A 72,089-nucleotide genomic window follows, 5' to 3' on the forward strand; every position below is an offset into this window, starting at 1 on the left:
GGGGTCCCCCAGGGGTCTATACTTGGCCTCCCTCCATGTGTTCACCCGGGGTCCCCCAGGGGTCTATACTTGGCCTCCCTCCATGTGTTCACCCGGGGTCCCCCAGGGGTCTATACGTGGCCCCTCCATGTGTTCACCCGGGGTCCCCCAGGGGTCTATACTTGGCCCCCCTCCATGTGTTCACCCGGGGTCCCCCAGGGGTCTATACTTGGCCTCCCTCCATGTGTTCACCCGGGGTCCCCCAGGGGTCTATACTTGGCCTCCCTCCATGTGTTCACCCGGGGTCCCCCAGGGGTCTATACGTGGCCTCCCTCCATGTGTTCACCCGGGGTCCCCCAGGGGTCTATACTTGGTCTCCCTCCATGTGTTCACCCGGGGTCCCCCAGGGGTCTATACTTGGCCCCTCCATGTGTTCACCCGGGGTCCCCCAGGGGTCTATACTTGGCCCCTCCATGTGTTCACCCGGGGTCCCCCAGGGGTCTATACTTGGCCCCTCCATGTGTTCACCCGGGGTCCCCCAGGGGTCTATACTTGGTCTCCCTCCATGTGTTCACCCGGGGTCCCCCAGGGGTCTATACTTGGCCTCCCTCCATGTGTTCACCCGGGGTCCCCCAGGGGTCTATACTTGGCCCCTCCATGTGTTCACCCGGGGTCCCCCAGGGGTCTATACTTGGCCCCTCCATGTGTTCACCCGGGGTCCCCCAGGGGTCTATACTTGGCCTCCCTCCATGTGTTCACCCGGGGTCCCCCAGGGGTCTCTACTTGGCCTCCCTCCATGTGTTCACCCGGGGTCCCCCAGGGGTCTATACTTGGCCCCTCCATGTGTTCACCCGGGGTCCCCCAGGGGTCTATACTTGGCCTCCCTCCATGTGTTCACCCGGGGTCCCCCAGGGGTCTCTACTTGGCCCCTCCATGTGTTCACCCGGGGTCCCCCAGGGGTCTATACTTGGCCCCTCCATGTGTTCACCCGGGGTCCCCCAGGGGTCTATACTCGGCCTCCCTCCATTTGTTGTGCTCTAAAATGAAAATAGCTCATAAGGCCTTGTATATTATATAGTATCTGCTGTTTCGGCCAAATGTTCACCTATGACATATAGGTTCTATAGGGTCAATAATAAGTGGTTCATCGCTGGCCTAATGTTCCAGGCAGAATCATTCACACCAATTACTTCCCCGTCATTGTCATTTCACCTGTTGCTATTATGTATAATGTAATTGTTATGAAAATGATAAGTCTTGCTATTATCAGGTTGCTTAATCTAAAGATTAAATACCATATTGAATGACTTACTACGGGTCATGTTTCAGCTTCACCATCTTCAAAGATCCGGGTGCAGTTTATGTATTATTCAATAAAAACAATTAAGTCTGCTTAAATTGATTCCTTCATTTTAAAATGGCCTTCCATAATACAGCCGGCTAATTGAATGGATTTAGTTTGCAGCGATGGTAATCCAGTGCGTTCCATCAACCCTAAGTGCTGCGGTGGCCACGGCTCACCAGTTAACTTAACCAACATCTCTCACTAATACACCCACTAATAAGCCTGTGTGGGCCTGGAACAAATGGGCTGATGGAATTCACTGACATGAGCTTACAGTATGCTAATGATCTATCTACAGTATCTGGCTGTCTGTCTATCTGTCTATCTATCTACGTATCTATCTACGTATCTATCTACAGTAGTAGTCTATCTAGTACCTACCTACCTACCTACCTACACATTATGCCATATCACAATAGTACAGGGTGCATACTTAGTTTAGACAAGTCATTGGTTAGACATGGGTTAAGGTTAGGTTTAGGTGTGCTGCCCCGTGGGAGGTTAGGTTTAGGGTGGGGGTTTGAGATAGGCATCCAAAACCACAGACAATATCCAGTCTAATATCATGATATGGATATACTGTATCTGATCCTAGGGATGTTGCAATCACATTTTTTTTTCTCCCAATCCGAAAATCAAATCCCGATTTGAAAATCGGCCCTGATTACTGTTAGCACTGTACCTACCTACCTCGGTCTGTGCGTCAATCTATTTTCTCTCTCCCTTTTCCTTCGATTTTAGTTGAGGTCTGCAAGCGATTTGCAGACCTATATATTGGAATGGGAATGTCGGTCGGTCTGCGTGTGAAGTCGACTCGCTGTCGACAATAACTCAATACACTTATAGCCTCAATTCACATGACAGGAGGCCATGACACTTCACGCATTAGACCTCCTGCACTCACTTAATAGCTGACATATGGTCCAATTTGGTGGTCAAAGGTCAAGCGGGTCAACACACTGTGGTACTGTATGCATTCTGAACTTTATGCATCGTATGGAAGGAGAAGACCGATAGCGTTTGAGGGCTTGTCTCGAGTCGTTTCGCTTCCGTGCCATTAGTGTCAGAGTTTGGCCTTTCACAGCGAAACCCCCTTAACCCCTCACTTTGCAATTGCCTGCTGCATGTGGGGGGGGGGGGGGGGGGGGGGGAGGGGGGGGGGGGGAGTCACAGCAGAGTCAGGAATACAAACAGCCTGAGCAGTCCAGGTGAGGAAGGCTGCAGAGGTGGGAGGTATAACTGAGTATACATTTACTTAACCCATTTCGACCTGGGGACGATTCTACAAAATGTCTTCTACATCTAATCTAATAAAAAAAAGTCAACCAAAGAACAAGATTCCTTTACAGGATCTCCTCACTGGTCGACAAAAACACCTTGAAGACCTTAACAGGAGCCCTTGTACAAACTGTTAATAAATATTTCAATCAATCAATCAATCCTGACAGTCGTTCTTCGATTTTTCCGCAGACCAGCAGACCAACAAGCTCGTAGGTCTGCTGTGGCGCGCTGAGCTTGTAGATCTGCTATTTTTCAATAGCTAAAGCATAACATAATGCTAACACCAAAAGGGGTTCTCGCCCAAATTGGGATAACTGAGTACATTTACTTAACCCATTTCGACCTGAGGACGATTCTACAAAATATCTTTTAAATCCTGACAGTTTTCTGAAAAAAACACTGTTTCTATGTCAGTGGTTCTCAAACATTTTCATGTCAAGGACCCCCAAAAATGTATGTAATTGGCCGCCGACCCCCATCTGAAAATATGTTGTTCCAGAGACCCAGCCCCCCCCCCCCCAAGAAGATTTGAGTTAAAAACATTCGCTCTGAAAGAATATATATTCCAAGATTTGCGCCACATTTTCACAATTTTTCAAAAATAGCAGCTCTACAAGCTCATAGCGCGGCACCTTGACATGAAACAGGTTGAGCACCACTGACGTAGAAACATAGGTTTTTCAGAAAACTGTTAGGATTTAGAAGCATTTTTTTTTAGAATCGGCCTCAGGTCTAAATGGGTACAGTACTTAAGTATTAAGTAAATCTACTTAGTTACATTCCACCACTGCCTTTGTGCTGGTAGCCATGGGGATGTACTCATTGTACTGTACTGTATAGGCTCTGCTCAGTTAGTAGACTAATAACTCTGGAGGAACAGCAATACAATTAGCGAACAGACACCGACTACTATGCCATCAGTGTATTCTGTTCCTTAACAACACCGTAGGGTGGGATCATTGTACCGATAATACCGGGGGGAAATTCTGCTTCACCAGCTGTGTGGAGAGCATGCTGTCGTTCTTTGTTGGTGGTGTCTGTGTGGAGTGCATGCTGTCGTTCTTTGTTGGTGGTGTCTGTGTGATGTTTCTTTTTCTCCTAGCTATTGTGCAACTCAGGGGGGGGGGGGGGGGGTGCCCCAAAAGGTAGATTGCGATCTACCATCCATCCATCCATCCATCCATCCATCCATCCATCCATCCATCCATCCATCCATCCATCCATCCATCCATCCATCCATCCATCCATCCATCTTCAACCGCTTATCCTCATCATGTTTATAACACATTATAAAAAATATATATAAAAAGACAATATAATTTAAATGTTAAATTATTATAAAAAGTTCATGATTATAAAAAATAATCATGAACTTTATCACAACACATTATAAAGCTATATTTGGGATGCATAGCAAGTGTTACCGGCCCTAAATCACACCTTAGAAAGCATGAGTGTCTATTTCAAACAGTGTTTTTTTTACATGGGGGGGGTGGTCCCCCCTCTTACCACTAGGGCCGAGCGCCTCAACGTTGGAGAGCCTCACTGGGGCCTTGCTGGTTACCGATACTCTGCTCCATCCTGGTCAGAGTCAGGGTGCTGCTCCATCCTGGTCAGGGTGCTGCTCCATCCTGGTCAGAGTCAGGGTGCTGCTCCATCCTGGTCAGGGTGCTGCTCCGTCCTGGTCAGAGTCAGGGTGCTGCTCCGTCCTGGTCAGAGTGCTGCTCCGTCCTGGTCAGAGTCAGGGTGCTGCTCCATCCTGGTCAGAGTCAAGGTGCTGCTCCGTCCTGGTCAGAGTCAGGGTGCTGCTCCATCCTGGTCAGAGTCAGGGTGCTGCTCCATCCTGGTCAGAGTCAGGGTGCTGCTCCATCCTGGTCAGGGTGCTGCTCCATCCTGGTCAGAGTCAGGGTGCTGCTCCATCCTGGTCACAGTCAGGGTGCTGCTCCATCCTGGTCAGAGTCAGGGTGCTGCTCCATCCTGGTCAGAGTCAGGGTGCTGCTCCGTCCTGGTCAGAGTCAGGGTGCTGCTCCATCCTGGTCAGAGTCAGGGTGCTGCTCCGTCCTGGTCAGAGTCAGGGTGCTGCTCCGTCCTGGTCAGAGTCAGGGTGCTGCTCCATCCTGGTCAGGGTGCTGCTCCATCCTGGTCAGAGTCAGGGTGCTGCTCCGTCCTGGTCAGAGTCAGGGTGCTGCTCCATCCTGGTCAGAGTCAGGGTGCTGCTCCATCCTGGTCAGAGTCAGGGTGCTGCTCCATCCTGGTCAGAGTCAGAGTGCTGCTCCATCCTGGTCAGAGTCAGGGTGCTGCTCCATCCTGGTCAGAGTCAGGGTGCTGCTCCATCCTGGTCAGAGTCAGGGTGCTGCTCCGTCCTGGTCAGAGTCAGGGTGCTGCTCCATCCTGGTCAGAGTCAGAGTGCTGCTCCATCCTGGTCAGAGTCAGGGTGCTGCTCCATCCTGGTCAGAGTCAGGGTGCTGCTCCATCCTGGTCAGAGTCAGGGTGCTGCTCCGTCCTGGTCAGAGTCAGGGTGCTGCTCCATCCTGGTCAGAGTCAGAGTGCTGCTCCATCCTGGTCAGAGTCAGGGTGCTGCTCCATCCTGGTCAGAGTCAGGGTGCTGCTCCATCCTGGTCAGAGTCAGGGTGCTGCTCCATCCTGGTCAGAGTCAGGGTGCTGCTCCGTCCTGGTCAGAGTCAGGGTGCTGCTCCATCCTGGTCAGAGTCAGAGTGCTGCTCCATCCTGGTCAGAGTCAGGGTGCTGCTCCATCCTGGTCAGAGTCAGGGTGCTGCTCCATCCTGGTCAGAGTCAGGGTGCTGCTCCGTCCTGGTCAGAGTCAGGGTGCTGCTCCGTCCTGGTCAGAGTCAGGGTGCTGCTCCATCCTGGTCAGAGTCAGGGTGCTGCTCCATCCTGGTCAGAGTCAGGGTGCTGCTCCATCCTGGTCAGAGTCAGGGTGCTGCTCCATCCTGGTCAGGGTGCTGCTCCATCCTGGTCAGGGTGCTGCTCCATCCTGGTCAGGGTGCTGCTCCGTCCTGGTCAGAGTCAGGGTGCTGCTCCATCCTGGTCAGGGTGCTGCTCCATCCTGGTCAGGGTGCTGCTCCATCCTGGTCAGGGTGCTGCTCCGTCCTGGTCAGAGTCAGGGTGCTGCTCCATCCTGGTCAGGGTGCTGCTCCATCCTGGTCAGAGTCAGGGTGCTGCTCCATCCTGGTCAGAGTCAGGGTGCTGCTCCGTCCTGGTCAGAGTCAGGGTGCTGCTCCATCCTGGTCAGAGTCAGGGTGCTGCTCCATCCTGGTCAGAGTCAGGGTGCTGCTCCATCCTGGTCAGGGTGCTGCTCCATCCTGGTCAGAGTCAGAGTGCTGCTCCATCCTGGTCAGAGTCAGGGTGCTGCTCCGTCCTGGTCAGAGTCAGGGTGCTGCTCCATCCTGGTCAGAGTCAGGGTGCTGCTCCATCCTGGTCAGGGTGCTGCTCCATCCTGGTCAGAGTCAGGGTGCTGCTCCATCCTGGTCAGGGTGCTGCTCCATCCTGGTCAGGGTGCTGCTCCGTCCTGGTCAGAGTCAGGGTGCTGCTCCATCCTGGTCAGGGTGCTGTTCCATCCTGGTCAGAGTCAGAGTGCTGCTCCATCCTGGTCAGAGTCAGAGTGCTGCTCCATCCTGGTCAGAGTCAGGGTGCTGCTCCGTCCTGGTCAGAGTCAGGGTGCTGCTCCATCCTGGTCAGGGTGCTGCTCCATCCTGGTCAGAGTCAGGGTGCTGCTCCATCCTGGTCAGAGTCAGGGTGCTGCTCCATCCTGGTCAGAGTCAGGGTGCTGCTCCGTCCTGGTCAGAGTCAGGGTGCTGCTCCGTCCTGGTCAGAGTCAGGGTGCTGCTCCATCCTGGTCAGGGTGCTGCTCCATCCTGGTCAGAGTCAGGGTGCTGCTCCATCCTGGTCAGGGTGCTGCTCCATCCTGGTCAGAGTCAGGGTGCTGCTCCATCCTGGTCAGAGTCAGGGTGCTGCTCCATCCTGGTCAGAGTCAGGGTGCTGCTCCGTCCTGGTCAGAGTCAGGGTGCTGCTCCATCCTGGTCAGAGTCAGGGTGCTGCTCCATCCTGGTCAGAGTCAGGGTGCTGCTCCATCCTGGTCAGAGTCAGGGTGCTGCTCCGTCCTGGTCAGAGTCAGGGTGCTGCTCCATCCTGGTCAGAGTCAGGGTGCTGCTCCATCCTGGTCAGAGTCAGGGTGCTGCTCCATCCTGGTCAGAGTCAGGGTGCTGCTCCGTCCTGGTCAGAGTCAGGGTGCTGCTCCGTCCTGGTCAGAGTCAGGGTGCTGCTCCATCCTGGTCAGAGTCAGGGTGCTGCTCCATCCTGGTCAGAGTCAGGGTGCTGCTCCATCCTGGTCAGAGTCAGGGTGCTGCTCCATCCTGGTCAGAGTCAGGGTGCTGCTCCGTCCTGGTCAGAGTCAGGGTGCTGCTCCGTCCTGGTCAGAGTGCTGCTATAGAGCGTCGCAGTCCCGCCTGGACCAGGAAATGATTCTCCGTTCATTTTCCTCATAGACATTTCAGAAAGTATTTATTTAAAGACGTTTACGCCGTGGACAAAGCCAACTCGAGTCGTGACAAATCATGACAACAAACACAATTTTTTGGGCCGAACAAATAATTAGAAAGAAGAAAAAAACGGCAGGTTACAACACTTTTTTTGTTGTTTTTCTTCTTTGTAATTATTTGTTTGGTCCAAAATATTGTTTGTGTTGTCATGAGTTGTCACGACTCGAGTTGGCTTTGTCCGCGGCGTAACCGTCTTTAAATAAATACTTTTTGAAATGTCCATGAGGAAAAATGCATTGGGATTCATTTCCTGGTCCATGGTAGGGGGCGGGACTGCGACGCTCTATTGTGCATGTTGGCTCACTGGTGTGTCCTTGAGTGGGTTCCAAATGGCCCTGTGCGGATGTGTATAACTACTCTCACAGTTATGGGGGTCCTTGCAATTAAAACGTTTGAGAGCCACTGTACACTACATGGAACAGAGCCTTAGTATCATCGCTAACCACCTGTGAAGGAAGTCATCATCATCATTTTTCGACCGCGGTCGAGATCATGGATGTCATGACGCCACGCCAGACTTCCCGGTCCTTCATTGCCATCCCCAGTTCCTGCTTACTGATGCCTGTGTCCCTAGTGATGACATCAGGGAACGACAGTTTTCTACCTCTGGTTCTGCTTCGAGGCAGGACTCCAGAGAAGAAGGGAAGATATAACCTCATTGTCAGCTCTGTAGCAGTGGCCGGCAAACTGTGTTCTTCTGGATCGGACTAGTGAAGAAACACAGGGAAGGTTGTCGTATATTAGATCAGTCGATGGGTGGCTCTTCCAAGACAGATTCCCTACAGGAAGTATAGGGAAGGGCCCGGAAGTAGGAAGAGTTATTAGTGCATATAGAGCCCATATTCTTATTCTAAAACAATTCTGTTCTCTGCCCCGGTCTGATTCCATAGAAGAGCATCAGACTCACGGATTCATGAACCCACCATAATATGTTGCAGTACTTTTATTGATGGAGTCCTGAAGGAAATTCATTCGACAAAGTCATAAACGGCTGTCTCCCATTACTGTATGAATAGTTTATAGTGGAGCTTTGGAAACAGAACAGCAATATAACACTGATGCTTGTGCTGTTATACCGTATATTTGCAACGCCAGGACCACAACGTAATGCTACTTGGGATAGTTTATTGAGGTGGTGCAGGCTTTAGAATAGGCTTTAGAATTGATCAATGGTACAGATCAGGCTGAAAAACCGATCATTATATTATGTTGGGTTAAGATTTAAGGTTAGCTGGCCAGTCTGTCAGTTTGGTGGTTGGTCGGTCGATCGGGGCACCCAATGTACTATTCACAGAACATCGGGTGATTGGATTGAGATGGGGTGTTGTTGACAGCTGGAATATTTGGGAGATTGTGATGTTTCATAACTTCATGAAATGATATGAACCTGCATGGTCTCCCTATTTTTGGCAAAAAGAAAATAGTAAAGAATATATAGTTAAAATAGCAGATCTACTAGCTCACAGCGATGCAAGACATGCTTAAGTGTTTATGTAACTTTGACACTTGTGCCTATATTGCCTGCCTAAGTACAGTATAATCCCTTTTGTGTAATACATTGCTTAAATAGTAGGCATGTAACGATATATCGTATATCGATATATATCGATATTAATCCCGACGATATGATTTCGATCGATTTTCGGGGGGCTAGTGTGTGATGTGAAATGTGAGCTTTAGTCATATTCCATCATATTCAAGTGCTTTTGGAGAGCAATGATAGTCACTTTCAGTAGTAGAGCACTGTAGAGGGGAGCTGTGTGTGTCTGTGACTGTAGAGGGGAGCTGTGTGTGACTGTAGAGGGGAGCTGTGTGTGTCTGTGACTGTAGAGGGGAGCTGTGTGTGACTGTAGAGGGGAGCTGTGTGTGTCTGTGACTGTAGAGGGGAGCTGTGTGTGTCTGTGACTGTAGAGGGGAGCTGTGTGTGTCTGTGACTGTAGAGGGGAGCTGTGTGTGTCTGTGACTGTAGAGGGGAGCTGTGTGTGTCTGTGACTGTAGAGGGGAGCTGTGTGTGTCTGACTGTAGAGGGGAGCTGTGTGTGTCTGTGACTGTAGAGGGGAGCTGTGTGTGTCTGTGACTGTAGAGGGGAGCTGTGTGTGTCTGTGACTGTAGAGGGGAGCTGTGTGTGTATGTGACTGTAGAGGGGAGCTGTGTGTGTCTGTGACTGTAGAGGGGAGCTGTGTGTGTCTGACTGTAGAGGGGAGCTGTGTGTGTCTGTGACTGTAGAGGGGAGCTGTGTGTGTCTGTGACTGTAGAGGGGAGCTGTGTGTGTCTGTGACTGTAGAGGAGAGCTGTGTGTGTCTGTGACTGTGCCCAGGTGATGATGGTCGTTGATGCTCATCAAGGAAGGCAATTATGTTTCTGTACTGTCAAAAGTAATGCTACTTCTTTTGCAATGTAGTTAAAATAAAAAATCTCAGGGGGGGAAGATAAATTATATAAAATTTAAAAAAAAATCTCTTTAAAAAATATATATTTTTTTTAATATCGTGAAAAATCGTATCATGAACCTCATATCGTGATACGAATCGTATCGTGAGTTGAGTGAATCGTTACATGCCTATTAAATAGCCTATATATTTGCCCATAGTTGGATCAGGCTTTTGGCCTGATGCACAGGGAACTATAATCTGTTTTTTTTCCTAGTAATTTTTATCCCATGTAACCAATTTTTTCACCCAGTGTCACTTATCGAATGTAATCATGGGCTCTACACTCCCTCCGCCAACCTGGGGAGAGCAATGGACTGACCTCATGCTTCCTTCAATGCATGAGGAGTCCAAGCTGCTTCTTTTCACCTGACAGGGGGGAGTTCCCCTGGTCGGACGTAGCGCGTTATTCCGACCATGCAGTTCCTTTCCCCTCCATCAGGCGCCCCGGCTGGCCAGGGGGAGGCAGTTTAGAGACCATGGATTACTGCATGTTTTTGTGAGGGTACGTACCCTAGGGGAGTGGTTCCCAAACTGACACCAACTAGCCCGCGGACCCCCATTTGAAAATATATGCCAGGGACCCCCATAAGAGAAGATTTTTACGGCTCTAGCACATATTCTCAACCCGTTTAATTTCAAGGACCCCCAGTTTGACATGCATATTAGTCTACGGACCCCCATTTAATGGCATTTCCATCTCTGGGACCCCCAACTTATATTGTAAAATCAATGTTATTTTAACTCTAGAGAGCGTACACATGATCACAATTCAGAAAAGCTTTACGAAGGGTTCCAAAAGGGGCCAAGTGTCTGGGTTACCTGTGAGTCGTTTAGGGTCCCACTAAGTAGTGTCTGGGTTACCTGTGAGTCATTTAGGGTCCCACTAAGTAGTGTCTGGGTTACCTGTGAGTGGTTTAGGGTCCCACTAAGTAGTGTCTGGGTTACCTGTGAGTCATTTAGGGTCCCACTAAGTAGTGTCTGGGTTACCTGTGAGTGGTTTAGGGTCCCACTAAGTAGTGTCTGCGTTACCTGTGAGTGGTTTAGGGTCCCACTAGGTCAACTCAAAGGGGCCAAGTGTCTGGGTTACCTGTGAGTGGTTTAGGGTCCCACTAGGTCAACTCAAAAATGGGGAAACAATCCTCCTGCAAACAAATCCCCTCAGTTTACTTCCCCTCCCTGGATTTCAGCTCAGTGGAGTTGGAAGAATCTCGGCAGGCCAGCTGATGCAGTGAGTGAATTTGTTTTTAAAACATGCTCCAACTCGAGCCACTTAAATGATCAAAAATAAAAAACAGGTAGAGAAAAAATGCAGAGAGAGTGCTGGACATGCACTGTCTTTGAGAGCTGCTGCCAGCATGCAAACTGTTTATCCCACACCGAGTGACACACCTGTGGCAACTTTAGTCCTGAGCAGGGAGATTGCCAGGTGTCAATCATCGTTAAGTGGTGATGGCTTGTCAATTAGTCAATTAAGAGTCAATTGTGACTCATGGCCGTCACATTCCTCCCCCCATGGAAAAAGCCGACCAAGATTGAGGGAGGCTCGTCGTCACAAAATGCAATCAATCGATTGATCGATTGAAAAATGTATTTCACATGTAGAATGGGTACATTTCAAAACGAAAGCGCAATACAAAAAATGCTATACTTTGAGGGCAAAACCATGAAAAGCACTGAGACTTGTTTACATCAGGGTCCTCCAGTTTCAATTAATCAGAAATTCATCAGAGCAATAATGAAAAAAAGAAATTAAGAAAAGCAAAAGCATAAAACATTAGATGAATTAGTCTGAGTCACAACGTTGTTGTTTTCTGCTGCCGTCTGTTTCATGAGAGGTTACTTCAGAGCTCGCCGGAAACTCATTTGTCCGATACGCCCCACGGCACGACTTCTTCTGACGCACCCTCTCGGCTGTGAACCGTAATATTAATTGCATGCTTTCTCTCCACACTGGCCTACGTATACTACACAATCATTAATAGTGGTACGTGTTTTTAAGTTGTGAGATTTCTACACATCTGTCATGCACCTTAGATTTCTACACATCTGTCATGCAACTTATTTCCCACCACTTAGTTTGGACGTGTATCATGCCAAGACGTTAGAATTTGCAAGCACACAGAGTACAAGGTTCTTTCCCCAGGGAGCCTGCCTGTCTGTCTGTCTGTCTGTCTGTCTGTCTGTCTGTCTGTCTGTCTGTCTGTCTGCCTGTCTGTCTGCCTGTCTGTCTGTCTGCCTGCCTGCCTGCCTGCCTGTCTGTCTGCCTGTCGGTCTGTCTGCCTGCCTGCCTGTCTGCCTGTCTGCCTGTCTGCCTGTCTGTCTGCCTGTCTGCCTGTCTGCCTGTCTGTGAAAATAACCAAACTACGTTCAAAGCAAAGTAGCCCCTTAGAATCTAAGGGGCTACTTTGCTTTGAACGTAGTTTGGTTCTAAGGCTTAGATAGCACTTTATGTAGACTTAGATAGTATTTTAAACAGACTTATAGCATGTTACGTAGACAGCACTAGAATTACATGTTATGTAGTCATAGCACTTTATAGTACACATGTATAGTATAGTATGTAGGCTATAGTTTACATATATAGTTTCATGATATAGATATAGATACTCCACTGTTACGTTCTTAGCTTACGCATGTTTCATGATAACTACTTTTATGTGATGTATTGCCATGCTTTTTGTTCTTGCTTAATGTAATTCGCTCTGGATTAAGAGCGTCTGCTAAATGCCTAAATTGTAAATTGTAAAATGTAAAGCATGTCACTTTGAGACGCCTGGCAAACTTGTACAGATTGCCATTTGTTTCACCATTTTTTAAATGGGGCGTTCGTTAATGTATTTTCGGAAGTTTGGGTCGCGGGGGTGAGCTGCAAACTTGGGGAACTTCTGCTCTAATTGTGTCTCCTGGATTATGAAGTATCTTGTGAGCAAAGTTGACATTGAGGCCTGAGGGTGGGCGGTGCGACTCTACATTCGATGACATTGAGGCCTGAGGGGGGGCGGTGCGACTCTACATTCGATGACATTGAGGCCTGAGGGTGGGCGGTGCGACTCTACATTCGATGACATTGAGGCCTGAGGGTGGGCGGTGCGATTCTACATTGAGGCCTGAGGGTGGGCGGTGCGATTCTACATTGAGGCCTGAGGGTGGGCGGTGCGAACCGTGCGATTCTACATTCGATGCGTAGGTGCAGCAAAACGTATTGTTTTGCATCACAGCAGCATGCCGTTGCTATAACGTTGCTTTCAGCTCAAATTAGTATGCAGATGTGGTGTATCGTGATGTGTGCTGTGTGTGATGTGGTGTATCGTGATGTGTGCTGTGTGTGCTGCAGATGTGGTGTATCGTGATGTGTGCTGTGTGTGATGTGGTGTATCGTGATGTGTGCTGTGTGTGCTGCAGATGTGGTGTATCGTGATGTGTGCTGTGTGTGATGTGGTGTATCGTGATGTGTGCTGTGTGTGCTGCAGATGTGGTGTATCGTGATGTGTGCTGTGTGTGATGTGGTGTATCGTGATGTGTGCTGTGTGTGCTGCATTTGGACAGATGTGGTGTATCGTGATGTGTGCTGTGTGTGATGTGGTGTATCGTGATGTGTGCTGTGTGTGCTGCAGATGTGGTGTATCGTGATGTGTGCTGTGTGTGCTGCAGATGTGGTGTATCGTGATGTGTGCTGTGTGTGCTGCAGATGTGGTGTATCGTGATGTGTGCTGTGTGTGCTGCAGATGTGGTGTATCGTGATGTGTGCTGTGTGTGCTGCATTTGGACAGATGTGGTGTATCGTGATGTGTGCTGTGTGTGATGTGGTGTATCGTGATGTGTGCTGTGTGTGCAGATGTGGTGTATCGTGATGTGTGCTGTGTGTGATGTGTGTGATGTGGTGTATCGTGATGTGTGCTGTGTGTAGATGTGGTGTATCGTGATGTGTGCTGTGTGTGTGTGTGTGTGTGTGTGTGTGTGTGTGTGTGTGTGTGTGTGTGTGTGTGTGTGTGTGTGTGTGTGTGTGTGTGTGTGTGTGCTGTGTGTGTGTGTGTGTGTGCTGTGTGTGTGTGTGTGTGTGCTGTGTGTGTGTGCTGTGTGTGCTGTGTGTGTGTGTGCTGTGTGTGTGCTGTGTGTGTTGCATTTGGTTTCAATTGCCATTAGTCAATGTGCGGTATGGAGGCTTATGTAAAATATTGCAATTCTGCAAAGATGCTTGCGGCCATTAAAAGTCCATCCATTGCAGACGCCTGTGTTCTCCTTACTGAGCAGTACAGTGAGAGGCCATGAAATTCAACAAGGCATAACGTTTTGTTAGTGTTGACGATTAATTACACAGTCTTCTCTCTTTGTTGCCACTAGTTGCGGTGTGATGGGCCCTCCCAGGTAATAGGGCCCTGCTGTGGTGTGACGGGCCCTCCCAGGTAATAGGGCCCTGCTGTGGTGAGATGGGCCCCCCCAGGTAATAGGGCCCTGCTGTGGTGAGATGGGCCCCCCCAGGTAATAGGGCCCTGCTGTGGTGTGACGGGCCCTCCCAGGTAAAAGGGCCCTGCTGTGGTGTGATGGGCCCCCCCCAGGTAATAGGTCCCTGCTGTGGTGTGACGGGCCCTCCCAGGTAATAGGGCCCTGCTGTGACGGGCCCTCCCAGGTAATAGGGCCCTGCTGTGGTGTGACGGGCCCTCCCAGGTAATAGGGCCCTGCTGTGACGGGCCCCCCCAGGTAATAGGGCCCTGCTGTGGTGTGACGGGCCCCCCCAGGTAATAGGGCCCTGCTGTGGTGTGACGGGCCCTCCCAGGTAATAGGACCCTGCTGTGGTGTGACGGGCCCCCCCAGGTAATAGGGCCCTGCTGTGGTGTGATGGGCCCCCCCAGGTAATAGGGCCATGCTGTGGTGTGATGGGCCCTCCCAGGTAATAGGGCCCTGCTGTGGTGTGACGGGCCCCCCCAGGTAATAGGGCCCTGCTGTGGTGTGACGGGCCCTCCCAGGTAAAAGGGCCATGCTGTGGTGTGATGGGCCCCCCAGGTAATAGGGCCCTGCTGTGACGGGCCCCCCCAGGTAAAAGGGGCCCTGCTGTGCTGTGACGGGCCCCCCCAGGTAAAAGGGGCCCTGCTGTGGTGTGACGGGCCCCCCCAGGTAATAGGGCCCTGCTGTGGTGTGACGGGCCCTCCCAGGTAATAGGGCCCTGCTGTGGTGTGACGGGCCCTCCCAGGTAATAGGGCCCCTGCTGTGGTGTGACGGGCCCTCCCAGGTAATAGGGCCCTGCTGTGGTGTGACGGGCCCCCCCAGATAATAGGGCCCTGCTGTGGTGTGACGGGCCCCCCCAGGTAATAGGGCCCTGCTGTGGTGTGACGGGCACCCCCAGGTAATAGGGCCCTGCTGTGGTGTGACGGGCCCCCCCATGTAATAGGGCCCCCCCAGGTAATAGGGCCCTGCTGTGGTGTGACGGGCCCTCCCAGGTAATAGGGCCCTGCTGTGGTGTGACGGGCCCCCCCAGGTAATAGGTCCCTGCTGTGGTGTGATGGGCCCCCCCAGGTAATAGGGCCCTGCTGTGGTGTGATGGGCCCCCCCAGGTAATAGGGCCCTGCTGTGGTGTGATGGGCCCCCCCAGGTAATAGGGCCCTGCTGTGGTGTGACGGGCCCCCCCAGGTAAAAGGGCCCTGCTGTGGTGTGACGGGCCCCCCCAGGTAATAGGGCCCTGCTGTGGTGTGACGGGCCCCCCCAGGTAATAGGGCCCTGCTGTGGTGTGATGGGCCCCCCCAGGTAATAGGGCCCTGCTGTGGTGTGACGGGCCCCCCCAGGTAAAAGGGCCCTGCTGTGGTGTGATGGGCCCTACCAGGTAAAAGGGCCCTGCTGGCCCCCCATTGGTGTGCTGTTGTATAGGTCAGTGTTTTTTCGTGTCAAGGACCCCCAGATCAACATTTATTAGGCCACGGACCCCCCATTTGAAAACATATGCCAGATAAGGGAGGATTCTTACGGCTCTGGCATTGATTCCGAAACATATGTGACCAGATTTGACTGAGACTGCCATCGCGCACATTCCAGCTTTTCACCAGAGGAGAAAAAGTTTTTATTTTTATTTTTTTCCAAAATGAGTTAATAGCACAGGCAGACTCTTCACATACTAGAGCATGTCTGAAATAAGTGTCAGAGCTGAAATCGACATGTAAATATGAAATAAATGCTTAAACATGTAGCTAGGTGTGACGTTAGAGACCACAGAAGTGAACCTTTCAAGCCTGTTTTCTCAACTCGCTGTTTTCTGCAAGACATTACTCTATAAGCCATATCTCCAAAACTGGTGGTTCAAACTGAACAACCAATATGTCAATTTGAAGCTATGATTCCTGCTTTCATATGATATGAAAAAACGAAAATTCTAAAAAATCCAATGGCAGTCCCAAATGTAGTCACATATTAATTTCTTGGACGCCCCCAGTTTGGCATTTCTATCTCTGGTACACCAATTTATATTGTAAAACCACTGTTAATTTAACTCTGAGAGTGTACAAATGGAACCAAATGGACCCGTTAGGGTCCATTTGGTTCCATTTGTACACTCTCTGAGTTACAGACCCATAAGGGTGCATTTGTAACTATCTCTAATTGAGCTAGGTAGTAGTAGGTACCCCCTGGAACTCCCTCAAGTACCCCCAGGGGTCCCCGGACCACACTTTGGGAACCCATGGTATAGGTGCAACAGTTAGTCAAACCAAACGATTTAATCGATAAAACAAAAGTTTAAAAAAAAATTTAAGATAGTGATATCTACCTAACGGACTAACTGAAAAAGTATTGACGCATTTTGAAAATATTGTTTATTTAAAATGTATACACATGGAACCATAATTAGAAAAATCATAGATTTGATTAAATGTTGCTATTTGAGAAAATGTAACTTCTAAGCAATAGGCCTACATGAATAAATGAATACCATTTTTGATAGATAAATTATAAACATAGCCCTTACCCGTTGTGAAATACTACGGCCTTGTGGCCGCGGGGGGTACTGCACCCTGGGTGCATTTTCACATTTTTAATTCACTAATAAATTAATTCATAATTTATAATAGGAAAAAGGGCTTCGTTAAGACCTCCATATTATTATGGTCAATGCCTGTGTGAAAAGTGGGAGCGATTGGTGCAGGCAGTGAGGAGCTACGAAAGTGTTTCTGACACACAGACAGACACACATTCATTCAGACAGACATCGATATTGAACTTCATTTTATTCAACGACTTAAGCCCTATTCACGGCGGGTCAAGTTACATTATAGTCTGGTTTCCCAGAAGCACAACGCAGACAATACAAATAAAAGATAATGGCCGACATATCGTCCAAACCGACATATCGGCCAATAAGTGCTTGAGATGGACAGGACAGACGGGAGCTTTAAAACATGCAGGGGAATATGAGAGAGAGAGAGCTGTCACCTGCACAGGAGAGCCCTGCATGTCACAGGCAGGCGTGAGTCAGCCCGACATACAGGCCTGTACCCCAGCCTATGGTGCAGGGAGCAACAGGCAGGCGTGAGTCAGCCCGACATACAGGCCTGTACCCCAGCCTATGGTGCAGGGAGCAACAGGCAGGCGTGAGTCAGCCCGACATAGAGGCCTGTACCCCAGCCTATGGTGCAGGGAGCAACAGGCAGGCGTGAGTCAGCCCGACATACAGGCCTGTACCCCAGCCTATGGTGCAGGGAGCAACAGGCAGGCGTGAGTCAGCCCGACATAGAGGCCTGTACCCCAGCCTATGGTGCAGGGAGCAACAGGCAGGCGTGAGTCAGCCCGACATACAGGCCTGTACCCCAGCCTATGGTGCAGGGAGCAACAGGCAGGCGTGAGTCAGCCCGACATACAGGCCTGTACCCCAGCCTATGGTGCAGGGAGCAACAGGCAGGCGTGAGTCAGCCCGACATAGAGGCCTGTACCCCAGCCTATGGTGCAGGGAGCAACAGGCAGGCGTGAGTCAGCCCGACATACAGGCCTGTACCCCAGCCTATGGTGCAGGGAGCAACAGGCAGGCGTGAGTCAGCCTGACATACAGGCCTGTACCCCATCCTATGGTGCAGGGAGCAACAGGCAGGTGGCACACGCACACATTTATCACATCCATCAACTCTACAGCTCTGTTCTGGGCATTGTTCCATGGGTCTGTCGTGTTGTTGTTGTTGTAGCTTCGTGGCTGTGGTCCAGATATAGTGATTTAACACATTCTGGGCGGGAACCCCTCTTGGTGTTTTAAACATTATGTTATAGTTTAGCTATTGAAAAATAGCAATAGCATACATATCGCTAGCTTGTAGGTCTGCTATTTTTGAAAAGTTGTGAAAATGTGGCGCAAATCTTTTTATATATATTTCAGAGCGGACATTTTTAACTAAAATATTGGCTTCTGGGGAGGTCCCTGGAACTACATATTTTGAGATGGGGGTCCGTGGGCCCAATAGAGATAATTATGGGGATCCTTGATATGAAAAAGGTTGAGCACCACTGACATAGAAACATGGGTTTTTCAGAAAAATGTTAGGATTTTTAATCGACCTCAGTCCAAAATGGGTTAACTACAGGCACCGTCTTCAACATAATATGGACGCATCTGCTTTTTATACGCAAATACAGAGACCAACTGTTGTATTTAGGTATGCTGTCAGGCAGAAAACATTGCATATTAAATCATGTTTCCTTTTCATAAACGAATGCCCTATTCAGAACAGCGACGTCTGTGGGTTTTGTATATATATATATATAGTAGTAATATTGTAACCACTTAACCCATTTTGGGCGGGAACCCCTTTTTTTTTTTTAAGATATTTTTTTTGCGGCTTACGCCTTTTATTGGTGTTTGAAGGGACAGACAGTAGGCTGACAGGAAACGGGAGAGAGATGGGGGAAGACATGCAGTAAAGGCCGTGTCGGGCTCGGGAGTCGAACCCGCGGCACACTGCGACTGGATTACCAGTCGGGTGCCCAGACGGTTACGCCACCGCCTGGGCCACGGGAACCCCTTTTGGTGTTAGCATTATGTTATGCTTTAGCTATTGAAAAATAGCAGATCTACAAGCTCATAGCGCTACGAGCTTGTAGATCTGCTATTTTTGAAAAATCGAAGAACATAACTTTTTCAGAAATACTGTCAGGATGTATAGAAGACATTTTTAGAATCTGATCTCAGGTCAAAATGGATTAACCCATCTGTACTCAGTGAAAGGGACATAATATGTCTCTGTACTTAGACTGCTCTTGGTCTCTGCTCACTACTCAGTGAAAGGGACATAATATGTCTCTGTACTTAGACTGCTCTTGGTCTCTGCTCACTGTGCTCTTGGTCTCTGCTCACTCTGTCAGAAATATAGCCGAACGAATGAGAATACGAAACATCTCTTTGGCCTGGATTTAACTGCAGTCGGAGCCGATGCAAGTCTCAGAGCTTCATAACCCTTTAACTGCAGTCGGAGCTGGTGCAAGTCTCAGAGCTTCATAAAGCTGGGGGAAGTCTCAGAGCTTCAAAAAGCTGGTTCAAGTCTCAGAGCTTCATAAAGCTGGTGCAAGTCTCAGAGCTTCATGAAGCTGGTTCAAGTCTCAGAGCTTCATAAAGCTGGTTCAAGTCTCAGAGCTTCATGAAGCTGGTTCAAGTCTCAGAGCTTCATAAAGCTGGTGCAAGGAGCTTCATAAAGCTGGTGCAAGTCTCAGAGCTTCATAAAGCTGGTGCAAGGAGCTTCATAAAGCTGGTGCAAGTCTCAGAGCTTCATAAAGCTGGTGCAAGGAGCTTCATAAAGCTGGTGCAAGTCTCAGAGCTTCATAAAGCTGGTGTCTCAGAGCTTCATAAAGCTGGTGCAAGTCTCAGAGCTTCATCAAAGTTAGTTCCAACTGTGCGTAACTGAACGCTGCATCCCACTTGTTTTAACTGGTCCCACATGACATGCTGTCTAGAGGTAAACGCAACCTAACCCATGACATGCTGTCTAGAGGTAAACGCAACCTTTGGAAGAGATGTATTTTGGGCCTAAAACACAGAGTGATTTAAGGACAAGCACAGCAGCCATATCTTTTTAGGCTAAAATCAATTCTATGACGCGCTGCAAACCAGCGAGGAGATCTGAGAGTTGTTTAAATTTGAGGTACTCAATCTTTTACTTAAGTAAAAGTATCAATACTGCAATGTGGAACTACTCAAGTCCAGAATTCCAAATGTACTTGAGTAAGAGTACAAAAGGTATTGGCCTCAAAATGTACCAAAAGTAAGAGGTCATTGTGCAGAATGTCCCATTTCAAGTTCTCAAATGTATAATAAAATAAAATCACACCCGTGTGAACTGAGTGGTGCAGTGACGTCACACACTAACCATAGCAACCATGCTCACCTGTACCCGTGTACCTGGCCCCACGTACAGGTACACGGGTACACGTACAGATACACGGGTACAGACAAAGCTGGTTATTGGAGTGGTTTGCACCACTCAAAAATCGCACAGTTTACACCCATGTGAAGTGAGTGGTGCAACTCCGTGTGGGGTTCCCCGGAAGTTCCAGACCCACAGGAACGCGCCCAGGGTGCCGGCCCGGTTCCGGCGAGCCGCCCCGCATCCGAATTGGTTGACAAATGACAGAGTTACCGTGTGGGGGTCCCCAGGGGGGAATAATGACAGAGTTACCGTGTGGGGGTCCCCAGGGGGGAATAATGACAGAGTTACCGTGTGGGGGTCCCCAGGGGGGAATAATATTATGACAGGAGAAATGAGACTTTAAACTAGTGACTGGAAGCAGAAAGTATTCATGACCATTTATTTATTAAGCTAATACAGTCTAGGTGACGTTGGGCCAAAATACATGGACCTCTATGGAGCTATGGGGTTCTTTGGGCCCAATGACAGCGCCACAACAGGCCATTATATCAACTTTCAGGAAGTCAGGATTTCCTACTGGCTTCAGACACTATCGGCTTCACTGCCCCCCTGGCTCGGACACAGCCAGCCAGCCAGGGATGGACCCAGGGACACACTCAGCTGCTATAGTGGGTGGTTGCACCACTCAAGAATCATTTTAATTAACTATGAAACGAATGTGTAGCCCGAACAGAACATGCAGTATATTTTCTGTTTAAAGAGTTGGAATGACGGGGAGTCGACCCTCTCTAGCAAACTCTGTCACAAAAAGATATCACTTACGCCACCTAAAATGTTCAGTGCATTTTATTAGCAGGCTTTTCTTGAGCGTAAAGTTTGTCAGCACTTTAACCTGGCACTTTGAGTGGAGTATAGTTCTGTGCATTTTAAAGCCCTTCGATCGCCCTATCGAATATATATCAGCATAATAGTCTGCAATTCCCAGGCCATTTCATACCTCAGTGCATCGTGCCTATCACTGTAGAGGTGGACCGGTAGGTACATTCGGACAGCTCTGGTTTGGGCCGTGACGTTTTCCCGTACCCTATCGTAACTATGCAGTGGTGGAAAAAGCACTCGATTGTTTTACTGAAGTAAAAGTATCAACCATGTTCTCCCCATGTCCCCTAGGGTAGGTACCCTCACATGTTCTCCCCGTGTCCCCTAGGGTAGGTACCCTCACATGTTCTCCCCGTGTCCCCTAGGGTAGGTACCCTCACATGTTCTCCCCATGTCCCCTAGGGTAGGTACCCTCACATGTTCTCCCCATGTCCCCTAGGCCCTAGGGTAGGTACCCTCACATGTTCTCCCCGTGTCCCCTAGGGTAGGTACCCTCACATGTTCTCCCCGTGTCCCCTAGGGTAGGTACCCTCACATGTTCTCCCTGTGTCCCCTAGGGTAGGTACCCTCACATGTTCTCCCCGTGTCCCCTAGGGTAGGTACCCTCACATGTTATCCCCGTGTCCCCTAGGGTAGGTACCCTCACATGTTATCCCCATGTCCCCTAGGGTAGGTACCCTCACATGTTCTCCCCATGTCCCCTAGGGTAGGTACCCTCACATGTTCTCCCCGTGTCCCCTAGGGTAGGTACCCTCACATGTTCTCCCCATGTCCCCTAGGGTAGGTACCCTCACATGTTCTCCCCGTGTCCCCTAGGGTAGGTACCCTCACATGTTCTCCCCGTGTCCCCTAGGGTAGGTACCCTCACATGTTCTCCCCGTGTCCCCTAGGGTAGGTACCCTCACATGTTCTCCCCGTGTCCCCTAGGGTAGGTACCCTCACATATTCTCCCCGTGTCCCCTAGGGTAGGTACCCTCACATGTTCTCCCCGTGTCCCCTAGGGTAGGTACCCTCACATGTTCTCCCCGTGTCCCCTAGGGTAGGTACCCTCACATGTTCTCCCCGTGTCCCCTAGGGTAGGTACCCTCACATGTTCTCCCCGTGTCCCCTAGGGTATAGGTACCCTCACATGTTCTCCCCGTGTCCCCTAGGGTAGGTACCCTCACATGTTCTCCCCGTGTCCCCTAGGGTATAGGTACCCTCACATGTTCTCCCCGTGTCCCCTAGGGTAGGTACCCTCACATGTTCTCCCCGTGTCCCCTAGGGTATAGGTACCCTCACATGTTCTCCCCGTGTCCCCTAGGGTAGGTACCCTCACATGTTCTCCCCGTGTCCCCTAGGGTAGGTACCCTCACATGTTCTCCCCGTGTCCCCTAGGGTATAGGTACCCTCACATGTTCTCCCCGTGTCCCCTAGGGTAGGTACCCTCACATGTTCTCCCCATGTCCCCTAGGGTAGGTACCCTCACATGTTCTCCCCATGTCCCCTAGGGTATAGGTACCCTCACATGGTCTCCCCGTGTCCCCTAGGGTAGGTACCCTCACATGTTCTCCCCATGTCCCCTAGGGTAGGTACCCTCACATGTTCTCCCCATGTCCCCTAGGGTATAGGTACCCTCACATGTTCTCCCCATGTCCCCTAGGGTAGGTACCCTCACATGTTCTCCCCGTGTCCCCTAGGGTAGGTACCCTCACATGTTCTCCCCATGTCCCCTAGGGTATAGGTACCCTCACATGTTCTCCCCGTGTCCCCTAGGGTAGGTACCCTCACATGTTCTCCCCGTGTCCCCTAGGGTAGGTACCCTCACATGTTCTCCCCATGTCCCCTAGGGTAGGTACCCTCACATGTTCTCCCCGTGTCCCCTAGGGTAGGTACCCTCACATGTTATCCCCGTGTCCCCTAGGGTAGGTACCCTCACATGTTCTCCCCGTGTCCCCTAGGGTAGGTACCCTCACATGTTCTCCCCGTGTCCCCTAGGGTAGGTACCCTCACATGTTCTCCCCGTGTCCCCTAGGGTAGGTACCCTCACATGTTCTCCCCGTGTCCCCTAGGGTAGGTATACCCTCACATGTTCTCCCCGTGTCCCCTAGGGTAGGTACCCTCACATGTTCTCCCCGTGTCCCCTAGGGTAGGTACCCTCACATGTTCTCCCCATGTCCCCTAGGGTAGGTACCCTCACATGTTCTCCCCGTGTCCCCTAGGGTAGGTACCCTCACATGTTCTCCCCGTGTCCCCTAGGGTAGGTACCCTCACATGTTCTCCCCGTGTCCCCTAGGGTAGGTACCCTCACATGGTCTCCCCGTGTCCCCTAGGGTAGGTACCCTCACATGTTCTCCCCGTGTCCCCTAGGGTAGGTACCCTCACATGTTCTCCCCATGTCCCCTAGGGTAGGTACCCTCACATGTTCTCCCCGTGTCCCCTAGGGTAGGTACCCTCACATGTTCTCCCCGTGTCCCCTAGGGTAGGTACCCTCACATGTTCTCCCCGTGTCCCCTAGGGTAGGTACCCTCACATGTTCTCCCCGTGTCCCCTAGGGTAGGTACCCTCACATGTTCTCCCCATGTCCCCTAGGGTAGGTACCCTCACATGTTCTCCCTGTGTCCCCTAGGGTAGGTACCCTCACATGTTCTCCCCGTGTCCCCTAGGGTAGGTACCCTCACATGTTCTCCCCGTGTCCCCTAGGGTAGGTACCCTCACATGTTCTCCCCGTGTCCCCTAGGGTAGGTACCCTCACATGTTCTCCCCATGTCCCCTAGGGTAGGTACCCTCACATGTTCTCCCCGTGTCCCCTAGGGTAGGTACCCTCACATGTTCTCCCCGTGTCCCCTAGGGTAGGTACCCTCACATGTTCTCCCCGTGTCCCCTAGGGTAGGTACCCTCACATGTTCTCCCCGTGTCCCCTAGGGTAGGTACCCTCACATGTTCTCCCCGTGTCCCCTAGGGTAGGTACCCTCACATGTTCTCCCCGTGTCCCCTAGGGTAGGTACCCTCACATGTTCTCCCCGTGTCCCCTAGGGTAGGTACCCTCACATGTTCTCCCCGTGTCCCCTAGGGTAGGTACCCTCACATGTTCTCCCCGTGTCCCCTAGGGTAGGTACCCTCACATGTTCTCCCCGTGTCCCCTAGGGTAGGTACCCTCACATGTTCTCCCCATGTCCCCTAGGGTAGGTACCCTCACATGTTCTCCCCGTGTCCCCTAGGGTAGGTACCCTCACATGTTCTCCCCGTGTCCCCTAGGGTAGGTACCCTCACATGTTCTCCCCATGTCCCCTAGGGTAGGTACCCTCACATGTTCTCCCCATGTCCCCTAGGGTAGGTACCCTCACATGTTCTCCCCGTGTCCCCTAGGGTAGGTACCCTCACATGTTCTCCCCGTGTCCCCTAGGGTAGGTACCCTCACATGTTCCCCCCGTGTCCCCTAGGGTAGGTACCCTCACATGTTCTCCCCGTGTCCCCTAGGGTAGGTACCCTCACATGTTCTCCCCATGTCCCCGAGGGTAGGTACCCTCACATGTTCTCCCCGTGTCCCCTAGGGTAGGTACCCTCACATGTTCTCCCCATGTCCCCTAGGGTAGGTACCCTCACATGTTCTCCCCGTGTCCCCTAGGGTAGGTACCCTCACATGTTCTCCCCATGTCCCCTAGGGTAGGTACCCTCACATGTTCTCCCCGTGTCCCCTAGGGTAGGTACCCTCACATGTTCTCCCCATGTCCCCTAGGGTAGGTACCCTCACATGTTCTCCCCATGTCCCCTAGGGTAGGTACCCTCACATGTTCTCCCCGTGTCCCCTAGGGTAGGTACCCTCACATGTTCTCCCCATGTCCCCTAGGGTAGGTACCCTCACATGTTCTCCCCGTGTCCCCTAGGGTAGGTACCCTCACATGTTCTCCCCATGTCCCCTAGGGTAGGTACCCTCACATGTTCTCCCCGTGTCCCCTAGGGTAGGTACCCTCACATGTTCTCCCCATGTCCCCTAGGGTAGGTACCCTCACATGTTCTCCTCCTGTCCCCTAGGGTAGGTACCCTCACATGTTCTCCCCATGTCCCCTAGGGTAGGTACCCTCACATGTTCTCCCCATGTCCCCTAGGGTAGGTACCCTCACATGTTCTCCCCATGTCCCCTAGGGTAGGTACCCTCACATGTTCTCCCCGTGTCCCCTAGGGTAGGTACCCTCACATGTTCTCCCCGTGTCCCCTAGGGTAGGTACCCTCACATGTTCTCCCCATGTCCCCTAGGGTAGGTACCCTCACATGTTCTCCCCGTGTCCCCTAGGGTAGGTACCCTCACATGTTCTCCCCGTGTCCCCTAGGGTAGGTACCCTCACATGTTCTCCCCGTGTCCCCTAGGGTAGGTACCCTCACATGTTCTCCCCATGTCCCCCAGGGTAGGTACCCTCACAAAAAACATGCAGCTGTTTTTAAATAATTAAAAAGAAACAGCGGATTTATCCGGGGCTTGATGACGAGGCCGTCGCGTTATGATGACGAAACCGGAAATCAAGTCATCATCTGGGCTGCTAGGGCTTCTGGGAAATTGAGCTCAATGTAAGTGGACAGGGGGTTTGTTTGGACTACAATGCCTCATAGAGGCGGATCCTGTACCGCATTGTAATGGCCGCTGGTGATGATGATCATAACATGCCGACGGACCATTCTAAGCCGGATTTTCACGGATCAAAAGCCCAAATACTTCAGCGTATGCTCTAAAGGTAATAAAACAATCTCGGCCGTGTAGAATATTTGATTAAATAGCGGGTAAAGCATGTTTCGCAGTAGAACTGTTAACACAATCCAGGATTCCTTCAAAATAGAAGCTCTGGGGTGCCGGAAAGACATGGCCGCTTTTACTCTGAAACCCACGACCCGGAAACAATCCGCTAAATAAGTGTGCTTTACATTGCTAGCTTACATTGCTATCGTTTTAATTTATACGATATATAATCCAAAAAGCGTTCATATATTGCGGGAGAGACGGATGAGGAGCAGAAATGAAGCGCTAGTATATCGATCAGTTCAAAACCACGGAGAGCGCCCTGGATTAGGAGAGACGAGTCATTCTTTCCGCCGCGCTAACAGCTAAGTCAACGGTAAGCAAACATGAGCACAGAGCGTAGCATACGGTAGCCGAAAGGCGAACTGACAAATAAAAAAAAGGAACAAATTCAGAATATTCCTCTCTCGCCCGGTATCATTGAGGATGTGCTAGGACGTCTACAGACGTCCTATGGACGCGTCGATTGGGACCCCTAGGACGTGTCCACACGGAAACGGTTAAAACATTTTACTTAATTTTGGTATTTCACATGCACGTACAATACTGCTGGCAGCAACATTGCAGACAGTCAAATGATTGTCCTCAAAGAATGCCAGTTTCAATAATCCATTACATTTTGTCCTTTCCTATTTTACGGTGTGATGCCGAAGGGGCCGGCCATTCTAGACCATTGTCTCTGTCTCTCTCTCCTCTCAAACTTTTCAACAACTTGTCACATACTGGTGATACATTTGGTAATGCAAATCAATATTGAATCCAATAAAACAACACTGATATAAATCCAGGATATGGTTGACAGTGTGTGTACATTTGAGCACTAACTGTAGGCTATACTCTTACAGTATAGGCTGTGCATTTTATTAAAACTGTCACATTTGGATTTCCCAAAACGGAGAAGGTTTATCCATTTCATTTGACACTTGCTGTTCTATCTGTGGTGATGTACTTTTTAAAGTAGCAATACCACAATATAAAGTAACTGGTAGCTGTCAAAGAATATTGTATAGTGTAAAAAAGTGCAATACCTCTGAAATGTAGTGGGGTATAGAGAAATAAAGTAACCGTTCATTTTAAAAGTAGAACGAACAGTACCTCCAAACTGTGCTTAACCCATTTTGGGCGGGAACCCCTGTTGGCGTTTTAAACATTATGTTATAATTTAGCTATTGAAAAATAGCAGATCTACAAGCTCGTAGCGCGCCACCGAGTGGCGCGCTACGAGCTTTGTAGGTCTGCTATTTTTGAAAAGTCGTTAAAATGTGGCGCAAATCATTGAATATATATTTCAGAGCGAACATTTTTAACTAAACTATTTGCTTCTGGGGGGTCCCTGGAACTACATATTTTGAGATGGGGATCCGTGTGACCCAATAGAGATAATTCTGGGGGTCCTTGACATGAAAAAGGTTGAGCACCACTAACATAGAAACATAGGTTTTTCAGAAAAATGTTTTGATTTAGAAGCCTTTTTTTATCGTCCAAAATAGGGGAACCCCTTTTGGTGTTTTAAGCGTTACGTTAAACTTTAGCTATTGAAAAATAGCAGATCTACAAGTTCATAGCGCGCCGAGTGGCACGCTATGAACTTGTAGGTCTGCTATTTTTGAAAAATCGTTAAAATGTGCCTCAAATCTTTCAGAAAATTGTCATGATTTAGAAAACCTTTTTTTTTTAATGTCGACGTCAGGCCTGAATGGGTTAACAGTACTTGAGTAAAGATACTTAGCACACTTTGCACCCTCTGCTAATCACTGGAACTATGGGGACTTTTGAGGAAATCCTTCAGCATCTGCAGTTTTGTTCCACGGAGACATCGCCTGACAGCTGCCTGAATATAGCCATGACAGCCAGGCATAAATGTGTTCTGTAAGGAGGAGGCATTCTGTAAGGAGGTGTTCTGTAAGGAGCCATGGATCTGTTCAGTGGTGGGAGGTACATTTACTTAAGTAGGCTATTGTAGTAAGTACCATTTTGAGGTATTTGTACTTCAGGCCTACTGGAGTATTTCCAATTTCCAATACATTTGCTTCTACGCCACTAAATCTTAGAGGCAAATATTGTCTTTGAAAACTTTAGTTACTATAGTCACTTTGATTATTATTACAAAACATACACTAACCACTTTGTCAGCTTGTAGATTTTCAAATACACTTTTATACACTTGAAAAGTTGAAATGGGACATTCTGCATACTTTGGTATACGTTATAAGTACATTTTGACATCAATACTTTTGTGCTTTTAGTCAAGTATACATTTTGAATTCCAGACCTTTCCTTGTAACGGAGTAGTTCTACATATTGCAGTATTGATACTTTTACTTAAGTAAAACAATTGAGTATTTTTTTCCACAACTGCCTGCTGAACCCCCCCAGCCACGACAGGCATCAACGTGGCTCTGAAGGAGCTCTGGATCTGCACATCTAGGCCACGTGTTTCCACTGCTCTAAAGGAGCTCTGAATCTGCACAGCTAGGCCACGTGTTTCCACTGCTCTAAAGGAGCTCTGGATCTGCACAGCTAGGCCACGTGTTTCCACTGCTGCTCTAAAGGAGCTCTGGATCTGCACAGCTAGGCCACGTGTTTCCACTGCTGCTCTAAAGGAGCTCTGGATCTGCACATCTAGGCCACGTGTTTCCACTGCTGCTCTAAAGGAGCTCTGGATCTGCACAGCTAGGCCACGTGTTTCCACTGCTGCTCTAAAGGAGCTCTGGATCTGCACAGCTAGGCCACGTGTTTCCACTGCTGCTCTAAAGGAGCTCTGGATCTGCACAGCTAGGCCACGTGTTTCCACTGCTCTAAAGGAGCTCTGGATCTGCACAGCTAGGCCACGTGTTTCCACTGCTGCTCTAAAGGAGCTCTGGATCTGCACAGCTAGGCCACGTGTTTCCACTGCTGCTCTAAAGGAGCTCTGGATCTGCACAGCTAGGCCACGTGTTTCCACTGCTGCTCTAAAGGAGCTCTGGATCTGCACAGCTAGGCCACGTGTTTCCACTGCTCTAAAGGAGCTCTGGATCTGCACAGCTAGGCCACGTGTTTCCACTGCTCTAAAGGAGCTCTGGATCTGCACATCTAGGCCACGTGTTTCCACTGCTGCTCTAAAGGAGCTCTGGATCTGCACAGCTAGGCCACGTGTTTCCACTGCTCTAAAGGAGCTCTGGATCTGCACAGCTAGGCCACGTGTTTCCACTGCTCTAAAGGAGCTCTGGATCTGCACAACTAGGCCACGTGTTTCCACTGCTCTGGATCTGCACAGCTAGGCCACGTGTTTCCACTGCTATGGATCTGCACAGCTAGGCCACGTGTTTCCACTGCTGAAATATTAGCCGACTCCATGACAATAAGCAGGAGGTTTTGCTGTGCGCCAAAATAGTGGAGAAAAAGAGATGATGTGCTACGGTATGTGGTTTGTGGTTTGTTTAATTAACTAATTATTGTGTAAATGGTGCATTTATAAAGCGCCTTTATCCACGGCGCTTTACAGAGATTGTGCATTTAATGTGTGTGAATGGGTGAATGTAATGCACTGCATTACATTCACCCATTCACACATTCATTCATACACCGATGGCAGCGGAAACCATGCAAGGCACCAACCAGCACATCGGGAGCAATTAGGGGTTCAGTGTCTCGCCCAAGGACACCTCGACACTAACATTGTGTTGTGTGAGGGGGAGGGGCGCACGACTGCGCCCCTCCCCCTCACACAACACAATGTTGGGTCAAACCATGTGACCTCCATTGGAAATGCATTGGGCCGCTGGGCGGCCATGACACAACACCCAACGAGCACAGAGAATTGCATGAACCGTGTGAGTGCACCCTAAGGCTGAGCTCACACCTGTAATGCGCTTGTTGGATGAATGTTGTGTAGTGTCATGGCCGCCCCAATGCATTTCCAATGGAGGTCACATGGTTTGACACAACATTGTGTTGTATGAGGGGGAGGGGCGCAGTCGAAACACAGCTGAAAGCCATACAACAGACCATGTGACCTCCATTGGAAATGCATTGGTGGCGGCCATGACACTCACAACAAAAATCAGTGTTGCGACCGTGTGAGCTCAGCCTAAGGCCTCACTCAGACCTTTACTGCATTGCTGTATGCTTGTTGGATGAATGTTGTGTAGTGTCATGGCCGCCCCAATGCATTTCCAATGGAAGTCACATGGTTTGTAGTCCACATTTTGGACTACAAGCTGTTGTATGGCTTTCGACTGTGTTTCGACTGCGCCCCTCCCCCTCATACAACACAAATGTTGTGTCAAACCATGTGACTCCCATTGGAAATGCATTGGGGCGGCCATGACACTACACAACATTCATCCAACAAGCATACAGCAATGTAGTAAAGGTCTGAGTGAGGCCTAACTCTGGAGGAGCCCACAGGGTTCGATCTGGCGACCTTGCGGTTACCATCCAGCCACTCTACCGCTGACCCACCGCCGCCACTTAAGTCCTATATTGTATTTTGTCGTATGTTTGCAGTATAGCAAAAATAGCCAATCTACAAACTCACAAGGCTAAGTTCAAATAACAACGCATTGTGAGCTTGTAGATCTGCAGTTTATTTGTATATGGAACTATTACAGTCAACAGATTTTATTTTCATGTGCCTTTACTTCCTAAAAAAAACATATTAATAATGAAGAACATTGTTGTATCAGACGTGTGCCACGTGTCGCACATTTTGATACCAGTACTTTTGTACTTATACTCAAGTACATGTTGAATTCCATACTTTTAGGCCTCACTCAGACCTTTAAAACATTAATGCATGCTTGTTGTAAGTGTCATGGCCGCCCCAATGCATTTCCAATGGAAGTCACATGGTTTGATACAACATTTTGGACTACAAGCTGTTGTATGGCTTTCGGCTGTGTTTCGACTGTGCCCCTCCCCCTCATACAACACAAATGTTGTGTCAAACCATGTGACTCCCATTGGAAATGCATTGGGGCAAGCTGTATCACACCCTTGGCATACAACAAGCATACATCAATCTGTTGCGACCGTGTGAGTCAGGCCTTACTTGCAACAGAGCATTTCATTGCAGCTTTCGTACTTCTACTTAAGTCAAACATTTGAGTACTTTTCTCCACCACTGCACCTTCATGGTTAGGGTTAATTGTCCTTCAGCAAAGACCACCTGACTGCCCCCCCGATGGGCATGGTTTCCTCCACCGTATCGTATAGGTGTGATAAATGGGTGACTGTATAAATGCACATTGTAAAAACGCTTTGGATAAAAGGCGCTGGATTTTGTTATTGAGCACTCGCATGACCTCGAGTTGGGAAACACTGCCACGGTAGACGGACACTCCTGAGAGGCTTGTTAAGTCTGCATTCTGGTCACACAGCAACTATTTACCACATCATTAGACAGTAGTACAGTAGTACACACTAGAAGAATTACACCTCTCCTTTGCCTCAGAATGGGTATAAAACACCTTGTAGAATTATCATACTAAAAGAAACATTTGCCCTGCATTCACATGGAAGCTCAATACAACACCTACCGTATATCAGCTACCCTGGGGCTAAAATAGAAGAAACACATTGTGGTTTTCCACTTCCCCAGGCGTACAGCCAGCCGTCACTGTCAAAACATATCCCCCGCCCCCCCAGCGCACGCACGCACGCACGCACGCACGCACGCACGCACGCACGCACGCACGCACGCACGCACACACACGCACGCACGCGCACACGCACACACGCACACATGCACACACACACACACACACACACACACACACACACACACACACACACACACACACACACACACACACACACACCCTTTCCAGTTAGGCCGTCAAGTGAGGCGAGGCGTCAATGAGATGTTCATCTTGTGAGAAGGAAGGTGTTTGGAGGTAATAGAGTGGTCCATGGATGACATACTTCTGTTGTCAGAAGTAGGAAGTCAGCAACTTCCTTGTAAGTGAAGCCTAATGATGGTGTGCTGAAGGCAGAGCTGACAGCTGGTGCTTGGCGAATTAGTAATAACTAGAAATGCACTCTGTCGAGGTGCCAACGTGTGCCTTGCACATACAGTAAGTAGGCCATACATGGCCTACTTGTGCACAAGCAGAGGGCGCAAGTACTGCTACTTGAAATGTACCTTAGTTAAGTGCATGCATGGGGAGGATTTAAAGGGAAGCCTCCATTCTCCAAGCTGCATTATACTTGCAAGCCTGAAGCTCTCCAGCAGGTAATCGTGATAATAGAGCGTCGCAGTCCCGCCCCCCCTTTCATGACGACGCCAGGCCCAGGAAATAATCCCAATATACAGTACATTTCAAAAGGTATTTATTTAAAGACCTTTTAAGCGTCGTACAAAGCCAACTCCAGTTTGACAAATCATGAGAACAAACGCAATATTTTGGACCAAACAAATAATTCCAAAGGAGAAAAACACAACAGAAAAAGTGTTGTAACCTGCCGTTTTTTTTTCTTCTTTCTAATTATTTGTCCGGCACCAAACATTGTGTTTATTGTCATACATACATAAAAGTATTTATTTAAAGACGTTTACGCTGCGGACAAAGCCAACTGGAGTTGTGACAAATCATGACAACAAACACAATGTTTGGTGCCGGACAAATAATTAGAAAGAAGAAAAAAACGGCAGGTTACAACACCTTTTCTGTTGTGTTTTTCTTTATTAGAAATTAGAAATGATTTGTTTGGTCCAAAATATTGTGTTTGTTCTCATGATTTGTCACAACTCGAGTTGGCTTTGTACGACGCTTAAAAGGTCTTTAAATAAATACGTTTTGAAATGTATATTGGGAATTATTTCCTGGGCCTGGCGTCGTCATGAAAGGGGGGCGGGACTGGGCCTGGCGTCGTCATGAAAGGGGGGGGCGGGACTGGGCCTGGCGTCGTCATGAAAGGGGGGCGGGACTGGGCCTGGCGTCGTCATGAAAGGGGGGCGGGACTGCGACGCTCTATTATCACGATTACCTGCTGGAGAGCTTCAGATGAGAAACACCTGCCAAACATCACAACAAGGCTTCGTCTCCGCACACTCGCCCTCAGCTCTCTCTCCGTGGCAGGTTGGCGGGCGGTCTAGCGGTAAGCGAACACACACACTCCCTCACAAATATATTAAAGTAATCGAAATACATCAAACTGAGTGTATGTTTCTCACCTCATGGGCTGCATACTGATGCCCTATTCTCCGTTGGGCTCGGCTGGAAACCAGGCTTGCAAGTATAATGCAGCTTGGAGAATGGAGGCTTCCCTTGAAATCCTCCCTGTGGGGAAATTATACAATAAAGTAAGACTAAGTGTCTATATGTGAAGCTCCGGATGGTCCTAATATAGGCTACCTTTACGCACCTGTCCTGTGATGTCATAGAGAAGGAGGAGCACCTGTCCTGTGATGTCCTATAGAAGGAGGAAGACTTAAATCATTTGAACCTTTAAGTTGACTGTCCTGGAGCCTGACATTATTATTTAAGAGCTAACACCTATACCTATACCAACTCACCTCCACCGGTGTCCCGGACTCCCGGTCCTGAGCTAACACCTATACCTATACCAACTCACCTCCACCGGTGTCCCGGACTCCCGGTCCTGGCCCGCCGTCGTCGCCTCCCCCCCCTCCTCCCTGCTCCCCCCTGGAAGAAAAACTGGTTAGGTGTCCGTCCGTCCCCCCCCCCCCCCCCCGTTTGGAACAATTTGCAGCGTCATTGGGACGAGGGCTAAACGTCTATTACAACAAACGAGTGGCTATTTGGTAACGTTCGCACGACAAACCTATATAATAGAGCTCCGAAGTCCTGACGTCAATCGCTCATCCTACAGTCTGTTTCTATCAAAAATGTAACTAATTCAGCAGCAGTAACATTAGCGTTGATTCTTCATATCCATATGAGTGAAACGGACAGGATGATTTGTTTATTTTTCAATCAAAATTCTTATATGAGGCGATCTAAAATCCCCCCCTATGGGGATTACAATGCAAATAAAAAAGTACATGAACCCGCTGACTTAGCGCCCTCTATCTACCGATATTGACGTCAGACTTCGGTGCTCAATACTTTGATTTCTTTTTTCGGGGGATTGTTGTAAAAATGCATTAGAACTTCATTAGCGGAGACGGTTGTATAGGTAGTGTATAGGTTGTATATAATAAGTAAGCATGGGTCTGCTTTTCAAAGCGTGCTTTTCAAGTAGTCTCTACTGCGGTTTGAATTCCCCCGCATTCCCTAAATCAATATCAGTCTCACTCAACAGGTTAAAAGCTCCTGCTGTTCCGGGGTTTAGCGGGTAATGGAACTGGTAACTCCTGACAGCCTCTCCTGTGTGTCGGCTCGCGGCTCGCGGCTTAATGAGTCCAGGGAATACAGCAGAAGGGCAAGGTATTTACCCCGGCTGCAAGGCAACTACCGTCCGTCCGACAAACAGCTCTGCTGCCACACCGAAGCCCCAGTAATGAGCTGACAGGTGCAATGTTTACGCTTCGATTGCCACTCAACTTTGAGGGGCAGCTAGACTCCCTCCGTTTGGTCTTTTCTGGCATTAATGAGGCCCGGCCAAATGTTCCACGGCCTTCCCAGTTGATTGTGATTGTCGCTGCTTTCTTTTTTAAAGGAACTCCATGTAGAGCCCCTCGATCCCCACCGTCTGCTTTACTTCCTGGGGACTTAAGCAGGTTGGTTTTATAAGTGTAAAAATGGACACCAAAAATATAAAAAAATAAAAGTATGATTCACACACTAAAACGCAATGCGGGAATATGCCTCAGCCCTAAAAGGAAGTATAGTCCATTTCATCTATTTAGACCTGAGGACGATTCTACAAATGCCTTCTAAATCCTGACAGTTTTCTGAAAAACCTCATGTTTCTATATCAGTGGTGCTCAAGCATTTTCATGTCAAGTAGGCCTACCCTCAAAAATACATGAAATTGGCCGCCGACCCCCCATCTGAAAACATGTTGTTCCAGTGACCTCCCTGCATAAGCAAAGATTTGAGTTCAAAACGTTCGCTCTGAAAGAATATACATTCAAAGGTTTGCGCCAGGCACATTTTCGCAAACTTTCAAAAAAATAGCAGACCTACAAGCTCGTTGGGGAATGTGGTCCGTGTCGCAGCATTGATCGTGAACACGGGAGAGCTACTGTACAGGCAATTTGTTAAAGTGAGGAGCTTAAACCCACAAACCAGCAGGAGTACTTGAATAACATAATTGCGGCTCCATGTCATTTCCCTCAATCATGTGAAGAGTGCTCCGATATGACGATTCCGATATGCCTTAACGCATTTTGGGCGGGAACCCCTTTTGGTGTTCCAAGCATTATGTTATACTTTAGCTATTGAAAAATAGCAGATCTATAAACACCAAAAGGGGTTCCCAGAACGGGTTAAACTTAAAGTAAACACTATAGGCCTTTGAAGATAGACGTTCAGTGCATTGACCCGTCGTTAAAGCGTTTTGTAGACTTTTTATTTAGGTCAGGTCATGAGAGCAAATCACCTGGAAAACCCTCGCTTCCTTCGGGTACGCCATGCTGTCCCATCTGCCGGCCTCCACTCGCTTCTTTGCCACAAAATGTCTCCCGGCTCCGCTGTGGCTGGTGAGTGGTGAGTGGTCAGTGGTGAGTGGGGCTAATGCTGCTCATTAGGATGGCGACCTTTGCGGAAATTGCCGTTTAGCTCTCCTCAACATCAGGGCTCAACGTTGACCGCAAACATAGTGTCCTGTCCACCAGATCAATAATTAGAAGGAAAAAAAGATAATTACGATGTATAGTGTCATTATATAGATATGTTCTAGTTACGTTCTTAGCTTACGCATGTTTCATGATAAATGCATTTTATATATTATGTGATGTATTCCCATACTTTTGTTCTTGCCTAATGTAAATCGCTCTGGATTAAGAGCGTCTGCTAAATGCCTAAATATTAAATTGTATATTGTCTGTCAGTGTATACACACTAAAGAATAACAATGACTCACAAAAGCATTCTGGGAATGGGCAGAGCATTGTAAACTTTGGGGACGGGCTATAGAGTGCAGCCCTTAAGCCAATCTCACAGAACCATTATTTCTATATTTTGTGCTATTTCTTTTCTACTGGCTATAATAATCGTAATATCAAGTTCTACACGCTCACACTCTCTCTACTGGCAGAATACGGTCACACCCACATCTCTTTTATAATTCGACCAGAATTAGGCTGTATTTCAGCCTTTATTATTTCGGAGCGAATGCAATTAGATTCTTGTTTGCTTTGAAAGAGGGATTGGGTGGTGTTGTTGGCCCTTGAGAAGTCAATAAAACACAGCTTGGATTTGGGGTGAATTTGCAGCATTTGTTCTTTCTTTCTAGGAGACGCTGTAGACGGGGTTATTATCCAGACGGTGTGAATATAGTGTGCTTATCCCATTTTGGGCGGGGACCCCATTTGGTGTTTTAAGCATTATGTTATGCTTTAGCTATTGAAAAATAGCAGATCTACAAGCTCATAGCGCGCCACCGAGTGGCGCGCTACGAGCTTGTAGGTCTGCTATTTTTGAAAAGTCGTGAAAATGTGTCGCAAATCTTTGAATATATATTTCAGAGAGAACATTTTGAACTAATATATTGGCTTCAGGGGGGTCCCTGGAACTACATATTTTGAGATGGGGGTCGGTCCGTGGCCCAATAGAGATAATTCTGGGGGTCCTTGACATGAAAAAGGTTGAGCACCACAACATGGGTTTTTCAGGATTTTGAAGCCTTTTTTTTAATCGACCTCAGTCCAAAATGGGTTATTCTGCATCCAAGACGTTTGATGTTGAGGGAATACGAGCGGACCAAGTATAGAGCAGTGTTGTTTTCGTCGACTAAAACTAAAACGAAAAATGTTTGTCGACTACCCTTTTTTTCACTGACGAAAATTAATGGAAACTAAATGAAAACTAAGCTATGACGACTAAAACTGAGACTAAATATATTGACAATTTCGTCAACAAATAAACAAACTATAGACCAAAATGTTAGGAAGGGACTAGTGGACAAGAGATCCAGTAGGTAATTGCGAACGCAGTGAGCATTTACTATGATTGCGAACGCAGTGATTACGAACGCAGTGAGCATTTACTATGAGACCCAGCAGATCATGTCTGTCTGTCTGTCTGTGTGTCTGTCTGTCTGTCACGCTGTAACACCACCCGCCCACCACCAGAGGGCGCAGCTGTATCACACACAAAAACACGCACGCACGCACGCACGCGCACACGCACACACACACGCACACACACACACACTTAAAACTTAAAAAGGAAAAACTTTAAAAGGAAAAACTTTAAAAGGAAAAACTTAAAAAAAACTTAACTTAAAAAAAAACTTAACTAAAAAAAAACTTAACTTAAAAAAAAATCTTAAAAAGGAAAAACTTAAAAAGGAAAAACTTTAAAAGGAAAAACTTAAAAAAACGTAACTAAAAAAAAACTTAACTTAAAAAAAAATCTTAAAAAACTAAAAAAAGAGAACTTAAAAAAACCTTAAATTACGTAATTTATTCTAATTGTTGTTTTTGCAATTTACGAGCTGCGTTCGCTTCCCGCGTTCGCGCGTCTTACTTGTAAATAAAAGACAAGTCATTTTACACTTGGTTTGTAGCTTGTAGATCAGCTATTTTCAAATGGCCGAATTGTTTAGGGTTAAAGTGTTTTTTCCCCCTGTTTTTTTTATCCCACGATTTTGTAACCCATTTTTCACCCCTGTGTCAATTATCTAATGTGATCCTGGGCTCTACACACCCTCCGCCAACCTAGTCCCCATATATGATCTAATGTGATCCTGGGCTCTACACACCCTCCGCCAACCTAGTCCCCATATATGGGGGACATGGGGAGAGCAACGGACTTGAACTCATGCTTCCTTCATGCCTGAGTGTCCAAGTTGCTCCTTTACACCTGACAGGGGGGGGAGTTTCCCTGGTTTGACGTAGCGCGTGGAAGGGTACACGTTATTCCAACCAGTTCCTTTCCCCTCCATCAGGCGCCCCGGCTGGCCAGGGGGAGGCAGTTTAGAGACCAGGATTACCGTTCACATGTTTTTGTGAGGGTACCTACCCTAGGGGACACGGGGAGAACATGCAAACTCCACACAGAAAGGCCCTTTCGCCAACCCCGCCTCGGGTATGGGCACTGATGACGTGGAGGAGGAAACACGCCGCCAGCACCCACAGCGTACCGAGCGGGAATCGAACGCAGGACCTTCTAGCTGTGAGGCGACAGCACTACCAACTGTGCCACCGTGCCCCTATTTTTCAGAAAATAATAATAATAATAATTATGATTATTATTCCAACTCATCATGTTAAATACTGAGAGGATTAGCCTATAAATCTGCCGCTGGGTAAAGTCTAAGACTACGTCTTTATAATAATACTTTAGGCTCATGTATATGATTTACCCCTGCCGGTACGCAGTAACTCTAACCCATTCTGACCTGAGATCAGATTCTAAAAAATGTCTTCTACATCCTGACAGTTTTCTGAAAAAGCTATGTTTCTATGTCAGTCGTTCTTCGATTTTTCAAAAATAGCAGACCTACAAGCTCGTAGCGCGCCACTCGGTGGCGCGCTATGAGCTTGTAGGTCTGCTATTTTTCAATAGTAACAGTAAAGCATAACATAATGCTAACACCATTGATTGATTGAAAATGTTATTAACAGTTTGCAGAATTACAGTACATTTCAAGCACAAACTCAATACAAAGGCTGTTAACTGTGAGTGGACGACCCAATTAAGCATTACACTTGTTTACAACAGGGTCCACCATGTTCAATTCATCAAAACATTTAGAGACGTACAAATAGACACTTCTATATAGACAAAGAACAGTACAGGAATTCATCATAATGGAGGTAAAAAGGGAAAAGAAACATATACAGTGAGGGGGAAAAGGGGGGGGCGGTGGGGGGGGATTCAGACCAGAAGGGGTTCCCGGCCAGAATGCGCTAAACCAAGCCTCTTCCTCAGTCTCAATGTGACAGGGTGTGTGTGTGTGTGTGTGTGTGTGTGTGTGTGTGTGTGTGTGTGTGTGTGTGTGTGTGTGTGTGTGTGTGTGTGTGTGTGTGTGTGTGTGTGTGTGTGTGTGTGTGTGACAGGCCTGCATTCATGAATACCAAGAATACATTTTAGATGCTCATCATAGACCATTAAAACAGCCTTAAACTTTTTCGGTTAGTTGTACAGAATGAAGCTGACAGTTATTCAATTTCTGCTTAACATTTCAGTAGCTGTGGGGGATTTGTGTGTGTGTGTGTGTGTGTGTGTGTGTGTGTGTGTGTGTGTGTGTGTGTGTGTGTGTGTGTGTGTGTGTGTGTGAGTGAGACTGTGAGTGTGTTTGCGACTGTGTGCGCGCACGTGTGTGTGCGTGCGTGTGAGTGTGTTTGCGACTGTGTGCGCGCGCGTGTTCATGGTTTATATGTGTGGTTTGTGTGTGTTTTCATGTTTTAACTGGTAACTGTTAAAACATTATGTAACGGTTAATACGGTAAATTCATGATGATTTTGTATGTATGTTTTGTATGTTTTTGTTTATTTTGTTTGGTGAGAAAATACTGTGGTGTGTGCGTGTGCGTGCGTGTGTGTGTGTGTGTGTGTGTGTGTGTGCGGCCGTGTGCGCGTGTGTGCATGCATGCGCGTGTGTCCTCAGCAAGCACCACCAGTGTCCCTTCCACTGAAACCGTGAAGAAGTAGCTCTTTTTAACAGTAAAACTTTCTTAAGTCTTATATAACTCTTCTTTATCTATTTATACCCACATAAATGCTATATAGCCCGTTTTGACCTGAGGACGATTCTACAAATGCCTTCTAAAATCCTGACAGTTTTCTGAAAAACCCGTTGTTTCAATGTCAGTGGTTCTCAAACTATTTCATGTCAAGAATTATATGTAATCGGCCGCCGACCCCATCTCAAAAAATGTAGTTCCAGAGACCCCCCCAGAAGCAAAGATTTGAGTTAAAAACGTTCAAAGATTTGCGCCAACATTTCCACGATTTTTCAAAAATAGCAGACCTACAAGTTCATAGCTAACATAATGCTTAAAACACCAAAAGGGGGTTCCCGCCCAGAATGGGATAAATTCCATTCTCATCTGTGTGGGCTGTGGTATATTATGGCAGATACGTGTTGTTCCTCCTCGAGGCATGTCTTTATATCACAAGAACCATTTGCCATCCGTAGCGTGCATGGGGCTCTCCCAGGGGAATCTTTTAGTGTGCCCATGATTTATGGCCCTGTGATGTCTTGCCTCGGAGGAAAACTGACAAATTTCCACAATAATTGAGGTAAATGATGGTTTCTACTGTTTATAATTGATCATGTTTTTTCATCCACAGTTTGCTTTGTATTGTGCGCACACAGTAAAACATGTGATCGTCACAGGTATAATATAGGTGACTAAATGTGTGTCTGTATGTGCCTGCTTTATGTAATAGAAAATCACTACGCGTGCAATTCACCGAAGGTAACAAGGCTTTGAAGACGTATATGTCAAGTAAATGTGCAATTTACATATGTTACACATTAGTTGCGTGATTTATTGATCGGAAAGGCTAGTCCATTATCAGATATATTAAAATTGGCTTAAGGGAGGACCGGCAGGATCTCTCAGGATCTGACTCAGCGAGCCATAACCAGGAAGCCCTTATATGGGCATACTGATGACATCAGATATCTCCATATACGGCCATAAAAAACATGGACCGACAGATACAGAGATCTGCATAATATGGACATACTGTCGTGTTATTTATGGATGTGCGATGATAAATAACCGAACACATACTGTATATCAGTCAGATCGACGGTGGGACGTAGGTCTTTAGCGGTAAGAACCTCGATCAAATATAGAAAGGGATTATTAACTATCGGCGGTTCGAATCCCGGCTCCTCCTCCTGTCCACATGTCGAAGTGTCCATGGGCAAGACACTGAACCCTACATTGCCTCCAATGAGTCGGTCGGTGTGAGCTCGCCACCATTGGTGTGTGAATGTGGGAAGTGAGGACGCTGACGTCGACTGTTCGCCGCTTCACCTCCCAACGTATGAATGAATGAACCATTGTAAAGCGCTTTGAGCACTTGGAAAAGCGCTATAAAAATGCAATTAATTTTTATGACATCAAACAGGTCAAACAGGGCTTGAGTTATACCGGTTTACAGTTTGTATTGTTCGCTACTAGCGCCACCCTTTGGTCAATGGTTGTGAGTATAATTTCTTGGTCGTTTTGAATATCCCTCTACAATTAACTTATTGTAAAAACCAAAAAATCTCTGTGTGTGCGTGTGTGTGTGTGTGTGTGTGTCTTACACCATGGTGTAAGAGGTGTCCTTTGTTAATTACTTCCATGAGAGGGCGAGAGGTGGTGGAGTTAGTTAATGCTTTAGCAGACAGGTTGAGGGTCCATTGGAGTTAAGAGGTTTTGTCCGAAGCGTTTTTTTTTACTACTTTCCATTGGTTCAATCAACATTTTTGAAACAACACACGAAAAGGGTGTGCGATAGCACTGATTTATGCAAAAAAATAACAATCAAAAACCTCAAATGGATTTAGATGGTTTCCTCATGACAGCAACGAAATGCAAAGCCTGTGGGCTATGCAATATGTGCTCTGCTCCGTGCTCCCTAAAAATGACAAAGAACATATCTCACGGTCTTTGAAGCAAAGATGACAATGGATGTTCTGTCTCTCTCAGTCTCTCTCCCCCCCTTTATTTATTTGAATTTTATTTTGTTGGTGGCCGGTGATCATCACAGCAGCATTTCTTGAAAATGTCTCATATCCATCCAGCGTGACAACCTCTGGAGGCACTCTAGTGATTAAGAAATGATCAATGCCGTAAAACGGTCCCATATGGCACAGGTCATTAGCCGGCGCTCTCCCTGATGCTCACGAACGTGCGGTGACGTTTCTCTGTATCCATCATCCGCCACCGTGGCACACGTTCCTCGTTGATCAGCGCTCAGGCCCGTGAGTCATCAGGCGCTGATCAACGAGGAATGTCTCACTAGTCTTTCCTCTGCTTGGCCTGCATGCAAACCACGCAGTTGTGACAGACACGGGAGGAGGAGGATATCAGCTGATAGGCTACATATCGCTGTCAGGGCCCTGGGCGTATATACCTCGCCTCTCTCGACATGTCGGAGGAGGGCGCGGCGCGAAGGGATCCGTGTCACGTCTCCGCCACCGCGCTACAAACCCCGGCGCCATTCCCGGCGAATCATTTGTGTCAACATGATAAAAAGGACCTCCCATCTGTGAGTCACACGCACGCACGCACACACTCGCGCACACACACACACACACACACACATGCACATGCACACACACACACACACACTCTATGGAAAGAGATTTAATTCTTCTAGACAGGGCCGGCCCGAGGGGCAGGCGGTACAGTTCCTCGCCTAGGGCGCCAGGTCACTATAGGGGCGCTGCATGTGTAGCCCTCAAAATAATAAAATAAAATAAAAAATAAACACATTAAAGCCAGAGTAGGCATCTCTCTGTCAATTACGTGTAAAGTTCAACAGAAGATGTTCTCATCGGGTTAAAACCAACGGATGAACAAAGGTCAAGTATAGTTCAGCGCCAATGAATGAAGTCTGCGTTGGGTTGTTTTAGACAATTTAGAGCATCGCAGCATGATGTTAGATCTGTTGAACGCAAAGCCAGGCAGCCAAACCGCCCATGCTAAAGGGGTCGTGACACATTTCTGAGTTCAATTGCACCCAAAAAACCCCCCTGAACTTTTAAGATTCAGTAGATTTTCTGTGGTCTGGGGTTTTCTGGCTAAAACAAGTGGTCCGATTATTTTGATGCTTTTGTACTTTTACCGGTATATACTCAAGTAAAAATGAATGCAGAACTTCTCTCGTAACAGAGTATTAATTGTAAATAATAGTATTGCTGCTTTTACTTGAATGAATACGAAATCAGAAAACGTCTTCCACCACGGTATACGTCGCACCACACAGCCAAACCCAACGTGCATTGTTGCCAGATCAGCCTGCAGTACAGTACAGTACAGTACAGTACAGTACAGTACAGTACAGTACAGTACAGTACAGTACAGTACAGTACAGTACAGTACAGTACAGTACAGTACTGCAGTCAAATATGTCCCAGATTCGGTGGCCTCCTTCAGTGTTGACTTTGTCGACTAATAATATGATGAAAAATGTCCGTCGACTATCTTTTTTCACTGGCGAAAAGTAAATGGAAACTAAATGAAAACTAAGCTATGACGACTAAAACTAAGACTATATTTCGCCAACAAATAAAATCTAGACTAAAATGTTAGGAAGGGACTAGTGGACAAGAGATGAAAAAGTAATTTTATTATATTAGCTTGTAGATCGGCCAGTGTGAAATCAGCGACTGTGGCTCAGGAGGTAGAGCAGGTCGTCCAATGATCCATGGGTCGGTGGTTCGAATCCCGGCTCCTCCTGGCTACATGTCGAAGTGTCCTTGGGCAAGACACTGAACCCCAAATTGCTCCCGATGTGCTGGTTGTTACCTTGCATGGCTTCCGCCGCAATCGGTGTATGAATGTGTGTGTGTGAATGTAATGCACAATCTAAGTAAAGCGCCTTGGATAAAGGCACTATATAAATGCCGGCCAAAATGCATTTTAGTCGACAAAAATCAACTAGAGATTTATTCGACTAAAATTAGACTAACACGAAAAACATTCCAGGTGACTAAAATGTGACCAAAAACGAACTGAAAACTATTCAAAAGACCATGGACTAAAACTAAAAATCTAAATTTGCTGTCAAAATCAACACTTGCCACCAGTTGCTGTACGATGTACAGTACAGTACAGTAGAGTACTGCAGTGTAATCGTGCCCTTGGGGCAGGGAGAGTGTCCCAGATTCGGTGGCCTCCTTGCTGACAGATCAATTTGACATTATATTAGCCCATTCTGGGCGGGAACCGGGAACCCCTTCTGGTGTGTTAAGCCTTATGTTATACTTTAGCTATTGAAAAATAGCAGACCTACAAGCTCATAGCCGTGCTACGAGCTTGTAGGTCTGCAATTTTTTTTAAATCGTGAAAATGTGGCGAAAATCTTTGAATATATATTATTTCAGAGCGAATGTTTTTTAACTCAAATCTTTGCTTCTGAGGGTTTCCTGAAACAACATATTTTCAGATGGTGGTCGGCGGGCCAATTACATACAATTTTTGGGGTCCTTGATTCAGAAAACTGTGAGGATTATAGAAGACATTTTCTTAATTCCGACGTCAGGCCTAAACGGGTTAGAGGAGTCCTCGCAGGATTAGGGAAGTAGCCTTTAACCTATTTTGGGCGGGAACCCCTTTTGGTGTTAGCATTATGTTATGCTTTAGCTATTGAAAAATAGCAGATCTACAAGCTTGTAGGTCTGCTATTTTAGAAAAATCCAAGAACGACTGACATAGAAACAGCTTTTTCAGAAAACTGTCAGGATGTAGAAGACATTTTTTGAATCTGATCTCAGGTCAAAATGGGCTAATCCAAGTTGCCACTGCGGGGGGGGGGGGGGGGGGGGGGGGGGGGGGGGATACAATGAGTCACGCTGCGGGAAGGCTATCATGTTGGAATGAAACAGAGGCCCGCGGTCAAATAAGCCATCGTGCCGTTCGTTATTGCCGTTCTGTGCTGTCGCTCTTCTTAATCCTCTAACATTTTAGTCATAGAAAATGGGATTGTTGGCTGATGTCAATGTTTCTTAATCTTCTTTCTTTCTTTCTTTCTTTCTTTCTTTCTTTCTTTCTATTAGACCTGTACGTGCCCGTCGCAGTCGGCCACCGGCCTACTTGGGAACGATGCAACTTGGGAACCTAATGATATACGTTGTCACAGCACCCGTTTTAACTGTCAGCCGGTGTCCCACATGGAGATCTGTGTATGTGCCTGTGTGTGTGTGTGCGTGTGAAGACTGCAAACTGAAAAGTGTACTTGGCAATCAATTCGGCCCAATGGCAGAGCCTGATTGGTTGAGCCTCAATTGGCTGAGGCAGAGGCTGGAAATTGCACAGGTGAAAGGAGTTGGCCTCATTAGGCTCACTGGCAGAACCTGACCAGAGCCTTTTGTGGTAGTTCTGGAGAACCGTGGTTCTGACCGACTCGATATACTGCACTCCCTGTGGGGGTGTGGAACACGTGTGTCGAATGTGAAGTCGGTGGGTCAAACGGTTCTCGAGTTATGTGCATTACAACCGTACACACACGTACGCACGCACGCACGCACGTACGCAGAGACGTGGCACATTTATTTGGGGGCGGCGGTGGCTCGGGGGTAGAGTGGCTGGATGGTAACCGTAAGGTTGCCAGTTCGAACCCGGGCTCCCCCAGAGTTACTGTTGAAGTGTCCTTGAGCAATACACTCCCGATGTGCTGGTTGGTGCCTTGCATGGTTTCCGCTGCCATCGGTGTATGAATGTGTGTGTGAATGGCTGAATGTAATGCACAATCTCTGTAAAGCGCCTTGGATAAAGGCGCTATATAAATGCACCATTTACCATTTATAGTAGCACATAGTGCCTATATGACACTGGATGTCACTGGACCAATCTATTCCCGAGGACCCCCTCTAAAACGAGATGATACATCTCAAGGGGCTATCCTAAAGGAAATACAATTTCAATATATAGATTCTAAAAGATTCTACAAGATTCTAAAAAGCGTATCACAACGTGTCACACCACAACATGTTGTGAGCTTCATGTATATCTTATTCATCACATACTAGGAAGTGTTAAAGCAATTCTTCACTATTCATCACATACTAGGAAGTGTTAAAGCAATTCTTCACTATTCATCACATACTAGGAAGTGTTAAAGCAATTCTTCACTATTCATCACATACTAGGAAGTGTTAAAGCAATTCTTCACTATTCATCACATACTAGGAAGTGTTAAAGCAATTCTTCACTATTCATCACATACTAGGAAGTGTTAAAGCAATTCTTCACTATTCATCACATACTAGGAAGTGTTAAAGCAATTCTTCACTATTCATCACATACTAGGAAGTGTTAAAGCAATTCTTCACTATTCATCACATACTAGGAAGTGTTAAAGCAATTCTTCACTATTCATCACATACTAGGAAGTGTTAAAGCAATTCTTCACTATTCATCACATACTAGGAAGTGTTAAAGCAATTCTTCACTATTCATCACATACTAGGAAGTGTTAAAGCAATTCTTCACTATTCATCACATACTAGGAAGTGTTAAAGCAATTCTTCACTATTCATCACATACTTGGAAGTGTTAAAGCAAAGCATGCTATTCTTTACTCACTATTCATCACATACTTGGAAGTGTTAAAGCAAAGCATGCTATTCTTTACTCACTATTCATCACATACTTGGAAGTGTTAAAGCAAAGCATGCTATTCTTTACTCCCAGGATTGATGTCGCAAGATCATGTAACTGAAAGAAAAGTATCTCATTCAACCTGGCATTTATCAAATGTCAGGTTTGGTGAGTATAACAATAAGACCTAAATGGACTATTAAATGAATGGGGCAGCAGTGGCTCAGGGGTGGAGTGGCTGGTGGAGCAGTTGGGATGGGAACGGCAAGGTTCCCAGTTCGATTTACGCTGTGGCTCCAATAGGGGCAGAGCCATCTAGAAGGGGGTCTTGTATGTGTGTGTGTGCGTGCGTGCGTGCGTGCGTGCGTGCGTGCGTGTGTGTGTGCGTGCGTGTGTGCGTGCGTGCGTGCGTGCGTGCGTGCGTACGTGCGCGTGCCTCTGTCTGGACTGATTGGCGTCGCCTCGAGACAAAGAGGCACACACTGATGTCTGTCTGGCTGAGACACTATATCTTGTTTCTCTTTTTGAGTATTTTTTGATGATCACAACCAACGTTTCCGAAACAAATTGTCATCTTCCTGATTCGTCCAAGACGTCCAAGACGTCCAAGACGTCCATGCCCACAGGGTTACATTAGCCTTGGGGAGCATGAATCTCTAATCCATTCTGGGCGGGAACCCCTTTTGGTGTTAGCATTATGTTATGCTTTAGCTATTGAAAAATAGCAGATCTACAAGCTCATATCGCGCCACCGAGTGGCGCGATATGAGCTTGTAGGTCTGCTATTTTTGAAAAATGACTGACGACTGACATAGAAACATAGCTTTTTCAGAAAACTGTCAGCGTGTAGAAGACATTTTTAGAATCTGATCTCAGGTCAAAATGGGTTAAGTATAGGCTTTCACACCAATCAAATTCCATGGCCATGTGTAAATATGCATGCTAGACATGAAATTGTCTTGTTATGCTGTGCGTGCAGTCAGACATGCCTGGGAAGCGAAGCCGTAGAATTGCTGCTGCTGCTCAGCTCAAGAAACGTCCTTCAGAGGCTGAACGTGGCCAAGGTTGTTATAATCTGGTCGTCTGCCCAGCCAGCGTCTGTTGTCGCCCCAGGGTGACGCCCCCTAGTGGCGGGACAATGACAAGAAGAGAAACAAGCACTCTTGCATCTTGTTATGTTCATCATTCAGGCCCCGGATCTACATACTGTACACAGGATCTACATACTGTACACAGGATCTACATACTGTACACAGGATCTACATACTGTACACAGGATCTACATACTGTACACAGGATCTACATACTGTACACAGGCCCCAGGATCTACATACTGTACACAGGATCTACATACTGTACACAGGATCTACATACTGTACACAGGCCCCAGGATCTACATACTGTACACAGGATCTACATACTGTACACAGGATCTACATACTGTACACAGGATCTACATACTGTACACAGGATCTACATACTGTACACAGGCCCCAGGATCTACATACTGTACACAGGATCTACATACTGTACACATGATCTACATACTGTACACAGGATCTACATACTGTACACAGGATCTACATACTGTACACAGGATCTACATACTGTACACAGGATCTACATACTGTACACAGGATCTACATACTGTACACAGTGGTGGGGAAAGTACGCCAATATTTTACAGTATAAATAAATGGTAAATGGTGCATTTATATAGCGCCTTTATCCAAGGCGCTTTACAGAGATTGTGCATTACATTCACCCATTCATACACCGATTGCGGCGGAAGCCATGCAAGGCACCAACCAGCACATCGGGAGCAATTTGGGGTTCAGTGTCTTGCCCATGGACACTTCGACATGTAGACAGGAGGAGCCGGGATTCGAACCGCCGACCATATGGATCATTGGACAACCTGCTCTACCTCTTGAGCCACAGTCGCCCAAAAATAAATAAATACTGCAATGTAAGATGTAATCCGTTGCAAGTAGAAGTCCCGTATTAAAAAAACACTCAAGTAAAAGTGCAAAAGTATCTGCATCAAAATGTACTTTAAGTACTGAAAGTAAAAGTACTCATGTTGCAGAATGTCCCATTTAAAAATGTGTACAAAATCTTTAGAAAATAGCAAATGGCCGGAATGGATATAGGGCTGAAGTTGTAAATGTAGGCCTACTATGTTTTGGAATAATAATCCAAATTTACAAAGTAACTATACTAACTAACTAAAGATAAATGTAGTAAAAGTACAATATTTGGATCTGAGATGTAGTGGAGTAACAGTAAAAGTACAAATAGTACGGTACTTAACTGACCTTATTACTTTACACCACTGCTTGCCATTGATTGATTGATTGATTGATTGATTGATTGATGTATTAACAGATTCGAGAATTACAGTACATTTCAAGCACAACTCAATACAAAGATTACCATATTGGCGTTCGCTGATTGGAAGCCCTCTAAGTTAACATTATCATCTGTTTCCGTTTCTTTCGATCGCCTTTATCTCCAATTCCTTGTCCTTTATCTCCAATTCCTTCCTGGTCCCAGGTGGCATTTCTGCTCAATACAAGGTTTATTCGACGGCCGATAACCAGCGCTGGAATTCTTTCTCATCGTCGAGTAGTAGATTCGGATATCGTCCGACACGTCACACAGTGTGGTAAGTCACAAAAGTGACATCCGGTTGCGGGTTTCGGCTCTAAATAAGGGTAAAACGTGGCGGAAATCCTTTGCGTGATTTACAGTGAATTAATTAATTAATCCTGGCGGCCCAAACGGTTAAATTGGATTCCTTTGTTTTTTTTCCCCTCCATGTGGATTTCTCTGAAGCAGCTACTATTATTTATTTATTTATGTATGTATTCATGTATTTATTTTACCATCAAATTAGTGAGATGGGATCTGCCTGACTTAACCCATTAAGACCTGAGGACGACATTTAAAACAATGTCTTCTAAATCATTACAATGTTTCTGTATCAGTGGGGCTCAATATTTCATGTCAAGGACCCCAACAATTATATGTATTTGGCCGCCGACCCCCCCCCATCTGAAAATATGTTGTTCGAGGGCACTCGGTGCCGCGCTATGAGCTTGTAGATCTGCTATTTTTCAATAGTTAAAAATATAACATAATGCTCTAAAACACCAAAAGGGGTTCCCGCCAAAATTGGGTTAACAGCTGTGATGCACACATATATATGCAACGTGATTAGGGAAGTGTATTTACATCCTCTCGCTGAGTGCCTCGCTACGCTACGTCTCTGACCCTCCTCCACCATGTGCTGAGTGCCTCGCTACGCTACGTCTCTGACCCTCCTCCACCATGTGCCTCGCTACGCTACGTCTCTGACCCTCCTCCACCATGTGCTGAGTGCCTCGCTACGCTACGTCTCTGACCCTCCTCCACCATGTGCTGTGCATTCGCTGAGTGCCTCGCTACGCTACGTCTCTGACCCTCCTCCACCATGTGCTGTGCATTCGCTGAGTGCCTCGCTACGCTACGTCTCTGACCCTCCTCCACCATGTGCTGTGCATTCGCTGAGTGCCTCGCTACGCTACGTCTCTGACCCTCCTCCACCATGTGCTGTGCATTCGCTGCACTTCAGCAGGCTTTGAAAAAACATATCTGTTTGTCTAATTTATGGGGGAGGGGGGGAAGGTGGGGGGGGTGAAACGTGTCTTTATATAAGTGAGCTGCAAACCGTGAGGAATTATTCCACATAATGTGGGTGATGATCGATGACTGAGGCAAAAGTACAGCAAGAGAAAGTTAGTGGGATTTGTTTTCCATACAGTATAACTCAGTGGTTCCCAAACCTTTTCATGTCAAGGACCCCCAAATTGACACTAATTAGCCCCGCGGACCCCCATTTGGAAAATATATGCCAGGGACCCCCATAAGAGAAGATGTTTACGCCTCTATAGCAGTGATTCTCAACCAGTTTAATTTCAAAGACCCTCAGTTTGACATGCATTATTCTACGGACCCCCATTTAATGACATTTCTATCACTGGGACCCCCAATTTATATTGTAAAATCAATGTTAATTTAACTCTGAGAGCGTACAAATGGAACCAAATGGACCCATTAGGGTCCATTTGGTTCCATTTGTACGCTCTCTGAGTTACAGACCCATAAGGGTCCATTTGGTTCCAAACTATCATTTAGCTGGGTCCCCCCTGGAACTCCCTCAAGGACCCCTGGGGGTCCCCGGACCCCACTTTGGGAACCACTGGACTATAACTGATGTTGGGCTTAAATATGTTGGTGAAGATAGAATCGAACCTCACGCCACACATCACTGATTGCTGCATCACACATTACTAACAGTGTGGCTGTAGTGTTTAAACGTGACGAGCACTGTGTATTTATCACACATTACTAACAGTGTGGCTGTAGTGTTTAAACGGGACGAGCACTGTGTATTTATCACACATTACTAACAGTGTGGCTGTAGTGTTTAAACGTGACGAGCACTGTGTATTTATCACACATTACTAACAGTGTGGCTGTAGTGTTTAAACGAGACGAGCACTGTGTATTTATCACACATCACTAACAGTGTGGCTGTAGTGTTTAAACGTGACGAGCACTGTGTATTTATCACACATTACTAACAGTGTGGCTGTAGTGTTTAAACGTGATGAGCACTGTGTATTTATCACACATTACTAACAGTGTTTCTAGTGTTTAAACGTGATGAGCACTGTGTATTTATCACACATTACTAACAGTGTGGCTGTAGTGTTTAAACGTGATGAGCACTGTGTATTTGTCACACATTACTAACAGTGTGGCTGTAGTGTTTAAACGTGACGAGCACTGTGTATTTATCACACATTACTAACAGTGTGGCTGTAGTGTTTAAACGTGACGAGCACTGTGTATTTATCACACATTACTAACAGTGTGGCTGTAGTGTTTAAACGTGATGAGCACTGTGTATTTATCACACATTACTAACAGTGTGGCTGTAGTGTTTAAACGTGATGAGCACTGTGTATTTATCACACATTACTAACAGTGTGGCTGTAGTGTTTATACGTGATGAGCACTGTGTATTTATCACACATTACTAACAGTGTGGCTGTAGTGTTTAAACGTGACGAGCACTGTGTATTTATCACACATTACTAACAGTGTTGCTGTAGTGTTTAAACGTGACGAGCACTGTGTATTTATCACACATTACTAACAGTGTGGCTGTAGTGTTTAAACGTGATGAGCACTGTGTATTTATCACACATTACTAACAGTGTGGCTGTAGTGTTTAAACGAGATGAGCACTGTGTATTTATCACACATTACTAACAGTGTGGCTGTAGTGTTTAAACGAGATGAGCACTGTGTATTTATCACACATTACTAACAGTGTGGCTGTAGTGTTTAAACGTGACGAGCACTGTGTATTTATCACAGTGTGGCTGTAGTGTTTAAACGTGACGAGCACTGTGTATTTGTCCTACAGTACCACCGTTTCTTCACTTATGTATCTCTCCGATCAGAGGAATGATTTAAATGTATAGCTTCCCTGCATGCTTGCGAGGGAGTAATCGGGCATTATAAATACTTCATAAATATTCCAAATGTAACTTTTAGCCTGCCTCTTTATGCAACAGTCATTTGTCATTTGGTGTGGCTTGAAATGATTGCAAAAAAAGGGTATCTTTTATGCAATACATTTAAATTTCATGCACATGAAGTTGCTAGTTTTTAGACCTTGAGAATATTGAAGAGTGGAATAGATTGTATGGCTTCATATAATCTACATTACAATCTACACTTCTACTAAGATGTATTTCAGTCAATGACCATGTTCCATCTCCATTTATTATTCATTTTTCCAATAGAATAAGTAATGGAATGGCAAAGTCATCTGAAGCATAATGCCATGAAACATCTGTGTATAGACCTTTAGGAAGATGGAGACTTACTTACAACATTTCTGCATTATTCCTTACATACATTAGTTAAATTATAGGTCATTTGGGTTCTACGATGGGAGTCGGAACAGGCGAGCAGCTGAGCTTTTTGGATATGAGCTTTTATCTATCTATCTATCTATCGTTTCCCTTCGCAGTTGTATAAACGGGTGCCGTACTTAGTTCAAACATTCATTGGTCCGACAAACGACAACCTACCTCAAACCCTAACCAAACCATAACCGCAAGCACGGGAGCAGTCGGACTAATACTCCGTCGGAATTACGTGCGGTCCGCGTATAAAACATAAAATGGTGCATGGGTTGAGGGCTGTTAATATTTGTTGGGCATGGGTGTGGTGCTCAGTGGCCTTGTGGTTAGAGTGCCCGCCCTGAGACTGGGAGGTTGGGGTTCAATCCCCGGCCGGGTCATACCAAAGACTAAAAATGGGACCCAGTGCCTCCCTGCTTGACACTCAGCATCAAGGGTTGGATTGGGGGTAAGTCCCTGCGACATACTAGCGTCATGTCCAGGGGGTGTACTTGTACATCAAGCTGCCTCACGCTACAGAAACAGGAGATAGGCTCCTGCCCTATGGGCCTCATGGCTCGGCAAGGCTACTTACTTACTTTATGGGTGTGGTGTGTAGACTGTTGAAATGAATACCAGCACTCACGTTGTATCCTATAGGATTCTTGTTTCATTGGGTTTCCAGCAGCAAACAACAGTGTGGCCGTTTGGGCCCAGAGGCCTTCCTCAGGTGATTACGCTGAGCTGTAGCTTCATACTTGGGGAGAGATACTGGTTTCCATAGTTCCAGTCCTACAGCAAAAGAAAGCAAAAAAGTAGTTTAACACATTTAAACCTGAGCTCGATTCTACAAAATGTCTTCTAAATCCTGACAGTTTTCTGAAAAACCTCATGTTTCTATGTCAGTGGTGCTCAACCTTTTTCCTGTCAAGGACCCCCAGAATTATCTGTATTTGGCCGCCGACCCCCATCTGAAAATATGCTTTTTTGAGTTAATAGCGTTCGCTCTGAAAGAATATATATTCAAAGATTTGTGCCACATTTTAAGGATTTTTCACTCGGTGCCGCGCTATGAGCTTGTAGATCTGCTATTTTTAAATAGCTAAAGCATAACATAATGCTTGAAACACCAAAATGGGGTTCCCGCCCAAAATGGGTTAAAGGAAAATATATGGGAAACTTGAAACAAGATAGGAGAAACAAAGGAGGGAATTACAATTAAAAACAACAAATAATATAACTCCATTGCACTATTGCAGTGTCTTAAATTATGCAGCTACAGCACTGTATCTAATGTTTGGAGGGTTTTCTTTTGAAGGCACACGATTGCACGCTCTCGTCAACACGATATGTCACTTGTAGTCTCATTTTTTGCAGTATATACTTCCTGTAAACATCAACACAAAGTGGACGATATCTCTCTTTCTGTTCCAAAGAGGGTAGTGAAGTACAGCAAATGGGGAAGAGCCCTATTGAAGGGAGGGAAGCAATCCGACAGAGCTTTGGTGCGAGACTGAAAAGTGCACCCACTTGGCATAACCCTTTTAGGCCTGACGTCGAAATTTAAAAAAATGTCTTCTAAATCCTGAAAGTTTTCAAAAATAATGTTTCTATATCAGTGGTGCTCAATATTTCATGCCAAGGACCCCAAAAATGATATGTAATTGGCCATCTGAAAAATATGTTGTTCCAGGAATCCTCCCAGAAGCAAAGATTTGAGTTAGAAATGTTTGCTCTGAAAGAATATATATTCAAACATTTTCACGATTTTTCAAAAAGTTCGTAACGCGCCACTCGGTGCCGCACTATGAGCTTGTAGATCTGCTATTTTTCAATAGCTAAAGTATAACATGATGAAACACCAAAAGGGGTTCCCGCCCGAAATGGGATAATGACGCCGGGACCGGGAACATCTCCAGCATACTGTGTTACAATATTATTATTGCACTGCTGTTATAAAAACTACCTCCAAGCAAGTTCCACTGAGCAAGTTAGCACTCATATGTTCAAACGGTCCGCTGAGGACGGTCAGTGTCTTGAAAAGATTTGCCAACTGAATGATAGTCTTTCATTTTGAACGGCTGGAAGGACATTGGGATATTATTGTTATCGGTTTGGGTTTTTAGCCGCATATGAACCGTATAGCTTCTGCAAGTGCAGTTCACAGCAGTGTTACCACCAGGGACGGATTAACCCCCAGCAGGGCCCCTGGGCCGGTAATATTTGAAGGGCCCCCATAGCACGCGTGCGCGCGACATTGCCGTGTTTTTCTGTGTTTTTCATCTTTTTAACCTAAATTTAACAAAATCAACAGCCAATGAAGGGCCCCAGGAGCCCTTTTCAGGGTGTCAAACCTAGTACTTTATGGTCTAATTTCCCCGAAGGGCCCCTGAGAGCCAAGGGCCCCTGGGCCACGGCCCCACTGGCCCAATGGCTAATTTGTCCCTGGTTACCACCTTGCAAAGTATTGTGAGCTTGTAGATATTTTCGGTGAAGATATTTGGTGAAGATAGGTATTGGGTTTAAGTCATTAAACTGTTGAAGGTACAGAATTGCACACATGAGTTTCCTTTCTAGAAACACTACAAATATAAATAGATTACTTATTCTTAATTAACTCAATTAAGATGTACATTCATTAGATGATCCTATATACTGTCAGTACGACAGGACAAAAATAATCTGCCACAGATTAGCCAAATATTCATTTAATCAGCCTACATAGTATTCCAAAAAAAACACACCCCAGCTCACATTATCCTCCATTCAACTCTCCGTCATCACAAAACACGAAATGTGGCTATTCATCAAATAATGGCTTTATCAAAGAGAAACATATAAAGGCATATAAAGGCATGCAGAGCGTCTCCAGAGGCTGGGCTTGGAGCTCATGAAGGCACTACTCCAAGAACCGCTAAAACTACACATAAAACAATGTTCATCACCCTTACAGTGTAAATGGTAAATGGTGCATTTATATAGCGCCTTTATCCAAGGCGCTTTACATAGATTGTGCATTACATTCACCCATTCACACACACATTCACACACACATTCACACACCGATGGCAGCGGAAACCATGCAAAGCACCAACCTGCACATCAGGAGCAATTTGGGGTTCAGTGTCTTGCTCAAGGACACTTCAACACTAACTCTGGGGGAGCCCGGGTTCGAACAGGCAACCTTGCGGTTACCATCCAGCCACTCTACCCCTGAGCCACCGCCGCCCCCTAGTGGTCACTCTACCCCTGAGCCACCGCCGCCCCCTAGTGGTCACTCTACCCCTGAGCCACCGCCGCCCCCTAGTGGTCACTATACCCCTGAGCCACCGCCGCCCCCTAGTGGTCACTCTACCCCTGAGCCACCGCCGCCCCCTAGTGGTCACTCTACCCCTGAGCCACCGCCGCCCCCTAGTGGTCACTCTACCCCTGAGCCACCGCCCCCCCCTAGTGGTCACTCTACCCCTGAGCCACCGCCCCCCCCTAGTGGTCACTCTACCCCTGAGCCACCGCCACCCCCCTAGTGGTCACTCTACCCCTGAGCCACCGCCGCCCCCTAGTGGCCACTCTACCCCTGAGCCACCGCCGCCCCCTAGTGGTCACTCTACCCCTGAGCCACCGCCGCCCCCCCTAGTGGCCACTCTACCCCTGAGCCACCGCCGCCCCCCCCTAGTGGTCACTCTACCCCTGAGCCACCGCCGCCCCCTAGTGGTCACTCTACCCCTGAGCCACCACCGCCCTCTAGTGGCCACTCTACCCCTGAGCCACCGCCACCCCCTAGTGGTCACTCTACCCCTGAGCCACCGCCGCCCCCTAGTGGCCACTCTACCCCTGAGCCACCGCCACCCCCTAGTGGCCACTCTACCCTGAGCCACCGCCGCCCCCTAGTGGTCACTCTACCCCTGAGCCACCGCCGCCCCCTAGTGGCCACTCTACCCCTGAGCCACCGCCGCCCCCTAGTGGTCACTCTACCCCTGAGCCACCGCCGCCCCCTAGTGGCCACTCTACCCCTGAGCCACCGCCGCCCCCTAGTGGTCACTCTACCCCTGAGCCACCGCCGCCCCCTAGTGGCCACTCTACCCCTGAGCCACCGCCCCCCCTAGTGGCCACTCTACCCCTGAGCCACCGCCGCCCCCCTCTAGTGGCCACTCTACCCCTGAGCCACCGCCACCCCCTAGTGGCCACTCTACCCTGAGCCACCGCCGCCCCCTAGTGGTCACTCTACCCCTGAGCCACCGCCGCCCCCTAGTGGCCACTCTACCCCTGAGCCACCGCCCCCCCTAGTGGCCACTCTACCCCTGAGCCACCGCCGCCCCCCTCTAGTGGCCACTCTACCCCTGAGCCACCGCCACCCCCTAGTGGCCACTCTACCCCTGAGCCACCGCCGCCCTCTAGTGGTCACTCTACCCCTGAGCCACCGCCGCCCCCTAGTGGTCACTCTACCCCTGAGCCACCGCCGCCCCCTAGTGGCCACTCTACCCCTGAGCCACCGCCGCCCCCTAGTGGCCACTCTACCCCTGAGCCACCGCCGCCCCCTAGTGGTCACTCTACCCCTGAGCCACCGCCGCCCCCTAGTGGCCACTCTACCCCTGAGCCACCGCCGCCCCCTAGTGGCCACTCTACCCCTGAGCCACCGCCGCCCCCTAGTGGTCACTCTACCCCTGAGCCACCGCCGCCCCCTAGTGGCCACTCTACCCCTGAGCCACCGCCGCCCCCTAGTGGCCACTCTACCCCTGAGCCACCGCCGCCCCCTAGTGGTCACTCTACCCCTGAACCACCGCCGCCCCCTAGTGGCCACTCTACCCCTGAGCCACCGCCGCCCCCTAGTGGTCACTCTACCCCTGAGCCACCGCCGCCCCCTAGTGGCCACTCTACCCCTGAGCCACCGCCGCCCCCTAGTGGTCACTCTACCCCTGAGCCACCGCCGCCCCCTAGTGGCCACTCTACCCCTGAGCCACCGCCGCCCCCTAGTGGCCACTCTACCCCTGAGCCACCGCCGCCCCCTAGTGGTCACTCTACCCCTGAGCCACCGCCGCCCCCTAGTGGTCACTCTACCCCTGAGCCACCGCCGCCCCCTAGTGGTCACTCTACCCCTGAGCCACCGCCGCCCCCCTCTAGTGGTCACTCTACCCCTGAGCCACCGCCGCCCCCTAGTGGTCACTCTACCCCTGAGCCACTGCCGCCCCCTAGTGGCCACTCTACCCCTGAGCCACCGCCGCCCCCTAGTGGTCACTCTACCCCTGAGCCACCGCCGCCCCCCCTAGTGGTCACTCTACCCCTGAGCCACCGCCGCCCCCTAGTGGCCACTCTACCCCTGAGCCACCGCCACCCCGTAGTGGTCACTCTACCCCTGAGCCACCGCCGCCCCCTAGTGGTCACTCTACCCCTGAGCCACCGCCGCCCCCCCTAGTGGTCACTCTACCCCTGAGCCACCGCCGCCCCCTAGTGGCCACTCTACCCCTGAGCCACCGCCACCCCGTAGTGGTCACTCTACCCCTGAGCCACCGCCGCCCCCTAGTGGCCACTCTACCCCTGAGCCACCGCCGCCCCCTAGTGGTCACTCTACCCCTGAGCCACCGCCGCCCCCCCTAGTGGTCACTCTACCCCTGAGCCACCGCCGCCCCCTAGTGGTCACTCTACCCCTGAGCCACCGCCGCCCTCTAGTGGTCACTCTACCCCCTGAGCCACCGCCGCCCCCTAGTGGCCACTCTACCCCTGAGCCACCGCCGCCCCCTAGTGGCCACTCTACCCCCTGAGCCACCGCCGCCCCCTAGTGGTCACTCTACCCCTGAGCCACCGCCGCCCCCTAGTGGTCACTCTACCCCTGAGCCACCGCCGCCCCCTAGTGGTCACTCTACCCCTGAGCCACCGCCGCCCCCTAGTGGTCACTCTACCCCTGAGCCACCGCCGCCCCCTAGTGGTCACTCTACCCCTGAGCCACCACCGCCCCCTAGTGGTCACTCTACCCCTGAGCCACCGCCGCCCCCTAGTGGTCACTCTACCCCTGAGCCACCGCCGCCCCCTAGTGGTCACTCTACCCCTGAGCCACCGCCGCCCAGTGTGTGTGTGTCATTAATTATTCATTAGATGGACATAATGGACACTTATACATTACAACGAACGGACGTTATACAATGATGGCTTGTGTATTTGTATTAAATACGAGTGTCTGGCTCATAGTATAGAGGAGATGATAGGCCGTTTATATAGGCCTTTCTTTTGTATCAGCAATGTCTCACATAAACGATTAATTGCCCATGGATTAGCCTTTAATTCATAATTACTTGCACAGGCTAATTGAAATGAATAGTCTCAGGTGTTGTCAATAACAGTCGCATGCAGTTTTTGTCAACTCATATAGTCGTTATCGCCACAGAGGATATATAGGACGTTCTTATCGTTAATGTCTAATAATTACTAAGTCATTAGTGGGACCGCTATCTAACCCATTCTGGACGGTGAACCCCTTTTGGTGTTTTAACTAAGCATTATGTTATACTTTAGCTATTGAAAAATAGCAGATCTACAAGCTCATAGCGCGCCACCGAGTGGCGCGCTACGAGCTTGTAGGTCTGCTATTTTTGAAAAATCGTAAAAATGCGGCACAAATCTTTGAATATATTCTTTCAGAGCGAAGGTTTTTTTTAATTTCGACGTCAGGCCTGAATGGGCTACAGTGAAATGGAATGGGCTCGTGGTGACTGCACGATGCTTCTACAGTCGAGTATCATTTGTAAAGTCATTATTGTCTACGGTTTCCGGGGAGACAATGACTGACAGCAGAGTAATAGCCACAGGAATGGGCTCGGTCCTTTTTGCCCATAATACACAACCACCCGATATCTCCCTAGCAACCCTCAGGTTCTATCATGGTATACAGTCCTGTATCCATATACACAACCACCCGATATCTCCCTAGCAACCCTCAGGTTCTATCATGGCATACAGTCCTGTATGGACGACCTTGGCGAGGCAGATAAGACGCCGTCCGTCCGGGGCAGGCTTCCCTTTCCCGCTATTTGTCCTGTACTCCGTTTATCATAGAGCAGTGGTTCCCAAAGTGGGGTCCGGGGACCCCCAGGGGTCCTTGAGGGAGTTCTAAGGGGTACCCAGTTAAATGGTATAGTTTGGAACCAAATGGACCCTTATGGGTCTGTAACTCTGAGAGTGTACAAAATATGGACCATAACTGGTCCATTTGTACACTCTCAGTTAAATTAACAGTGATTTTTGGGGATAAATTGGGGGTCCCAGAGATAGAAATACCATTAAATGGGGGTCCGTAGACAGTTTGCATGTCAAACTGGGGGTCCTTGAAATTAAATGGGTTGAGAATCATCTTCTCTCATGGATGGGGGTCTCTGGCATATCTATTCAAATGGGGGTCCGCAGGTCTAATTAGTGTCAATTTGGGGGTCCTTGACATGAAAAAGTTTGAGAACCACTGTCATAGAGTGCTCCACTAACCGTGAAGCCCTGATTTAATGTCCGTCGCGTGCCGCTGTCGCATGACGTCGGAATAGCAGATCTACAAGCTCACGGGAAAAAAAAACGTCACACCGTGAGCTTGTAGCCTACAGCTGCCATGCAACCCTTTCCCGCACGACACCGCCGTGCGACAAAGTATAAATTAAGCGAAATTATCTTTGTGTTACCGTACTACTGTACCGATTGTTTTATCGCACACGGCCTGCTCTGACTGTAGGGTTTTTCTGTCAGGATACATTTGTAGAATCGTTCCCAGGTCAAAATGGGATTTCATATACTCTTTACTGCTCCCTTTCCTTTCTCTTTCACTTTGGCCTCTCCGTTGAAGACCACAGCATTACCTTTGTGTGCGCGGCGCGCGCTCGGGAAGAGAGCACACGCCGTGGTTATTCAGCACAAACCCCATATCCGGACCTTAATCAGACATAAAGGGCTCACATTAAATTATTTTTTTGTTAAGACTCATTTTGGCAGCGGGATACAAAGGGGTATTAAGAGGCTTTAGCCCTTTCATGCCTGTAATCAAGGCACTTTAGGGGTGATGGCATTATATCTGATACCTTTGAATAGATCTGGCCAATTTCACACAGATTACAGCTTTTCACACTGGAGTGTCCTCCCCTCCCCTCCTTCCCTTGAACGCTCCGCCGCACTGTCTGTCTACATCCCGCACGGACGTTTTATAATGGCCGCTAATGTCTTAGCACGGGCTACAAATCAAGGAGGGCTCATCCAGCCACTACTTAATGTGTCTTCCTCCCGTCGCTCTCCATGCTTCAGGCCGTGATGGAGATATTTCAACCACAGGGAGTCACCAACTGGGAAATCATGTACAGCCTGAATAAATAAAGCCTCGTCAATCATCACCAACCCTGACGTGGTGTAAAATGCCTCATTAATGGCTTAATGAATCACAATATAGAGGCGTTGCCCGTCCCTCCCCGTCCCTCCCCGTCTGGCAACGGCTATATGTGCATGTCACTTTTATTGATCTGGCCGCTGTGTTTTGATATACGGGCCCAATCTAATTGCACTCAGTGAAGGTTTTTATGGTGTTTGCTGGGAAGGGCATTTATATGGGGGTTTTGCTCGCGCTCGCCCCGCGGTCACGTGACTCGGTCATCGGGTTTCCTGGGACAACATTGTGCCTCCTGTCGTTAAATATAACGGCCGGATGGGGGAAAAGTGGGCAAAATGAAGGAGTACTATATATGTTTCATTAATAAATCCTGCAACAAGCAAAGCTTTAGCTTCAAAATGTAACGACAAGAGAAGGTTAAGAGTGTGAATACAGATGAGACATGCCGTGCGTTTGCAGTTACACAGAGTTGTTATGAGGATGACAAAATAAATCCTTTGTTTTGCTGAAAGGGCTAATTCACATTTTTTTTACTACGGTTCTATGTCAGTGGTTCTCAAACTATTCCATGTCAACGACCCCCAAAAATATATGAAATTGGCCGCCGACCCCCATCTGAAAATATGTTGTTTCAGGGACCCTCCCAGAAGCAAAGATTTGAGTTAAAAATGTTCGCTCTGAAAGAATATATAAAGGTTTGCTGCGCCCCATTTTCACGATTTAAAAAAAATAGCAGACCTACAAGCTCGAAGCGCGGCACTCGGTGGCGCGCTATGAGCTTGTAGATCTGCTATTTTTCAATAGCTAAAGTATAACATAATGGTTAAAACACCAACAGGGGTTCCCACCCAAAATGGGTTTGAACTCAAAGAGTTAAACCCACTCTGAGTTAAATTGGGAGGAACTGTCTGGTATTCTTCTCCTCCAAGCACTGAGAGACAGAGACAGACGCCTGACAGTACCGTCATTCGATCCGCCGACGCACCTGATAGAGTAGAGCCAAGCCCCTCGAGTGAGTGCTCCAAACACTCACTCACCGTATCAAGAACAGACTGGTGGAAGATGGCTGGTGGGGGGATTAGAAACAGGAGACTATAGTTAGGAACGTACAATTGATTGTGCATGTGCTGAGAGAGACAAGGCAGGGCCCGCCGCCCCTGGCCGGCTAAATGCCAAGGAATCTCAAAGCTGTGTGTTAACCCATTTTGACCTGGGAACGATTCTATAAAATGTCTTCTAAATCCTGACAGGTTTTCAGGGTAGTGGTTCTCAAACATTTTCATGTCAAGGACCCCCAAAAATATATGTAATCGGCCGCTGACCCCCATCTGAAAATATGTTGTTCCAGGGATCCCACAGAAGCAAAGATATGAGTTCAAAACGTTCGCTTTGAAAGAATATAGAAGAATAAGATTTGTGCCACATTTTCATTTTTTTTCAAAAAATAGCAGACCTACAAGTTAGCTTGTAGATCTGCTATTTTTCAATAGCTAAAGTATAACATAATGCCTCAAACACCAAGAGGGGTTCCCGCCCAAAATGCGTTAAGGCATATCAGAGTCGTCATATCGGAGCACTCTTCACATGATTGAGGGAAATTACATGGAGCCGCAATTATGTTATTCAAGTACTCCTGCTGGTTTGTGGGTTTAAGCTCCTCACTTTAACAAATTGCCTGTACAGTAGCTCTCCCGTGTTCACGATCAATGCTGCGACACGGACCACATTCCCCAGGGAATTGAGCTTTGTTTTTCATGTCAACCTTGAGCGCTTATGAGCGGACACTATAGCTAAATAATGCAAATCCCTGTTGATACTTTAGCCGAACACACGAGCAAATGAGGGCCTGTTTCCCTCCGCCTTGACCACTCAAGGCTAATTACTTTAACCGAACTTGTAAACTTCCTTGTCTATTAGAAGGCCTCTTGATCTAACAAAAACAAAAAAACAAGCTGCTTTTTATGTACTGTACTTAATACTTTACCCGCCAGCATTAATTCATCCCTCGATAAGGTACTGACAAGGTTTTATCGCGCGTAACACTTGAATAACCAAATATCCATAATCGCATGTTACTATGAAAAAAATCTGTGTGTGTTGTCATCACTGGTTGTTGACTGGAAAAAGTGGACCGCGAGTATCACAGCGCCTGCTACAGGCCGTTGAGTATCACAGCGCCTGCTACAGGCCGTTGAGAACGCTTGTCTGGGCCAAATCTGCCCCCTCAATGTCCCTTCCGAGATACAGCCATCTGAAGACAGAGCAGACAATGTAAGTGGATGCGCGCGCATCTTCAAAATGGCCGCGTGTGTGTGTTTGTGTGCCAGAGTGATGTTGCGGTAGCAACATCAGCTAGCGATCGAAACGGATCAAAATATGGATTAAACAATTCAAACCCGAGAATCTCGCGTTTGGCGGAGAACGAGAGAAAAGTAGGTTCTCGTGTTCCATGTGTCCGGCGGGCAGACGGTTAAGCACCACAGTCCCTGTTCCATGTGTCCGGCGGGCATAGACGGTTAAGCACCACAGTCCCTGTTCCATGTGTCCGGCGGGCATAGACGGTTAAGCACCACAGTCCCTGTTCCATGTGTCCGGCGGGCATAGACGGTTAAGCACCACAGTCCCTGTTCCATGTGTCCGGCGGGCATAGACGGTTAAGCACCACAGTCCCTGTTCCATGTGTCCGGCGGGCATAGACGGTTAAGCACCACAGTCCCTGTTCCATGTGTCCGGCGGGCAGAGACGGTTAAGCACCACAGTCCCTGTTCCATGTGTCCGGCGGGCATAGACGGTTAAGCACCACAGTCCCTGTTCCATGTGTCCGGCGGGCAGAGACGGTTAAGCACCACAGTCCCTGTTCCATGTGTCCGGCGGGCAGAGACGGTTAAGCACCACAGTCCCTAAGGAGTCTATAATAGGTTCCTTATGTTCACTCGACACCAAATGGCCTAATGTTGGCCCCAGAATAAGGATGCTACAGTAGGATTCATGAGGCTAGTAACTATGTAGGTTCATAATGTTGGCCCCAGAATAAGGATGCTACAGTAGGATTCATGTGGCTGTAGGTTCATAATGTTCGCCCCAGAATTAGGATGCTACAGTAGGATTCATGTGGCTGTAGGTTCATAATGTTCGCCCCAGAATTAGGATGCTACAGTAGGATTCATGTGGCTAGTAACTATGTAGGTTCATAATGTTGGCCCCAGAATAAGGATGCTACAGTAGGATTCATGTGGCTAGTAACTATGTAGGTTCATAGGAAAGCTGAGCAGTGTCCACACTGTTTGCCTTATGTATACTAGACATAACCACCAGGCATGTAACGATTCACTCAACTCACGATACGATTCGTATCACGATATGAGGTTCACGATATACGATTTTTCACGATATTAAAAAATATATATATTTTAAAGAGAAATTACAGTTTTTTTAATTTTATATAATTTATCTTCCCCCCTGAGATTGTTTATTTAACTACATTGCAAAAGAAGTAGCATTACTTTTGACAGTGCAGAAACATAATTGCCTTCCTTGATGAGCATCAACGACCATCATCACCTCTACAGTCACAGACACACACAGCTCCCCTCTACAGTCACAGACACACACAGCTCCCCTCTACAGTCACAGACACACACAGCTCCCCTCTACAGTCACAGACACACACAGCTCCCCTCTACAGTCACAGACACACACAGCTCCCCTCTACAGGCACAGACACACAGCTCCCCTCTACAGTCACAGACACACACAGCTCCCCTCTACAGTCACAGACACACACAGCTCCCCTCTACAGGCACAGACACACACAGCTCCCCACTACAGTCACAGACACACACAGCTCCCCTCTACAGTCAGACACACACAGCTCCCCTCTACAGTCACAGACACACACAGCTCCCCTCTACAGTCACAGACACACACAGCTCCCCTCTACAGTCACAGACACACACATCTCCTCTACAGTCACAGACACACACAGCTCCCCTCTACAGTCACAGACACACACAGCTCCCCTCTACAGTCACAGACACACACATCTCCTCTACAGTCACAGACACACACAGCTCCCCTCTACAGTCACAGACACACACAGCTCCCCTCTACAGTCAGACACACACAGCTCCCCTCTACAGTCACAGACACACACAGCTCCCCTCTACAGTCACAGACACACACAGCTCCTCTACAGTCACAGACACACACAGCTCCTCTACAGTCACAGACACACACAGCTCCCCTCTACAGTCACAGACACACACAGCTCCCCTCTACAGTCACAGACACACACAGCTCCCCTCTACAGTCACAGACACACACAGCTCCCCTCTACAGTCACAGACACACACAGCTCCCCTCTACAGTCACAGACACACACATCTCCTCTACAGTCACAGACACACACAGCTCCCCTCTACAGTCACAGACACACACAGCTCCCCTCTACAGTCACAGACACACACAGCTCCCCTCTACAGTCACAGACACACACAGCTCCCCTCTACAGTCACAGACACACACAGCTCCCCTCTACAGTCACAGACACACACAGCTCCCCTCTACAGTCACAGACACACACAGCTCCCCTCTACAGTCACAGACACACACAGCTCCTCTACAGTCACAGACACACACAGCTCCCCTCTACAGTCACAGACACACACAGCTCCCCTCTACAGTCACAGACACACACAGCTCCCCTCTACAGTGCTCTACTACTGAAAGTGACTATCATTTCTCTCCAAAAGCACTTGAATATGATGGAATATGACTAAAGCTCACATCACACGCTAGCCCCCCTAAAAAAAAAGTAAAATAGAATTGATTCATATCGTCGGGATTAATATGGATATATATATATCGATATACGATATATCGTTACATGCCTAATAAGCACCCTTCTGCTGTTTGGTCCCTTGGCCCCTTCCTACCTGATCTCAAAGCCCTCCAACTCAATCATGTACAAAATAATGAAATGCTGTCTGTCAAACCTCGCTGGCTACGTGAGTTGCTTATATTCCAAAAAGTCCATTGACATTAATTAACTTGAACGCTGATGTGTTCCTTCCTTGATTAAAGTTGCATGAAAAACAAAACAAAATGGGTGGATGCAAATGATGCATTTACAAATTCAGCATCTTGACATTGAAGTGTAATTGGAAGAAAATAGGTGACGGAATGCCTTCACACACAGATGATCAATAATCCATGAGCATCCATGTGTACAGTACAGTCGGATCCAGGACATGAGCATCCATGTGTACAGTACAGTCGGATCCAGGACATGAGCATCCATGTGTACAGTACAGTCGGATCCAGGACATGAGCATCCATGTGTACAGTACAGTCGGATCCAGGACATGACATGGATATTTTTATTAAATGTAGTTTTATTCACCAGGGGGAATTCTTGCACTCTGTCGACCAGAGAGCTTTTAAAAGACACTTACTGAATAATGTCTGATTGTTAAGCACGAACAGTCTGTCTTAATCCATTTTGAACTGAGCTCGATTCTACAAATGCCTTCTAAATCATGACAGTTTTCTGAAAAACAGTGGTGCTCAACCTTTTTCATGTCAAGGACCAGCAGAATTATCTGAATTTGGCCGCCAACCCCCATCTGAAAATACGTTGTTCCAGGGACCTCCCCAAAAGCAAATAATTGAGTTAAAACGTTCGCTCTGAAAGAATATATATTCAAAGATTTGTGCCACATTTTCACTATTTTTCTAAAATAGCAGATCTACAAGCTCGTAGCGCGGCACTCGGTGCCGCGCTATGAGCTTGTAGATCTGCTATTTTTCAATAGCTAAAGTATAACATAATGCTTAAAACACCAAAAGGGGTTCCCGCCCGAAATGGGTTAAGTGCAGACTGCAGAGTGAGAGCACAAAATAAGGGATCTTGATAATGTCAAAATATCCACATGAAGCCTATAAAGTCATGCTCTGTGAGTGTGTGACGGAGCAATCATCATCCTCGCTACATACGAGCAGGTATACAGTACAGGAGGTGCACACTGACTGAGAGCAGGTATACAGGAGGTGCACACTGACTGCACTACAGGAGGTGCACACGTATACAGGAGGTGCACACTGACTGCACAGACTTGGACCTGCAACCGTTCTCAAATTAACTCCAAGGAATCTTCTGCTTCTATACTTGCGATTGGTTGCACACCACTGCAGTTTGTTTTTAGGTATAGCTATAGAGAAAGTATTCAGAATGATTTGGATTAAAAAACAAAAACAGCCTCCGAGCACGATGGAACATAGTATACGGCACTATAAATCACTGAAGTTGCAGCTCGGGGGGGGGGGGGGGGGGGGGGGGGGCTGATGGATGAACGGAAAGTCTGGAGGGGAGATGTGCACTATTTGATTTTCAAACGTATAGCCGTTATCATCACACGAGCTCGTTCGTACTGGAGTTATGGCCAAATCACGTACACAGAGCCTCACAGGGTGATCCTCTATAACCCATTCTGGACGGGAACCCCTTTTGGTGTTTTAACTAAGCATTCTGTTCTACTTTAGCTATTGAAAAATAGCAGATCTACAAGCTCATAGCGCGCCACCGAGTGGCAGGCTACGAGCTTGTAGGTCTGCTATTTAAAAAAAAAAATCGCAAAAAATGCGGCACAAATCTTTGAATATATATTCTTTCAGAGCGAACGTTTTTAACTCAAATCTTTGCTTCATGGGGAGGTCGCTGGAACAACATATTTTCAGATGGGGGTCGGCGGCCAATTACGTATGTTTTGGGGTCCTTGAAATATTGAGAACCACTGATATGTGTATATATGCGGCACAAATCTTTGAATATATATTCATTCAGAGCGAACGTTTTTTTTTTTTTTTTTCGACGTCAGGGCCTAAACGGGATAATCCAACGGCGTCGATAGGGAGGATCAGCACTGCTGCTGTTTGGCCTTTTGACGGTTCTTGATTGATCAGGCCGGGCTTTGCCATTTGCCAAAACGGATGACGAGCAAAAAAGCGCCGGAGTCAGGGGTATCAATTGCCTTTGAGCAGCTGACCTTCAAGGCTGAGAGGTTGCGGCGGCCAGACGGCTTTGGCTCCCGAGGATTTGCCGCGGCATTTTACCTCCCCCCCCCCCCCCCCCCCCCCCCCCCATAGCAAATGATGCGCACCTGTCTTGACCTGATAGAAAGTCAAAAATAGGAAAAGATCTACACGATCACGACGTGTCACGACATAACATGTTGTGAGCTTGTAGATCGGCTATTTTCGCTGTGCAACACCAGGCGTGTGACGAAGTATATAACATATGGCTTTGTGTGGTTAATTAAGGGCTTGTTGGCCATCTGTCCGTGTGCAATAAGGGAAACAGACCAGGGAATGAGCAGCAAGACATTGGCTGAGACACAAACTCTAGGAAATATTCCCATTTGCCCAAATAATGAAAAGTGCAATCACTAAAAGGTAGCAGCGGTGGCTCAGGGGTAGGTTGCCAGTTCGAACCCTGTGGGCTCCCCCAGAGTCAGTGTCCAAGTGTCCTTGAGCAAGACTCTGAACCCCTAATTGCTCCTGGTGTGCTGGTTGGTGCCTTGCATGGTTTCCGATGCCATCAGTATATTAATGTGTGTGTGAATGTGTGTGAATGTGTGTGTGAATGTGTGTGTGTGAATGTGTGTGTGTGAATGTGTGTGTGAATGTGTGTGTGAATGTGTGTGTGTGTGAATGGGTGAATTGATCTATGTAAAGCGCCTTGGATAAAAGGCGCTATATAAATGCACCATTTACCATTTAATGGTAATTTCATGAAGCACGCTCGCATTGATTCGAAATAAAGTGGTGGAAAAAGTACTCAATTGTTTTAACTTAAGTAAAAGTACCAATACTGCAATTTACAACTACTTCGTTACAAGTAAAAGTACGGAATTGAAAATGTACTTGAGTAAAAGTACAACGGTATCGGCATCAAAATGTACTTAAAGTACTAAAAGTAAAAGTACTCACAAGCTCACAATGCGTTGCGTTGCGACACATTGTGAGCTTGTAGATCTGCTATTTTCAAATGGCCGAAATGTATAGGGTTGAAGTGGTTTATGTATGTTTTCTAATCAAAATTAAAATCGCCAAAGTAACTTGCAAATAAAGTTTTCAAATGATGGTAGTGGAGTAAAAGTACAAATTTTGGCTCTGAGATGTAGTGGAGTAGTACTGGAAATTGGAAATACTCAAGTAAAGTACAAATACCGCAAAATTGTACTTTTAAGTACGGTACTTAATTTCACCGGACCATTTCACCACTTTTCAACCTATCTTCATATAATAGGTCCTCACTAATAATCATGATAAAATGGCACAATTTTTTTCTACTCTGTGTCTCATAGGAGGGCTGTGGGCAGTTCAGAAACCCATCCACCAGTGACATCATCGATGGGGAATCCAAGCTAATAGAAACTGCAGGCTTTCTAGTCCTGAAAAGTTGCAATGTGAAAATGGAAGCCATCGTGCTCACGATAATACAAATCTAAACATTTTTGTAAATAAATCTTGTTTAAAAAAAGATCTGCCTAATGATGATGTCACTGGTGGACGGGTTTCTGAACTGCCCACAGCCCTCCTATGAGACACAGACTGAGTAGAAAAAAATTGTGCCATTTTATCATGATTATTAGTGAGGACCTATTATATGAAGATACGTTGAAAAGTGGTGAAGTGGTCCTTTAAGTAAAAGTACTTAGTTAGGTTCCACCACTGATACACATTGGCGCTCGACATGTTAAACCATCATTTGGAGGGATTTTCTCTCAAGTTCCTTCTCTAATGAACCACACAGGTGCTGATGTGAGCTAACATACTGGCCATCTCGCCCGCCTGCTCTTTCATTCGCACATTCCACATGTCTCATGGCCAGACTTTAGCCCATTCTGGGCGGGAACCCCTTTTGGTGTCTTAAGAATTATGTCATGCATGCTTTAGCTGTTGAAAAATAGCAGATCTACAAGCTCATAGCGCGCCACCGAGTGGCGCGCTATGAGCTTGTAGATCTGCTATTTTTGAAAAGTTGTGAAAATGTGGTGCAAATCTTTGAATATATATTTCAGAGTTAACATTTTTAACTAAAAATATTTGCTTCTAGGGGTCCCTGGAACTACATATTTTGAGATGGGGGTCCCGTGGCCCAATAGAGATAATTCTAGGGGTCCTTGAGCACCGCTGACATAGAAACATGGGTTTTTCAGAGAACTATTAGGATTTAGAAGCCTTATTTTAAATCAGTCCAAAATGGGTTAGGGCAAACTTGGTGAATAATTGTCCCTCCAGGGATGCGGGACAACCTGCAAGCATCGTCTTGTTCCAGGTTTATTAGGGACTTTAAGCAACGACTGTTTTCAGGACAGCTCCGCTAGGCGGAAGTACGGCGGCTGTGACGCAATCGCCGTAGCTGTCAAAATCGTTAAGCAAACAGCCGTCGGCGACCGCGACATTGGTTCCCATGGTGACGCGTCTATGCAGTGTCAAACAAGTATGTGTCAAACATGTGTCAAACAAACCCTTTTTTTTAAAACACCCCGTTGCGCGTCATCTAACTTGCCGATATTGCTTAATTGTTACATGCGCTGGACATGATCACCAGTGGAAAGAGGAAGGTGTTGGAGCAATCTGTGTTATTCTAAAACAGTTTTAATAAACATGGTTAATATGACATGGTAGCCTATATTAGTGTTATTTCTTCATTCAGAACATGCCAACACATTACACAGCATAAGAGAGGTGATGGAGCAATCGGTGTAAATGTATGACAGCTATAATTTCAATAAACATGGTTATGAACCAAAGAACAAGATTCCTTTACAGGATCTCCTCACTGGTCAACAAAAACACCTTGAAGACCTTAACAGGAGCCCTCGTACAAGGTTTATTTGATTACGCATGCACCTCCTGGTACCACAGCACCTCAAAGGCCTTTAAAACTAGGCTCCAGACTTCCCAAAACAAACTGGTCAGGCTCCTACTTGGCCTCACCCCCCGAACCCACCTCACCCCTGCCCACTTTGACAGGCTGGAATGGCTTAGGGTCGACGACAGAGTACAGCATCTTGCAATGGGTCTGGTCCACAAGATTTGATACACCACCAAGATACCCATGTACCTGTCTAGATACTTCCTTAATGTTAACGAAGTCCACACCCACAACACCAGAGGGAGTGCAAGGAACCATGTACAACCCAGATTCGGCACAAACAAGGGACTAAATTATTTTCGCTCCTATGCCACCAAAATTACATGACAGTTATTAAGACATGCAAATCCCTTGACTCCTTCAAAACCACTCTCAAAGGGCACCTACGGACGGCTGCAATTCGAAACTGGCCCCCGTAAAATCTGAATCCCCCCCCCACCCCTTTTTCCCCTCAATGTATATGTTTCTTTTCCCTTTTTACCTCCTTTATGATGAATTCCGGTTCTGTTCTTTGGCTATATAGAAATGTCTATTTGTACGTCTCTAAATGTTTTGATGATTTGAACATGGTGGACCCTATTGGAAACAAGTGTAATGCTTAATTGGGTCGTCCACTCACAGTTAACAGCCTTTGTATTGAGTTTGTGCTTGAAATGTACTGTAATACTGATCTCCCTGAATGCTTTATATTTTGTCCTTTTAATTTAAGCGCTCTCGATTACCCAAATATTTATTTTTGCAATTTACTCCATGAAAATATTTTTTAAATGTATCTATTTGTGTTCGATTTTTGCAGGGGGAGTACGTTTTGCATTTTGTATTCATTCATTGTCTGTAACGGCTTTACATAATGTTGTTCATTTTTCCATCGTGTTTGTATGTATGTAAAGATGTGTACAAACTATTGTTGACAATGGGAAAAGCACCAATAACCCATTTTGGGCGGGAACCCCTTTTGGTGTTAGCATTATGTTATGCTTTAGCTATTGAAAAATATCAGATCTACAAGCTCATAGCGCGGCACCGAGTGCCGCGCTACGAGCTTGTAGGTCTGCTATTTTTGAAAAATCGAAGAACGAGACATAGAAACGTAGCTTTTTCAGAAAACTGTCAGGATTTAGAAGACATTTTTAGAATCTGAACTCAGGTCAAAATGGGATAAAAGAGTAAAATAAAAAAGAATCACCCCAGGACATACGTATTGTGCTGAATATAAGACGAGTCCGACTCTGATTATAAGACGACCCTGCATTTTTCAAGACTCATTTGTGGGAAAAGAAACATTGAATGTCAAATAGTCTAGTCCCCAATTATAATACGACCCTGTCTTTTACTGTGGGATATTTCCACAGTCTTATATTCAGCACAGGGTATGTCTACAGCCGTGTAATGAGGAGTAGCCTACGCCCTTTCTCAATCTCAACATGAACTCTAGCGTCAGTATTCTTCTGGTCATGTCAACACATTCTCACTTCCAGGTTCCACCAGAGAGACAGCTCCACACGGCTCCACCAGAGAGATCCAGACATTCCTCTCCAGAGCAACATTAGTAACTTCCTCCTGGGGGATCCCGAGGCGTTCCAAGGCCAGTGAGTCGATGTAATCCCTCCATCTGTGCCTTGGTCTGCCCCCGGGGTCTCCTCCCAGTGGGACGTCGAGGACCTCCCTAGGGAGACGCTCGAGAGGCATCCTAACCAGATGCCCGGACCACCTAAGCTGGCTCCTTTCCAGGCTAAGAAGCAACGGCTCTACTCCGAGTCTCCCTCACATGACTGAACTTCTCACCCTATCTCTAAGGGAGATGCCAGCCACCCGTCGGAGAAAAGTCATTTCGGCAGCTTGTATTCGCGACCTTATTCTTTCGGTCATGACTCACACTGACTCACACGCTTTGCCTTCTGGCTCAACTCTCTTTTCGTCAGTGCGGTACAGCGACTGCAAC

The sequence above is a fragment of the Electrona antarctica genome (genome assembly GCF_951216825.1).
Source record: "Electrona antarctica genome assembly, chromosome: 12".
NCBI lineage: Eukaryota > Metazoa > Chordata > Actinopteri > Myctophiformes > Myctophidae > Electrona > Electrona antarctica.